The sequence below is a fragment of the Rhinolophus hipposideros genome (assembly GCF_964194185.1).
Source record: "Rhinolophus hipposideros genome assembly, chromosome: 16".
NCBI lineage: Eukaryota > Metazoa > Chordata > Mammalia > Chiroptera > Rhinolophidae > Rhinolophus > Rhinolophus hipposideros.
Genome location: NC_138062.1, coordinates 6,293,687 through 6,365,775, shown reverse-complemented (window position 1 = coordinate 6,365,775; position 72,089 = coordinate 6,293,687).

Genomic DNA, 72,089 nt, shown 5'->3' with positions numbered 1-72,089 from the left:
TTATATTGATGAAAGTTCCTTTGAGCTGCAGACTTTGGCCAAACTCTAAGAAATCTACCAAACTATGGAGATTTTAAATTCCACTAAGGCCAAGATAGTGGGCCTCTGGGCTAACCAGTACAGAATGCCAACCATTTTACACATAATTGCTGAGGCACATTCCAGAATAACTGGTGGTTCCTGTCTCTAGTCCAGACTCTGAGCTGTGTCCTAGAAGAGGTCGCAGGTGCTCGGAGGATATTCCCTAAGGACTTTCCTGATCCCCAAGGACTTACTGTCAGACCAGCTCAGGCTCCAGGTTTGGAGTTTCACCGGCATCTTTAAAGACCCACAGGTATTCCAAATGTCTGGATGCTGCTCCTGCACCTGCAGGGGAAGGTCTGGCTTCATTCTTTACTTCCTCCAGAAAACTTTCCATCAGCAGCGCAGCCCTCACTCAGCTGACCTGAAATTATGTCATACTTCGGATCAGTCTTATTCAGTACTTAATATTCAGTACTGCAACACCTTCTTTTCTGTTGTCTTGTATTTAAGGGCTTTTTGTGCCTTTTCCCCAACAACAAAATAAAAACTTTCAGATCAAGGATCACATTTTTCCATTTCTTACCACACTTACCATTCATGTGCTTAATGTAGAATAACACATATTTATTGAATAAGTACATGTAGGTTGTAAAAGATAGTAACATGTAGGTAGGTAAAAGATAATTTAATGTAACAAAAAGAATCACACACTGCCATGTGACAAAACTACTAAGGGAAACCTCAAAAACAATACTGAAACAATAGGTTGTTATGGACCCACTCGGGTACTGAAATTGGCAGGATCTTTGCTAAGATTGCTTATCCTAATTAATGCTACAGTGTTTGGTCTTTATAACAAGTCATGACATGTCATTTAAAGATTTTAAGCAGAGAAACATCATCTAGTCAATATTTTGAAAAGATTTCTCTGTTTGTAAAGTGGAAAATATACTGGGGTTGAGTGAGAAAGAACTGGGGGGGGGCGGGGGGAACTATTGCAGAAATCCAAGTGAGAAAAGTCTGAAGCAGTGGAGACAGAGCAGTGATGGATTTAGGAGATCTAACGTGACGTGGATAGGATTTAGTGACGTACAGAATGTGAAAACTTTACAGGTAAGTATCTACAAAGACTCTACTCCTCAGGCTTTGGCACTGCGTCATTGGTGGTGGTACCCTCTCAGAACGGAAACACAGGGAAAAGTCCCAAGTTCACATCTGCACAAACAGCTGTCTTTATTATGTACAAAGGGCAGTCTGTTATTCCACCAAAATGAGAGTTCACAGTACCTAAGAGTCAGCCTTAGCAAGCTCTGTGCTAATGGTTCTAGTAGTGAACCCTGCAGTTGAACCCACTCCTAACTAACTCACTGGGTCACCCCAAATGGTTAACTCTTGGTTCCTCAATTTTTATCTTCAAAATGGGGAAATAATTGTGCCTCCTGCATAGGTTTATAATGAGGATGAAACACAGGAACACATATAAAGCATGCAGAAGGAGTCTATCCTTGCTAAAAACTCATTCACTGTAAAACCTCATATACTCAAACTCCTGACGCTTTCTTACAAGGTTGCACATTATACAGATAACACTGTTTTTCCATAGCCATCTAAGTCTTAACCTGTTTTCATCAATTCTAAACTCAGTACCCCCTCTACAAATACTTTCTTTATCTAATTTCTTCACTCTTTCAACTTGGTTAACTTTCATAGATCTTAAATTCTCTTGTTACTTTCCTCTTAAATGAATCCATAGCTGCTCTAATCTTCCTCCTGCAACCATCTTTATACTTCGTATAAATATCTTTCCCTATCATTCCTGCCAGTATCCTTCCCACTACCTTTCTGTCTGGGTGGCATAAAATAGTCTCACCTTACATTCATTTTAGTATGATTAAGAGAGGTGTATGGCGGTAACTAAGATTTTTTAAAAAGGTAACATAACAGCAATACACACAGTTAGGGAAGAAACCTCTACATGAAATCCAAATATTTCAATGTTCCTTGGGGAACACTGTAATATAATGTTGTATGACTATTTACAGGAGACCCTTTTGAGCTATGTTCTCCACAAAACGATTTTCCACTTTTTCCTTGGGGAAAAACATCTTTTTTTTTTTTTTTTCCAGGATACCATGCCCTAATGCAGATTCCACTTTTTAAATATATACCACTTTAGCATGCTAGCTAATTTTGTCCTAAAACGTCACTTATCATTTTAATTCACTGCCTTCCCATTTTAAATTCATATAAAGTTTTAAAGGAAAATATCTACAACTGAACGATAGTAAAACTTCAGGGAGTTGCAAAAGAGAACCGATGGAGCAGGACAGGATTTGTATAGTTTTGATACTATGTCCAAAATCCTCATACTATCAGGATAACAGCATGCCTTCATAGCACAGGGATATGTACTGACTAAAACATAAATTATTGATTGTACTCGACAGAAACACTCCAAGGGGAGCTTTCTCCCCTTGTAAAAGATTCTTGTAAAAGATAACAGGTAGAATTCACTCACTCACTCACCCCTTCTATTCATTTATGTACACATTTGTCCATTCATTCATTCCTTTATTATTACTTTTTGACCACCTTGCTATGTGTGCATAGTGGGATTAGGAAGATGTGACATATGCTTAGTTTGAAAATTTTAAAAATCTTCTAGGTAACTAGTCATCAAGTTAAAGATATATATATATCTTTGAGTATAATGGTGAAATACCAACAGTGTTGTGAGTTAAGTAATTTACATAACTTTACCCATTACTACTAAGCAGCAGAGCCAGGATTTATTTTTATTTTATTCTATTTTATTTTATTTTTGAAAGCTTATAGGAGTTTATTTGAGCCAAACTGACAACAATTGCCAGAAAGCAAAACCTCAACAGACTGAGCAAATGCTCCCCAGACCCAGGATTTAAATGATACCATCTTCCTCTGGTTTTACAGTATGTGCTCTGAACCACCACTATACATTAGTTTCTATTTCAAATTAAGTTTTATAAAAATACAAAAAAAAAAAATCTAGAAATCTTCACACCACATACAAATATCTAGATTCTTTATGAAATTTATAAGTTGAGTTTTCAATCATGCCTTATCTGACTTTTTCTCCAGATAGCTATGGATAGAGGCATATTTTCTGGTAGACGCATCTAATTCATTTAATGGGTTTTCTAATGGGTCTTAGAAGACTTTTCCTTTTTGCCTTTTAAACTCTGACTCATCTTCAGATGCCAGCTCCAAAGCTACCCATCTGTGAAACTTTCCCTGACCTTCCCAGCATGAAGGACATCTGAGAACCACAGTGGACTCCAGTGGGTGGCGTCTGTGTCTGTCTGTGGGCCCAGCTTCTACATTAAATGAGTCCAGCAGAGAGAGTCGCGTCCCCTCATAGCACCCGGGACGCCGCTTCCACACAGTTGTCTCTACATGAATGCCGGACACTATGGGCGTTTGACAAAAGCAGTGTCTGAGTCCAGCTGCACCCAGGTATGTGATTCCCAAACTAAACTGCGGGACGTGGGAAGAAGGATTTATTTGTATTTTCTGTCTATACTTCCCTTGACACAAAGATGAGCATGGAGAAAAGATTATCTAAGGGTTACATGTACTCCTGAGTATGGTTATTGAACTAGTAACTAGAAGGGATGTGTCTAAAACAATGCTTTATAAATTATTTGATACAGGAATATAAGCATAAACAAAGGACTGTGACTAAACGAGGAAAAGTTGACTGTGAGTATGGGAAACGAGTACAGGTTTATGTAAGGTACTGTTCAAACAATGTGTTACTTAACATTGAAAAGGCCAAGGTCTTTATTTTTAACATTTTAAGGAAATCACATTACAAGGGTGTATGTGGCGCTCCCTGTAATTAGACTGCCTGGGTTGGAATCATGTTTTCACCACTTATTAGCTTAGACATTTAATTCAGTTTTCCATGTTATACCCACTCGGGGGTTGTTGTGAGGATTAAATAAAAATAATCCACACAAAGCACTTGCTGGGTGCCCGGCATATAGTAAGCTCTCTATAAAGGTCAGTAATTGATCCAGGTTATCGATATGGACACTGGTGGGCTATGTGAACACAGGACCCAGGAGAACCTCAGGAAGCTAATTAAAAAATCTAAATCCAAGAGGACAGTCAAAACGGTAGAAATCTTGGCAAATAACATTCCCCCTTTACTTTATGATACCGTAGCTCCTTTTCAGTTTTATTTTAAACTGGAAGCACAGGAGATTTAAAACTTTCCACATTGGGCGGGGGCTAGGTTATGGTTAGGAAATAGCCAGACGAATACTGAAGGACTGGGAGAAATGTAATAGGGAACCATGTCTGGGAGGAATATATCAAACTGCCATCTTCAAGGGATCATTGTTTATTCATTCATTCAAACGAGCATTTTGCAAAAAGCAGACTATTAATGAGGAAGGATAAAGGAGGGATTGTATGTGAGAACAATCTCCAAAGTTTCTGAAAGAAAGTAAACACTAAATGCCTCCATCAAACCCTTGTAGCACCCCGAGCTTTACTGAAAGTCAAGCATCCATCTCTGCTCACACGAAGAAATCTTGGCTCTGCAGGGCAGAGTAAAGTTAGGGAGGATGTGTTGTTCTGAGGCAAGAGCTCTATCTCCAAGCTTTCGACGAGACCAGCTTTCTGCCAGTCAACAGCTGGTCCTGAAATATGCCTAATCAGAAGATCCTAAGTATCCTAATCAGAACAGCGAGAAACAGTGATGTTGGCACCTACAGACAGATGTGCCAAGAAAAAATATATCAAGAAACAAAGACAAATAACAACCATTAGAGAGGCAGGAAATAGAAGAAAACAAGAGGAATTCCTCCATGAAATAGATTACATTTTTGACTGCCACATTCTCTGTGAAATTAGAGAAACTATTTCCTCTGTGAAATAAAAGTTCAAAGTTAGAAAGATTCAAAGACAAGCTGATACAGAGTAGAGGGAAATAAATATCGGATGGCAGATCTTACTAGAAAAAATAACGATGCCCAGTAGAGATGGCAAAAGGGGTGGCATTCAGGTGGTGATGACAAGCTCTCCTAGTGAAAGGTGATTTGGACAAAAGAAAATAGGAGAAGCCACATGGCAGCTGACCAGATGTGCTGTTGAGCATGTACGAACCAGCCCTGCTGCCTCTCAAAATTAACCGTTAAGATTCTGAATTGGATCGATGCTCTGTGTTAGTAGTTGATGTTAAGAAGCGGCGAAATCATGTTTACATGAAGTAACCCCTGGCTCAATATAACTGTTTTGTTTGAAATGGACATCCTAGAATTAAAAAAACAAAACTGAAAAAAATATACAGAATATTATACATTCATCTTATTAATGTTTTATCATTTTAATTTTTGTCTTCCAAACATAGTTGAGTACGAGTGGCTGGGTCTAAATGTCTAAACCCAACATAGTATCTCAGATTCAGGTAGGAGGTGCACATCTGTATTAGATTCTTGATGGGATTTTGGTCACCACCCTCCATAGATAAAAATGGCCCTGGGTACACAGTCAGGAAAGGGCTGCTTCCTATCTGTCAAAGTAAAGCTTTAATTAGAAGTATTTACTGCAGGCTCCTGGCTTCCTATTTTCCATACAGGGGAAACACAACTATTGTGCAGCATTAGTATTTCTTGGAGAAAAGGAAAGATTAGAAGTTTCTCCTAGCTTAACAGAAAAGATAATAAGGAACCAAAGACAGTGACTGGCAGAAATTCAAATGAGTGAGAAAGTTATGTTAAAAGATACAGTAAGAGGATGTTAAATTACAGAGAAATGTTTGTTGTGTTTATTTTTTAACAATTGAGATAGCATTTTAAGAGAATGAAATATTTCCAGTTATTTAAATGCCTTTGGTGCCTCATTCACCATAGGGGTTATAAACACTAGTCCCTTTCAAGTTCAAATACTTTTGATCTCTTGACTTCACTGTTTATTTAGTGTATCTTCAAGAAACGACCAGAAAAACTCTGAAATTTTACAGAGACATCCAGGAGACCTGGCTACACTGATGTCTACTCATGCAGCAGGTTGTTGCTGGAAACCAGGAAATTAGGTGCCAAGTATCCTATATTTGCCTATTGAATAAACAGGTTCATACTAAGACTTAATAACCTTAAGTAATAAAATGCAAACAAATGCATCCAAAACCTGAATTTCAAAGTTCTCACTTAGGGTTAATAAGCCTGAATGTAGGCGAGGATGGTATTTTAAAAATTCATGCAGTTTTACAATCCCAAGTAGTCTTCAGCTTTTTGAGTATTCCAGGATTGCACAATACATCCCATCTGAAAAGGGGGCCACGACTTTGAATTCCATTTCTCCAAGCCAAACTTTAAAACGGCCCCTCATTAGCTCACTACTTTCTGTAAAACCCATAATCTCTCCCTGACGACTTGTTACATTTCAGAGAAACACCAAGGACCACAGATCCACTCAATACATTTCAAAGAAAAAAGTCATTTGAATGGGATTGATCTCACGTTCATGAGACTGACTGAATCTTGCAAAGTCTCTTTCCTCCCAACCCATTTAATTATTTTGTCTTTATCTGTCCAACTGTATCTCATTATCTATTTTCTAAAAACCTAAAACTACAATTACGGGGTCAAAGAACACACATTTTACATTACGATGCATGTTGTCAAACTCGACTCCAGAAAGATGGGGCACAATTACACCCCAACCAATTTTACATGAGTATGTTCATTCCCCACACTCTGTCTATCCCCCAATATCCCCAGTAGTATTTCTTTTTCTATAAACTTGTATTCTTTACCCAGTTTCCTATTAGGGGAGTTTACAGTGTGCTTATTTAATTTTAGAAATGCTTGTTATTGATATACTATGAGATAATTTTTCAGTCACGTAAGTTGTATTTTCCTAATTTGTTGCTTGTGTTTCTACCTTTATAATTTTTCTGTGTAGGTGTTAATGTCTGTGATCATATTTATCTCATTTTCTTAATCATTTTCCTTTCTGACTTTGATATTATGTTTAGAAAATCATTTTTTTGATCCTCAAGAATGTAAAAAAAAATACTTCCACCATATTTTCCTTTATTTATTTTACATTTTTTAAATGGGTGATAGCATAGAATAGTATTTAAGATCATTGACTCACACCAATTTGGATTTAATTTCTGCTCTGCAATTGTAAGCTGTGTGAACTTGATCTCATCACTTTATGTCTAAAAAAGGGGAAGAGGATTTCCACCTCTCGTGAGAGTATTAAAGGAGACACTACCTATGAAGTACTTGGCATAAGTACTTGGCATAAGTACATGTGCCCACTATGACGTGCCCAGCATATTGTGAGAGCTCTATCTATACATACTTTACTAGTATTATTCTTTATATGTAAATATTTGATTCAACTAGAATATATTTTCCCATGAGAAGTCAGAAACATGTTTGTAAAATAAGTATTTTTCTTGTTCTAAATCATTCTGATATGTCCCTATGTTCTTCACTGCTCACCTTATCACTAACAATCTTCACCGTCTTGCTTCACATTAAGTCCTAGCCCCAGTCTCCTATTACTCCTGATTCCCATTCTCTTCTCCAGTTACACCAATTTATTTGCTTTTTCCTGTATGCAACTTGCACTTTGACACCTTTGTGCTTTCTACAATTTTTTTCCCCCTGAAATCCCCGCCTTTTTTTTTTCCTTGAACATGCTGATGTGATCATTCAAGGCCCGATTGAGAATCTCCTTAATGGAACTTTCCATTGTTCCTTGTTTCTTTGGAATCCATGGGATGCTTACCCCTCTCCTGGCACTTAAGAGTACACGTGGGCATTGCCATCCTAAATACCTTGTGGGAAGACACTCTGTCATGTTCTTCAAACTTGCCTGCCCAATGACTGACACACAAGGTGGGAGTGACAAGTACTTACTGACTACTAAATACAGTACACAAGCCTGTCCTGTTTATGTCTACCAATCACATTCCTCAGTTGGAGATGGCTCTCTATATAAAACATGTTGTATATATGTGTGTGCATAATTATATACATACATAATTTTTCTATGTAACATTTGCTGTCGTATATGAAACCTGGATACGTTATATTTATCAACTGCATCAATCATGAAATACATTTTTGTCAATTTCATTACATCTTTCAGGCTTCAGAATGTCAAAAGGCTTAACACTTTCAGAAACAGATGCACTTTGTACAAACTATAAGTTGGCAAACATTTTCAGCTATATATAAAGTGAAGGCTGAGCTGCAGTTGTGGGACTTCAGAATGGTTGGCCTTGTGTTCGTATTACTGTGCCATTTCCATTAGGATGCACTGAAATCTAAGATAAACCATAGCCGATCTGCATAAAAAGCCAATGAAAATAAGATTTAATAAGCCCCACTCTGTGGCCCAACACTATCAGCAGATCACCATATTTTGCAGACTGTATTCTCTGAAATGCTTGTCCTAGAAGATGTTTAAATGTTCTTCTCAAATAAACAAATTCCACAGCATGTACGTTGGGGGTACAGCACATACTGTACCAGAAATACTGGTACCAGAAATGTAACAGAAATACTGATTTCTCCTCTGAGAGAGTCACAATCTCTTGAACACATCATTTAATCCACTGTTCTCCAAATTTATTTAAAATTGAACTTCTTTTTTTCTCCTAGCAAATACATAAAGGACGGACTAGGAAACCCTGACAGGGATTATTTCCATAAATCTTTTCAGCAATTTTGTCAACAAGTACTGCACTGAAACTTGTCTTTTACAAAAAAGGAAATGGAGGGTTGTGAGAGGATAGAACCCAGGCTTCCTCATTCTGATTCTAAGACTCTTATACCTCAGCTGCCTCTTGTGAACGCTGGAACAATTGTGGCAATTTCCTTATCTAAGAAACAGGATATTGCTCTGGAAGTTATCAAAAATGTTTTTCTAAGCTTTTACCCACCTAGAATACCCCCCCACAGCACCCCCCACCACCCCAGCATCACCACCACCTTCCTGTATTTTCCTTCTCCCAAATCATACTAGGGTCCAGTATTCTCCCTGAGTTTTACTATGACAATTTCATCATCTTTCCTCATCCAAAATCTTGAGGAATTCTCTGAATTCTGCATTCTGTCAGTTATTGGGTACTGGTCATGCTGTTATATAACTGTTTCAGGTGTACCTGCCCTATTTCTCTAACATCAATTTGTCTTAATCTTTTTATTTTTCTGTTGTTAGTGCTAAATACTCTATACATATAGTACTTGTTGAATGAATGAACGAACAAATAAATGAACGAACACTTGAACAAATAAATGGCTAAATGGAGGATGAAATTATGGACACATAATATGGACAAAGTGTCCCCAATACATAACAGTTGAACATTCCAATTTTTATTTTCTCATATAGTGGGGACAGGGGGCAAAGTGGGAGGGAACATGGACTTTTCACTAGTTCTGTGTGTGGATCGAGCCTGTTAAACCACAGATTGCTGAGCCCTCCTCTCACAGTTTCTGATTCAGTAGGTCTAAGATAGGGCCTGAGGATTTTTATTTCTAACCAGGTTTCAGGTGATACCAATGCGCTGGATTTACATCCCTACTTGAGACCAACCAAGCAAGGAAATTGGGCAAGTTCAATAAATGGGTTTGCTATTCTCAGCTGTGTGACCGAGCAAGGTTCATTAAGAATTAGCTTTAGTTTCACCGTTTAAAAAATGAACTTAATACACTTAGGTTGCAGATTTATGATGATATAATGTATTAGAAAGAGCCAGATACATAAAAAGTCATTAATACATGTTAGATGGCTTCCTTTCTCCCTTCTGAGGAAGTGGCTGAGACCGCTTCATGTTGCAGTCCTTCCTCTTCCTTGTCGCCATCAGTTCTAGAAATTTATACTATACTATTCTTTTCTAAATGTGCCCAAGTCCAACAGCATACGCCTTGGAACCAAGATATTGGATAACAGAAGCAATAACACAGACCTCAGGCACAGAATTCATTCCTCACAGCCAAAAGCAGTTCTTAGTTCAGTCTACAGTCGGTTCCAGTTACAAATATTCCTTGCTCAAGTACAGGCCTCTGCTTCAAAACAACTCAGAGACACTGACTGCTTTCTGTTTTATCTCCTCATGTAGCAGCGATAATGCTTAATGTTATCCCAATCTGATGCCATTCTGTCTCACTCCATCCAAAGACACAAAGGAGCCCTATCTTGGCTTTATGATGGCGTCCTTTCAACAGTCCCTTTGCTGGGGAAGAATAGAGCTGAGCTGGAATGATACAGCCTCACTTAGGAACTTGACTACTGGCAAAATTAATTGCGAAGAGAGACTATAGGAGTTTAAAAATTCTCTGGTGAGAGATTTCTCCTATTTTTAAGTGGACAGATTACAATGACTATTGCCTCCCTTCAAGCTTGTATTGTCAAAAACTGATATCCTTTAAAGCTTAAAAAAACAACAAAAAAACCACCCTATTTTGTTGGGCTACTTCATTGTCTAGATTATGATATGAATTATGTATTTTTGACTCGTTCACTCCTGACCAAGACTGTTTTCACCCTGTTCCCAGTTGGGTTCTGAGGTTGAGCCTAAGGTCTGCGTCCCAGTTGTGCCCATGAAAGCTCAACACCTTTGTATTAAAAATCAACCCAAGGCCAGAGCTGGAAACGTCCAGAGGATCAGCCAGCATTTGACTGGCGGCAAGTCTTCCAGGCTCCGCCAGGAGGAGTGAGGAAAGGGACAAAGTACTTGGGGCTCCTACATACAACAGAAGGAGTTTCTAAAGGTTGAGACTGCGACTTCCTACTGCTCTTGGAGAAACATTTTACTCCATGTTTGGGAAAACGAATTAAATTACTCCCACTTGGTTTAACTTTCTGAGAACTTTTCTCCTCAGGTTTCTGGCAACTCTATCCCCGCTCATCAGTACAACTGGGCTGAGTAAGTCTGAAACACTGTCAGTGACAGATGAGTGGGCTTAAGTTCTGGTGACTTCTCTTTCTTCACTTTGGCATACAGCTACTTTCATCAAAGAGGCAAAACAAACCATGGAGAACATGAAGAGAAAAACACTTTGTCTCTCATCTGACACCAGATGGATCACCCTAGTCCCTGCCAGTAGCAAGACCGGTAGAATATGAGAAAGGGGAATTGGGATCACCCAGAACTTTTTCTCTGCCACCAGGCAGCCAACGCTTATTAGAGGAAATCATAGAACCATATACATTGCTCCATTCCACATAAATCTCTCTAATTTCAACTGAGCCTTTTGGCTGGGGAGTAATTATTTGATTCATCTCTTGTTGAATCATAACGTTATTTGCTATTGGAGTTATTTCAAATTGTCGTCATTCTTCATGTTTAGAACCTTATCCCAACGCTCTCCAAATCAGTACACCATCCTCCCTCTAAACTATTAGGAATACCAGGACTGTACAAAAGCAGTTCCCTCAGGTTTGTTCTTTTTGCCCAGTATTTTCTCCTTTGATATTTGCAGCATTCATGGTTGTTTTCAAATTTCCATCCCTCTTCTTTTGTCTCCTCGATTGACTCTTATTCAACGTTCCATTTCCTAAATATAGGGTTCTCCTGACGTTCTATATAAACCCCATTTTTGCCTGTCTGCATCTCCTCATTTAATGAGCCCTCTCTGCCTCTGGACTTGAGATTTACCAACTCTTTCTGCATACGAGATACACTTCTATGGAAGGGGTTCCCGTCTCCCTCGCCAAGGCTGTGTGTGTGTTCAGTCTCACCCTTTCAATTCCTCCTTAACCCATGAGCTATTTTCTCACTTTTCTTTCTCTTTTTCACTCTAAAAATTCCTTTTCCTCTACTTGTGACCATATATGACTATTAGTCTTAAAACAACTTTCTCATAGTTTATCTCTCTCTCAAGGCCTTATCAAGTCTCTCTACTTCCCTTAACACCTAAGATTGGCTTGCAATCTGGCTTCTACCCCCACTACTGTATTATACATGTAACGGCCATGTTTACCAGTGTATATCTTCACACACTCTGTTGAATTGAACAAAGTGAGCTCCTTGGTTGACTAATTTTTTTCCAATATTATCTTCTTTGATATTTGTAGCATTCATTGTTGTTTCCAAATTTTCATCCATCTTTTTTGTTTTTTGTTTTGGTCTCCTTAATTGATTCTTATTCAACATTCCAATATATATATTTTCTGAAATTCTATACTAAACCTTATTTTTGCGTTTCTGTACTTTCTCCTTTAATGAGCCCATTTATCCTCATAGTTTGAATTATTTACACTGAACAAATAAGTCTATCTCCCTGGCCCTCTTCTCTGTCTAAACTCATACATCATCAGCTCCTTAAATGCAAAATATTATAAAATAAGTGAAATCTTTTACAATCAACCTCACCTCTTACTTCTCAGTTTTGATCGTACAACAGTAGTTCTCTATTTGTGTTTTCATTCCCGAGTAGGCAGTAAGTTCTGTGAGGACTAGTTTGCTCATCCCTCTCGCCTAACAACTAAAATAATGCTGGCAGATGGTCACCATTACATAAATTTGTGCCAAATTAATGAACGAGAGAATGGATGAATCCTGGTTATGTAGGCATAAAAAACGCCACTTATTTTGACTCTTATTTCCATTGTCCTACTAATCCAAATGGTGGCCAAGTGTCTTAGGCTTAATTTTCTGTCTCTTTTCTTTGCACTCTCTATTCTGACTGCAGGTACCTTGGCAGTTTACATTTTTAAATTCCTCTCGCTTGTTTTAGCCTACTCATCGGTCTTGCAAATGACCAGAAGCAGTTGTCTTCCTCCTGTCAGTTCCTCCCACATATTTAGGATATTTATTACCTGTATAAGGTAGCATAGCCATAGCGTGCATTTCGTAACGGCTCTCTAAATTGCACTCTCATTAAAACAGAAGATTTATCATGTCATTCTTTTTTATCTCTCACAGCATTTAATGTATATATCTTCATTATTAAAATAATTCATTAATAAATATATATCATTAAACACCACTGCCAGAGTAGACTTTGTAAAGCGCAATGCTCATCTAGTCACTTCCTTGTAATAAAAACATTTAGTGGCTCCTCGTTGCATACTGAATTCAGTTTGATTCAGTTTGATTCACTGAACTCCTCAACCAAAAATTTAACTTCTATCCTACCACTTCTTCCCTTCCTGTAACACAGCCCAAAACCATCTTGCCAAGGTTATACCTCTTTCCCTTATGTATGCTGTATTCTAACTATTACAGGGAAGGCAAAACTTTACCTCTATCTATTCTTGGTTTTTTGCTGGGACTCTTTAACAGAAAGAGAGATTAACAAGAGAAAAACAGTTTATTAACGTGTGCTGCACACATCACAGGGGAGAAATCTTGACGAAAGTAACTCAAAGTGGCAGCTAGAACTCTGGCTTACATAACATCTTTAACAAAAAACAATAAATTTGTAGAGAAATGACAACAGAAAGGAAAGCAGGTTATGCTTCCAAGGACAGCAAACTATGGGAAGGTAAATATATGGGAGGGAACTAATGGAGTATGGTTTGTTTGCAGATTCCTCTGGGGCCTCTGGGTTGCTGAGTCTGTCTCCAGTAAAAGGATTATATGCTGCCTTTAGGCAGTCAAGGGAGTGGTAAACAGCTTTTCTTGCATTTGCTGCTTCTTAATGCCCTTCAGCTCAAAAAAATTTTTGTGTCAGAAGCATATTTTGGGATGACATAGTCAAATAGCCTTCACCATTTTCCCCTACTTTGCCAATGATAATCCTCAGGTTGTCCCCTCCAAAATCATCCCCATCTTTGTTTCTGCCCATTAAAATCCTACCTACTCTTCCAACCTACGTTCAAGGGGTCAGTATGTTTAAAGCTATGGTGAAACAATGAGAAGAAGAAGAAAATAAAGAAACAGAGACCTGTTTCCTATCAATTTATCTTTTGTCAAATCCCTGCTCAACTAACTGTATGAACGACTGACTACCCAAAATTTGCCCCTATTCTGCTCTTTGCTGTGGCTCCATGACTAGCATTTAGTGTAGGTTGTGTTTAAAATAGTCTAGTCTAGTCAAAATTTTCTAGTCAATCTCATAGCATGTGGATCTAGTTTCCTCCAAACTCGAGTCATTTACAGTTTTGTAGGGGATATTGGCAAGTACATAACAAATACAGTATGAGGCAATGAATAAATAAATTATGGTCGGAAGAACAGGATAGACAACTGGAAAATCTTTTTCTCATAATATTTACTCAATTTCCTTCCCCATATGATTTCTTGGTTTGTTTTTTTTACCTTTAATCCTTTATTCACTGGGATGTGGGCAGCAGCTTGAATCATTCTTATCAATGTTAATCTCATAAATAAACTTTTACAGAAAAATAGGCAGTATTATCCATTCCCAGGTTGAGAGAAAGAAACCTAGGGCACTGTCTAAGCATCACAGATATTGGTCTCATTAGATGTAGTTTTTTAGAGTCAACTGGAAGCCCTTTACTACATCAGTCACGAGTGTGACCACCCAAGCATGGCCCTAGGCTGTACAAAACCAGTTGCACAGATGTAGCCCTTGTTGTTTAGGTGGTTAAAAGCTGAAACTTTAAGTCACAGTCCAACTCTTAGGCTCTGTCAAGATCAAAAGCTCTGCATGCCAGTTCTCTATTCAGGAAACCATTAATTAACACCTCTCTACAAACAGAGCGCACTCTGATTTTCCTTCTGCTTCATTCATTCTTTTGTCTATGATCCTCCTGACATAAACAAGTAGGATCAAAAGCTGCCCCAGTCAGCTAACTTCCATACCACCCTGGTATTGATGTCTCTGCCTACCGCACAAGTTTCCTTTCCACATCACCCAAGAGTATATTCGATTGTGTATATGAGCTAAGAATGCAAGCTGACACTCTGGATAGGATGTTAAACAATGTCAGGGAAATACTAAAAAGCATCCTATCGAGAAAGTCATCCACTTAGTAAAGATGAGAACCACACAGACAAGCCAATAGTATCCAAGTAGGAAGGAGATACATAAAAACAGAAGGGCAGAGGGTGTAGTAGGGGTGAGTGGCTAAAGGAAAGAAATAAGTAGAAATCAAGTGACTCAGAACCAATGAATTACCAAAGGCCAATGAAAATAAAATTGCACACAAGAATGTTTGGTGATCATATAAAAGTTAGGAAGTTAACTTTTTAGTTAAATCTAAAGCTTCTTGTATTTAAATCCTATTCAATTCTTCTGAAAGTAATTCTCATCTATTTCCCTATCTATGACTTTGAGCATAGCCAGCTTCTTTTCATTCATTTATAGAACAGCTACTCATAAGTACACTGCACTTTCCTATGATAACTAATCTGAGAAAAGGAACAGGGGCCACAGGTTTAGCAGTAGCTGCCAGTTGGCCACTGGGACACAAACACTCCCAGGTATCCCAAGGAAGTAAAAGAAACTGTTTATTGCAGGTGATTATACCACTTAATACAACACAAATCATGACTAACAGATTTGAAAATAGTGTGGATATTTGTTTGGCATTAATGGAGACCTAAATAAAAATCAACTCTGAACCACCAGGGAAAATTAATGACATTCAAATCTATTCTTCTAAGATGAGTATGGCATTCAAAGATTATAGCTGGGGCGCTTGTGTCCCAGAAAAAAATAGCCTGTAAACTCCTCTGAGAAGGTGGTGAATAACTCAAATGAATACAGCCTCAGTTCAATTTGGAATTAAATGACCACTTACAGTTCCACTGGCACGTGTGCTATGCTGACCTTTAGACAAGTGCCGTATGTACGTATGTACATATGTACGTATATATGTATGTGAGATCCTGCCAAAGAGATGGGCTTGTACGTAATTTGAAAAGCTGAATGTAGAACCGAATATTCCTTCGCCAGAGATGAGAACCGCATCGGCTCTGGAAGATATGAATTCTTACAAGGGTAGCTTGAACGTATTCCCCTGCCAGTCACCCACTCTGGGACCGCGGAGCGGCTGAGATGCTGGCAGTCATTTTCAGCATTTTCCTGACCTCTAGTGGCAGCAGCTTCTTGACTTCCTGACGACAGTTGTACCTGTGACCTCAAAGCTAGTGATGGATGCCTCACATTTCCCCAGTCCTTTCAACAGTTCTATGTGAGCCCAGCTCCCTGTACGAAATCCATTTCATTTGAAATACTTGAAAGGTTTCTGATCTCCTGAATGAACTAGCTCCCATCCCACGCCAATGGTTAAAATTTTGGAACATTTTCTCAGACACAGTGTTCAACAGTGACAGTTATTTTCTCCTGTTGCTTTGTTGTTGTTGTTTTAACATCTCTATTCAGATATAATTCACATCTCATAAAATTCACCCTCTTAAAAAATATGATTCAATGACTGTAGTTCTTCAGAGTTGTGTATCCATCAACACAGTTGAGCCGAGACGGTTTATGAGCCCCCAGAAGAAACCACACACTTTAACCATCCCTCTCCACTATGACTGGCTTTTTTCACTTATCCCCATGCTGGAGCATATGGTTCTATAAACCTTCATGACATGGTTTCAGTTCCTTTGAGTATATACCTAGGAGTAAAATTTCTAGGTCATATGGTAACTATATGTTTAATCATTTGAGCAACTTCTAGACTATTTTCCAGAGCACCTGCACCATTTTACATTCCCACCACCAGTGAATGAGGGGTCCAATTTTTCCATATCCTTACCATCGCTTATCATTTGTCTTTTAGATTCGTCACCCTAGTGGATGTGAATGCGCAGCGCACTGGGATTCTGATGTGCGTGTCTTTGACAGCTAATAACGTTGAGCTTCTTTTTATGTGCTTTTTGGAAATTGCATGTCTTTTTTCCCTTTTCTTATTGGGTTATTTATCTTTATTATTGGGTTGTAAGAGTGCTTTATACATCATAGATACAAGTCCCTTCACAGATGACTTGCAAAAATTCTCTCCCATTCTGTGGATCGTCTTTTCACTTTCTTGATTTTGTCCTTTGAGAAGTAAAGTGTTTTTTTTCCATTTCTTTGTTGTGTTTTGTTTTTTTGATACATCCTATTTATCTAGTGTTTCTTCTGTTTCTTTGCTTTTAGTGTCATGTTTAATAAACTGCTAAATCCAAGGTTATAGAGATTTTTGCCTAAATTTTCTTAAGAAAATAAAACCAGCTGTTACATTTAGGCTTTTGATACATTTTGAAATGATGTTTTTGTATATGGTATAAGGTAGACGTCCAAACATCATTTATTCACATATGCATATCCTTTTTTCCAGCACCATTTGTGGAAAAAATGTTATTTTCCCATTTATATGTCTGGGTACCCCTGTAAAAAAATCAATTGACTATAAATGTGAGGACCTCTTTCTGGTCTTTTAATTATTTTCTATTGATTTTTATCTTTATTCTATTATCACACTTTCTAGATTACTTAACGTCATTAGTAAGTTTTGAAATTGAGAAGTCTGAGTTTTCTAACTTTGTTCATCTCTTTATTTTTTTTTAATTCACAGTTCCTTGAATTTCCACATGAATGTTGGAGTAGCTTATAAATTTCTATAAAGCAGAAATTTTAATAGAGATTGTGTTACCTCTGTAGGTCAATTTGAAGAGTGTTGCCATCTTAACAATATTAAGTGTCCCAATCCATAAACATAGGATGACTTTCAATTTATACAGGTTATTTTAAATACGTTTCAACAATATTTTTTGGTTCTCAAAGTATAAGTTTTGCCCTTATTTTGTTAAATTTATGCCTAAGTATTTTTTAATGCTATTGTAAATGGAATTGCATTTTTAATTTCAATTTTGGTTCGGTCATTGCTACTGTATAGAAATACAATTGATTTTATACACTGACCTTATATTCTGGTGACCCTTCTGAAATCATTATCTCTAATAGTTTAATGGATTCCTTAGAATTTTTTTGTTCTCTACTATACAAGATCAGATCACATGCACATAAAGTTTCACTTCTACTTTTCTAATCTGAATGCCTCTGATGTCATTTTCATGCCTAACTGCCCTGACTATTCTCCAGTATATTGTAGCATACTAGTTGTGAGCCACTTTTTCCTGATCTTAGATATAAAGCAGTCAGTCTTCCACCATTAAGCATGACGTTAAGTGTGTGGGAATTACAGATTCAGTTTATCAGGTTGAAGAAATTCCCTCATGGAATAATAGTTTGTTGAATTGCTTTCTTTTTCCCCCCACGAAGTGGTGTTGAATTATGTCAAATTTTTTTTTGTTGTTTTGATTTTTTTTCCTGTCTTACTGAGATAATCATGTGATTTTTGTTGAAAGGTTGCTGGGAAATAGAAGACATACATAAATACATAATAGAAGTCATATTTTGTATTCTCACACATAATTGTGCTAATGTGTAATTAAGAAGAAGGAGAGCGTACACTAAGCTTATGTGGGGCTTAAGGTAGGTTTCACTGAAGAGGGGACATCCTACCCAAGCAGAACAGTAAAGGACGATTAATAGTGTAATGTGTACAGATGGGATAAAGGACCAGCCAAGGAGAGACATCATGATTTAAGGGCAGAATATGTACCATTTCTGATATATATTAGGTATGTGAAAGGAAAGAGTGTGGAATGAATTTGTCAGTGTAAATGCAGACCTGGTTAGGAGACGTTCTAGCTTTGAGAGATAGGTGTAACATTACCAATATAGATCTGGAATTAATGGATAGCCACTCATGTATTTTTAAAGATGGAGGTGGGAGGTGTTACATGATTAGAATCATGCTGTTGAAAGATAGATGAGGCAGCTATGTGCCTGGGAGACAAAGTTGAAAGACTGTGAGCAGTAATTGCTGTCAACCTTGTAAAATACCTCACTTTGGAAGAGCAGGTTAAACTGGACACATATTGATGGGCAATGTCTATTCGGCTTCCATTAGATTTCCTTTAAAATTTAATAGTTTAAACAAATGAAAAAATGTGCCAAATAAAACAAGGTCAAAAATTTTATCGAATCCTTTAACTTCCACCAAATTGGCAAAGCAACGATCTTACTTTCTGCTGAAAGTTCCTGAAAGTTTGCCAAAATGGAAAGCTTCAATATTCTGATTATTTATAAAGAGCCCCAAATTTGTTACTTAGAAAAGAATCAATAACATCAACTAAATATTTTACAATGCCCAAAACATTGTTTTTCAATGCTTTCTAACCTATCTGACTTATTTTAATGGAAAAGAGGACCATTTCATTTCCTTATTTATTAATGCATTAGGCACTTATCCACTTAAGTGTTATTCTGTTGTTTGTCCTGTCTTCTAAGTGACCAATTATAGCTCCATTTCTATATTTATCTACTGAAATGTACACGGTAATATAGAATAGGATGAGGAAGGTCTGATTAAAGAACATTATAAAGATGGTGGTAGACTTATTAGATTATAGAATGTGCTACTGTACATAAATCTGCCTAACTTTCCCTATTCGGGAATTTTTTCATTCTAAGAGTGAAAGTCAAAATCACTAAATATTTTTAAATAAATACAAGCTCTTTCTTTTACTTTTTAAAGGAGGGGTAGTTTTTGCTTTAACACACGTGACAAAAAAAAACAAACTGCTTAGAGGGAAATAAGAAAGAGGACTTACATTGCATCGTAAATAATTTATAAATAAAGAAATGACTAAAACCTATCTACATTTTTAATGTATTGTCCTTGCAAACAAATATTTACAAATAATAAACTCTAATGTTAAGTAAGTTTACTGTAAAATCTTTAATAACTAATGCTGCATCTTGAACTACAAGTGATAATCCCAGTATAATAAGGCAGTGGTTGCTGATTTTTATCTCAGAAGGAATGAGATAAAATTTTCTACATTCATTGTAACTAGCTCATATTTTTAGGTAACTAGGAAACAAAAGAAAGCTGATTAACTTCACTGATTTCAGAAAAATAGACAATAGGGCAAAACATATTTTTAGGGTTACTACGTAAATGATCAAAATTTAAATTCACCAAAATATGTAACGATTTTAACTTCATTTATCTCCAATAAGCTAGCCTCAGATGATATCGATTTAAAAAATGGATAGAACTACTGGGAGATTTAGATAAATATACTATTATAGAGGGGAAGTTCAATATCCTTCTATTAATTACGGAAAGGACAAATAGCCAAAAAATAAACTAAAATAAAGGTATTATTTAAATGGCAAAAAATAAGAAGTTTATTCTAATAGAGATATATAGATTTCTTTGCCCTCAAATTAGAATGAACAATTTATTTTATTTATTAAATATGCATATGGCACATTCAGAAAATTTGTCATTTATGAGGCCATATAGCAGGTAACATATTTTAAAGTGTAGATATCATGCATATCATGTTCTCTCAGAACAATTAAATGAATGTAAAAGTGTAAAAGAGCAACAGAAGATGAATAAATAAACCCCCATATACTTGGACATTTAAAAAAAACCTTATCTAAACAACTTATGACAAAAGAAGGTGGTATGTAAATTTAAAAGAATACTTAGAACTAACTAAAAATAACCACATTGCATCAAACCCTGTGGGGAAATGCAGAAACAATACTTTGAAGGAAATGTATAGCCTTAAATCTCTGTACCCTTCTAGGTTCTTGACTGAGACACCCCGGGCCCCTGAACCATAATAAAAAGACAGATTAATAGGAGAAAAATAAACAGAAGTTTAATAACATGTATGCTTTCTGTATATATGGAGGATACCCAGCAAAACTGAGTAACTCCTGCAATGGCCCAAAACACTAGCTTAAATACCTGTTCCAGCTAAAAACAAAAGAAGTTAGGGGATGGTAGGGTGGGGTGGGATGGGGTGGGGTGGGGTTGGGTGGGTGGTGGTGATGACTAATTCTGCTCCCGTTCGCTAAAAAGAAAAATGGTTGAAAAATAATAAACTTTCTTTTAAAAGGAGCACAAACTCCAGATGAAAAGGAATGATGGTAGCAGATGAATGAACTGGAAACACATACACATGTACTTGTATGTGTGCCATAGGTACCAAGGCCAGACTGTTCACAGCACTGCCCACAACGAGAGCTGGGAAAAGCACGGTGCTAACCAGGAGGAGAATATACACATGCACTGTGTTATAGTCGCATCGGAGTATTGAAGGCAATCAAAATGAATGAAAGAAAGCTACGTGCAAGAGAGACCAAATACATCTGGGTATTCCACCTGTCAGAGAGTGAGTTGGAGAGTATCTGAAGGAATGAAAAAGAAACTCTCAAAAGACAATAGTGTGTACTAGTATACAATTGAGAAACAAGCACTGTGTTTTTAAATTAAACATCATGTTGAGATACTGCAGATTCATAATTATAAAAAGTAATGCAGAGAGACTGTATGTGGTTTCTTCCATCTGTAACGTCTTGTAAACGACAGGACCATATCACAACCAGGTTATTAACATTGATTCAAAACACCAATCTTAGATTTCTCAAGGTCCACTTGTACTCCTTTTGTGGGTATGTTTAGTTCTAGAAGATGTTACCATGTGTAAGTTTGTGCATCGAGCACTGCAGCCACAGAGAACAACCCACCTCAAGGATCGCTCCTGTTATCCTTCCGTATCCGTACCTCCTGACCTGTTGACCTTATCCTGATCCTCTGGTAACCATGGAATGTTCTACATTGCCACAGCATTCAGATTTCAAGAATCTTATATAAATGGAATCATGTATCACGTAACCACTTGGGACTGTCTTTTTTTCCTCTCACCGTAACTCCCTGTTCATTCATCCATGTTGCTGCCTGTATCAACAGTTTCTCCATATTATCACTGAGTGATATTCCATGATATAGATGGACCACACTTTGTTTAATCATTACCCACTGAAGGACATCTCGGTTGTTTTCAGTTTTTAGCTTTTATGAATAAAGCTGCTATTTTTCATGTATAACTTTTTTGTTTTGTTTTGTTTTAATGAACACGAGCTTCCATTTCTCTGGTTTAATGCCTGAGTGTTCAATAGCTGGGTCTTATGGTAATTGCCTGTTTAGAATCATAAGAAAGTGGCCATACGTTCCACCACCAATGTATGAGTGATCCAGTATCCTGGCCAGCATGTGTTATTGCCATTATTTCTTATTTTATCCATTCTGATAGGTGTGCAATGATTTTAATCTGTGTTTTCCTAAAGACTAATGATATTGAAAACCTTTTTTATATGCCAAATATTTTATCCTATTTGTTTTCTAAAACTTTTACAAGTTTACAGCTTACACTTAAGTCAATTATGCATTGTGAGTTAATTTTTGTTTAAGGCATGAGGTTTAAGTCACAGTTTATTTTTTTCGTGTTTTGCTTATGGATGTGCAAGTGCTTCTGCATCATTTGTTGAAAGAAGTACAAGAATAATGGCAAAGATTGGGTTTCCTGGAAAACAGAATCTGAGACAGAAATTTCTGTGTAGGAAGGGAAAGAAGGAGAGGTTGGACTGAGTGAGATACAGTCTCAACAAAAAGCCTCAGCAGCTCCCACAGAGAGCTCTGGAGTTGGGGTGGTCCCTAGAGTTGTCCTGCATTTGGGCAAGGGGGCTGGGCCTGCGTAGGCCCACCAGCTCCCAACACCCCACCCACACCCCATACAGATACGGACTGGGCACATGCTGCCTCTGAAAAGGGAAGTGACCTTGGATGAGGAGGCTGTCTGGCAATTCATTTCAAGAGGGAAATGCAGGAAGCCTTGCCAATCACCAATACTCCCAGCACTTGGTTGGATGAATTCCTGTCTCAGACAAATGAAACAGCACAAAACTCAGCATCCACTACAAACAATAAATTCAGAATTCAGCATAATGTTGAAGATGGAGAAATGGTATAGCAGAGGAGCCCTTAGAAGTAAGGTATTGGTAAGGCTCCTGTGTTGGTTTGGCCAGTAGTTTCATAGGGATTCATTGTATTATTAATTGAGTAACTAAAAATGTGAATAAATTTTAAAAAATCACAAAAGAATCCTACACTCAGACCAATGGTGATAGTTTGTCATATGCCAAAAATCAATACATAAAATGAAATATAATGTAAATAAATGTGATTCTTTCTTAAAGACAAATGTGAGCTTCAGAAGCTGAAGCATTCCATTGCCCAATTGAACTGCTTCAGCAACACATTTAGTAGAGGCTATTGTTTCCTACGCCCCATGTTTCCTCTCACCTTGATATGAAACAGAAGGGTCTTAACCCATCCAAAGATCTATACACAGTCTTTGCTATCTGCTAACTTGCTGTTTTTTATTCTGTGACAGGCAATGGGGAAGTGTTCATACAATCAGATGTGTGAATCTTGGAAACTAACCAGAGAAAGCAATGTATGATTTCAAAGCCATCAATTTTACTATCATTTTCTTGCCTTTAAATAAAAGAGAAATGATTATTTGACTTTTCTGTTTCTTAAACATGAATTCAAAACCGCACAAGGGGAAATCACTGAAACTTTAAATAACTGAGACTCGTGTAGATGACTCCCATTTCCAATCAGATTCAGTGATTTCCATTTCTGGTTGATTTCACTAGAACTAAAGCCTCTTAACTGTCATATATTTGCTAACTGCACTTCTCTTGGGGGAAAAAAAATCACTTGTTCTAACGTGAGACTCTGTAAGTGGAGGGTGCTGTGTTTACGCTGCTGTGTTTGAGTTTTCCTCTTAGCTGGAATCTTCCTTGACCAAATGTAAATGGTGGGTATTGGGTGGGGCGAGGGGAGTGATGAGGGAATAAAGGTCAGCTTCCTGTGCAGGCACAATTTTGACAAAGAATTAAAATTCAGTCTTTTCCAATTCCACACCTAGACGTGTCTAGAAACCCATTTGCTATGCGCTCCAATTCCTGGCTTTTCATTCTTTGAAGCCCGTTTATGATTTGCAGACGAACTGAGGATGATGAAAATGTACAAGAACGTCCAGAGTAGTTTCCACAGTGAGTTTGGGTGTCTGTGAAGTGCATGCCTCTGAATTGGACTGCAGGGCCAGGCTTCTCCCTGAGGCTGCGTGCCATTCTGCTGTATGCCTTTTGATGGCCACAGCTGGAATTTGTACAGAACCTCCACAATGAAGTTACCTCAGGGTCAAAATCATTGCTGTTTTAGGATTTACACAAATTTGCAATTACAATGATATAATTTATGATATCTCTCTTTTGAAGAAACACGAATTACTAAATGTACTATGTATTTTTCATATAAAATGTTTTGTCACAATTTTTCTCCTGTAGTTTGGAGCTTAGAAAATCAAATGAGATTTCTGAGTAGGAAATCTGGTCTATGTTTCTCATTAAATTCTCATTACACTACTACACAATAGGTGTGATTATTGTCATTTTATAAATGACTACAGCTAGATGTTAAAGTACTTGAGGTGGGGAAGGAGACTGATAAGTTTGTTAGTTTGGAACTCATTTTCTTTCTCATCACACTAGAATTTCGCCAAATTTTGGGGGGGGGCAGGGGAACAGGACTTTATTAGAGAACAGTGCGTATTTCTAGGACTTTTTTTCCAAGTCAAGTTGTTGTCCTTTCAGTCTTAGTTGTGGAGGGCACAGCTCAGTTCCAGGTCCAGTTGCCATTACTAGTTGCAGGGGGCACAGCCCCACCATCCCTTGCGGGAGTCGAACCTGCAACCTATGGTTGAGAGGACCCGCTCCAACAACTAAGCCATCCGGGAGCTCAGCGGCAGCTCAGCTCAAGGTGCCGTGTTCAACCTTAGTTGCAGGGGACGCAGCCCACCATCACTCGCGGGACTCGAGGAATTGAACCAGCAACCTTGTGGTTGAGAGCCCACTGGCACATGTGGGAATCGAACCGGCAGCCTTTGGAGTTAGGAGCATGGAGCTCCAACCACCTGAGCCACCGGGCCGGCCCTTCGCCAAATTTTTTAGAGTGATCCAGATTTTAATAGACATTCAAAATATACAAACAGAAACCCCAGAGTTTCATTACATGATAAAATACTTGGAAAATCTAGGTAATCTATGCTGTTCAAATTTTTGAAAGTATGATACAGTGCAAATGTGACCCACCCATCCCCAAAAGGTATAGGGTTTCATTTTTTTAAAACTTATAAACATCTCAAGGGAAATACTATCCCAAGGTACAGACTTTGAGAAAGATGTTGATTCTAAAGTATACATACTTCTCAATGAAGTGGTCTTTGAAAACAATCTAGCTCATTTTTAAAAGAGAGTCACAAAATCACTTTTTCCACAAGGTATTGAGGAAACATTTACTTTGGAGTGACTGCAAGTATGTGCCAAAGGTTACATGTATTTTGTTCTCAGTATTTTCTTAAAACCACAGGAAAGGATAAGGTTTTATACGTTCTCTCAGATCCTCACAGCTTTAAAGGAAGACAAAGATATCAGGGTGTGCTACGATTTATTCTCCAGGGAATTTCTATTTGCATTTTGTTTTGATTTTCTAGAGTATACAAGAAGCCTAGAAAAGATTTCAGAACATGGCAGGACCTTTGATAAAAGGAATGCAGACTGTCCTCCACAGTGTTTTCCAGACTACTGGCGGAAAAAACATGTTGTTGTTTTTGTTCTTGTTTTGTTTTGCCTTTGTCACTCATAACTTGCTTATTTCCATCGTCAACCCTTTTCACCCTTTATCACAAACCCACACAAATATACACATGCATATTCTCACCCACACAAATATACACATGCATATTCTCACAAACAATTCCAATATGCAAACCAGGAGAAGAAAAATGTGGATTTGGACAATACAGATAAGAATACTTTGAAATCTCAAGTCTTGAGCATTTTAAAGAAGGTTACTACACATTTATTTTGTTATCATTTTGATGTATTTTACTCAATTTCATTAAAACAACATTTATCAAGCTTCTACTATGTTCCAGGATTTATAACAGAAATAAAACAGGCCAAGTATGACAAGATATGATGAAGTCCCTTTAGACATGGGGCTTAGAGTCAAATAAGGACATTGAGCTGAAAACTGAAGTTTGAAAAGTAAAAAAGAGGTTCAGGGTACAAGATATTGGGTTAAAACTTGGAGATTTAAACTTTCCTAAGAATGAGGAAGGTTTCCTTAAATAATTAACTCTTAAAATGTCAGGAAAAGATGACTAGGAATAGGGTGAAGATGAAGTAGTAATAATACCATCCTGTACAAATACATCCCCACAAAAAAATCCCAGAACCGATAGATTCTGTAATGAATGCTTGAAATCTGAAAGAAGGTCAGAAATGTCATAGCATAAAGGACAAAGGTAAAGTGACATGAGATAATGCTGAAACGCTACAGACCAGACTGTGGATAGTTTTGTAAGGATTTTCGATGTTTTAAGACAATGTGAAGCTACTACACAGTTTTAAGAATAGCAAAGGACAAGGTTAGAGTTGTTATTTTCCCAAAGATTCCTCTGGTTTCTAAGTCAAGAATGAGTTAGTAAAGGCAAGCACAAACGTGGAGAGCATGGTTAGAAACTTTCCACAGTAATAATTCTTTGAACTTCTTCAGTAATGATGGCACAAGAAAAAACAATACTATTTCAGACATGTTTCTGACATGGGAAAAACAATTTGATGAATTATTACATGTAGAATATGAGGGAGAATCAAAAATCAAAAATTAATTCCATGTTCCAGGATTGATGAGTTGGGGGATGTGAGACCCTTTTGCAGTAAAAGAAACACTAAAAGAGAAATATGCCTTCTTGAGATGATGAGTATGTTGAAATTTAAGTTAATGAGCTATGTTCAACTTAACCAGTACTTGTAGAGTTAATGAGAACATGTACGGGTGGCTATGGCTCCCTCCCCCTTCCCATTATGGCAATGACACAATTCTCCAGCCCCTTCTCCATTCGGTGTAAGACAGTGGTGTCCATCCCATTTGACCTTTGAAGCAGTGCTAATTCCAAATTGGATTCCAATATTAAGTGACATGCACAAGCACACATCTGCTTGTCTTTTATCAATGCTGACATTTTTTTGTCCCAAAAAAGTTTCAGACAAACCCTGCTGTGCCTAAGCAAACTTTCAAGAAAACTCATCACTCTATTCCTCTCAACCAAACATTGCTGGTAAGCATGATATTCTGCATCGAATACAATCAAACTGAGAATCCTCTTTTCAAAAAATTGCATTGTGTTTTCTTTCTTCCTGAAAATACCAGATAACTTAGCAGGCATATGTACAGATTAAACTTCAATTGAAACTCTAAGATCACCAATCATGACAGTGATGAATGTTTACAGACTGTTTTAAGTAACTTTGGGTCCCCTGTCATTCACAAATTCAAACTGACATCTAGTGCATATAATCAGATATGTTAAATTTGTTCAGTTGTGCTCTAATCTCATAACAGAAAATCAGATTTTACTTTTTAACAGTTTAACCAACGTTTCCTGTTAGAAGATAGCAAGCATTTAGCTCAAAGATCAGACTACACTTAGTGTGTAATTCTTGTAGCACAAAATGGTAATCCCGTCTTTTTGGGAGCTCTAGTTCTTCACGTCAACTTCAGAACTGTTGACCTCACATCTACAGCATGTGCAGATCAGTGGAACTCTGATTTTAAAGGTGCAGAGGCTCACGGTGAAAAACTTAAAAAGAGAGTAAGCAAAATGAATGGAAAGAATGACTAAGAGATTGATTAGTTCCTATCTTTGAACTTTCCAGAGTTGAAGATATCTTTGCTTTCTTTACTGAATAAGGAGAGAGGAGAGGAGAGAGGGGGAGAAAAAGACAAGGGAAAAAGAGGAAATTACTGATTTAAGGAAAACAAGTCTTTTCTTTATTGAAAATATAGCAATTGAAAAACTAAGGAAAACCAAACTTCTAAATGAAAGAGTTTGGGATAAAAGAAGAGAAAAAGAAAAAATAAATAAATAAATTGTACGGTTTTATTACTATCCTATTATGTTCCAGTCCATAAAGTGTGTGACATGTTTGAAAAATTAGTGTCAACCACTGGACCATTTAATACACAATGTAAACTTGGCTTCACTTTGTCCTGGGACAGACTGAACTCATATGAAGCCAAATTTCAGATCCAAGTACAACTGGAAAATTAGAACTTTGGTCTTGCAGCAAAGGTATAACATGAAGTCAGTTTAATTGCCTGCTGTAGTTGCTATTTCTGTAACCATGACAACAAACCATAAACAACAGTAAATGGAACCATTTAGGGCTTTTAACCCACCACAATACTAAGAGTGTATGGAAAAACTGTAAGAAAAGGAAGTACTTTGGTAAAGGAGACCAGGGTGGAAGAAGGAGAATTTCAGAGAAAGGAGCTCTTTTCTGACAGATACTGAACATGCAACCTTAGATTTCTCATTTAGAAAGATCTTTGGACTTCTACCATCCATTTACTTTATCTCTATGGAATATTTAATGTAGATCTGAGCTTTGGATTCTAGGTAGAACACTTTCTAAGTTGGTGGCCCATTGCAAAGTAAATTTCTTTTAAAAAATCACTACCTGTTATGTCTGTTTTGTCAATTTTTGAGGATAGGGGCTATTTATTTACCAAACAGATCAATCGACATTTCGTGAGATTTTACAGAATAAAAATAAACACTTGAGAATTTGTAATTGCAGCAATTTTTATTTTAGTTAATTTTCTTAAATATCAAAAATGTCCCTTTTTCCTACATTAGAAAGCCTTTTCTAAATGTACCAAAAGGTTTATATGAAAGTGTGTTCACTAATCCTATGTCTTTTGGTCCATTTAACTTAGTTTCATTTTGCTTTGTTTTTTAGTTTTCACTGAAGTACAGTAATTCCAATATATAAATATTCCACAATTGAATTATCCATACAATAAAGGTTGAGTGGATTCCAGATTTTTGCCATCATAAACCATGCTGCTATGTCTACAAAATATAAAATTTATCTTTAGTGTTTCAAGACTATATAGAGGAGTGGAAATGTGGGACCATACGATTATACATGTTCAACTTTACTAAGTAATGTGATACTATGTCTAAAGTGATGGTAAAATGTATCCCGATCTGTATAGTTCCTGTTGATCCATACCCTCACCAACAGTTGGGTTTGTCTGCTTTTAAAATTTTCCCAATCCATTTGCCTTTAACATCTGATTATCCAGTTCCTATTTTCTTATCTTTCTAACTGCCCTCTCTTTGCCTCCTTTTCAAGTTCTTTACTTTACCTGGATTCCAAAACATGAATAAAACACTAAGATTTTGTCTATGGCCATACTCCCTTATTTCTTTAAGCCTAGTTTTCTTCAGAAACACCAATGCCCTTTCGGATCAATTCATCTCTGTTCTCTGTGTTCTCTCACAGCTCCTACCAAGAATCTCTATCTGTATCGTCTACTAGAACCTCAAATCCAAGCAAACATAAACTTAAGTCATTCTATTTGCCACTCCTGAATTGTGAAAATGCTCTTGTTCTTCTTTCTCCTGCTGACCACCTACCATGTGAACAAATATGAATCTTGGAAACTTGGACTCAACATTGGCCTTTCCTCAATGGCTCATGTTCAGTAAGCTCCAATGTCCATCAATTTTTATTAGAAAATGGCATTCAATGCCAGCCCTTCCTTTTTATTCACATTTTTTCCCATTAGTTTGAATCCTTGTGATAACTTGTCAGAACCACTACAATTATCTCCTATTTCCTCTTTAAGGTTCTAATCTCTATACTTCAATAATTACTCTATATAATTGTAAACAACTTTAATAATACCCTTTCCTCTCAAAAAAACAACAACCAAACAACAACAACAAAAACCTTCAGAGGCTTCCAGGTATATACTGAGTGAGTAAATGCTATATTTTATGTCCTTGAGGTCCAAAAGTCAGAATTAAATCTTATGAGAACTGTTATCAACATACTAGCTAAGTGTATTTTTAAAAACTTAACAACATCTAACTGAGGGTACCTCAGCTAACAAAATGCTATTAAGGAACTTTTTTACATTAAAATATAAATATATTATAAACCATTAGTTTTTAAAATAAGGGAAGGACTTTGCCTTTTGAACTCAATTTACAAGGATTTACAATTGTGTTTTTATTACCCCATGTATAAGAGTATTATGAGCTACATTGTACATATATACTTTCCAATGATCATGAATTTCATTTATTGTCTTTATTTCTAAGTGCAAGTGAGTGTTGCAATCAGCTCTGTTCATATTCATGACATAAGTGAAAGAACAGCATTCATTCATTTCTTACAATGTTTCAAGAAATTTAATAAATATTATCTCAATATTTACAATGAACTTATGTGAAAAGAATAATGAGAATATAATCAAGTGATTGATAATCACAATCAAGTGACTCACCCAAGGTTGCACAACTAAGAAGAAAACCTGGAATTTGAACAACTCTAAGCATTCATTTTCTACTACATTATTCAATTTGTACTACTTTGCACAGATGTAGAATAGTTTAAAGGAAATGAGAGAACATAATTCTAGTTCACCTCCTGCCATAGACTCTTTTTCCAGTCTGAATTAAATCTAGAAAGTCATTTTTCTCATCTGAAATTGTGAAGAGTATTGCAGCATTTAATATGAAATAGAAAGCATTCTAGGAATCTGGACAAAGAAGTTCTTTATACCAATCATTAAATGCTTGTACCATTTGGGGGAAAGGTAGAGCTGAGGAGATCAGAAGTCTGTCACTAGGTGTCAAAGTAATAGTACCACAGTTGCCATCCAGAGATCAGGAAACTGCTACTGACTTAAAAGGCCGCCACTACCCAGAAAGTTGGTAGGGATTGAAACAGAGTACGCCCTCCCCCAAAATCACAAGCACAGGAAAGGGCTTGGCTTCTGCCTTTCTTCTGGCCTTCTAAAAAAATCACACAGTTGCATCTCATTGGCAGAACCTCAATCAAATTCATAAGCTTAGTGGCCAAGAAATGTGGAAAATTTACCTTCCAATCTCCCAATCCTGCTACACGAAAGGCAGTATTACAGATAATGGACATAGATGGATTGGGTCACCAATAGGCAATCCCCAGCACATGGAGCAGACTTGACAACTTCTGTGCTCTGTTTCTATCACTCCTTCCCTAAAAGCAGCCAACACCAATGTTCCACCCTTGTCCTGCCCGTTCACCCACTACAGCCCATCTTCATTCCAGCTCTCTTACTAGCATATACGGAAAATCAAGTAATAATATAAAGAAATGTGAAATTGTGGTGATTCTCCATCAATTCTGTCCAGTAGGACCACAGTACAAGCTGCGTACCTACCTTCTTAGCTACCACACTAGAAAAAGTTAAAAGAAACCAATAAAATTAACTTTAGCACTATATTTATCCCAATATATGACCAATAATTTCAAAATGTAACTAATATAACATTATAATGAAACACTACATTATTTTTCATACAAAGTCTTTGTAATACAGTTGATATTTCATATTTAACAGCCCATCGTATTTGGGGTGCTAAATTCTCAGTGGGAATACTTGAACTATATTTAGATATCATAAAATTCATATTTGAAATAGTAAATTCACATACTCAAGATGTTCCAAAAATACTTACATGTTTTCAAATACTGACCCTAGCCACCCAACCGAATAATTTTTCTTTTATTATCTGCATGTACATTAATAAAACTGGTTCATCCTTCTTATGTTTACTCTTAAAGCAAGACCATATCAGTTGTGATAGGCAGAAGGATGTCCCTCACCCCAAGATGTCTACGTCTCAAACTCTGGGACCTGTAAATATGTATATTATGTGGCAAAGGGGATTTAAAGTTACAGATAGAAATAAGGTTGCTAACCATTTGACATTAAAATAGATGATCCTGGATTATCCCAGTGGGTCCAATGTAATCACAAAGATCTTAAAAGAGACAGAGAAAATCAGATGAGAACCAGCGAGATGACTGCTTAACAAAGATTGATCAACAGTAGTAGCTTTGAAGATGGAAAAATAAGGTCACAAGCCAAGGAATGCAGGTGGCTTTTAGAAGCTGAAAAAAAGAAGGAGAAAGAATTGTTTTACAGCCTCCAGAAGGAATGCATACCTGCCAACATCTAGACTTTATCTAGACTTCGGACTTCTGAGCTCCAGAATTATAATACAGTTGTTTTGTTTTAAGCCATTACCTTTTTGGCAAATTGTTACAGCAGCAACAGGAAACTAATACATCTGGTTTGAAAAGTAGGTCTTTCCAAGTTAAGCGAATTCACTAACTCTAATGTTAATGCAGTAGTATAAAAATCGAATTTGGTTTTCCAGTTTCCCATCAGCATGTAAGGAGTTTGGAAGTCTTCAACCAATCCTAACAACAATACACAAATGAACAAACTGAAAAATCGACAACTTATTTTAAGTCTGTTAGAGATGTGAGGTCGTAGGAGAAACCACTGCCCTCTAAATTGGAGAGAGAGCCAGGTGAATATAAATCACAACTTAAGCAGAATCTCGTGAACAGAAACTTATGTGGGAACTGGTACCAAGGTAAGAAAACCTAACCTGTAATTGACGAACACTGGGGACTCAGTGTGGACAAGTCTGGGAGCTAAAAATCCCCGGGGACCCAATCACAGGGGAGCCCAGACATTTTTATGAGTTTTACCTTCAGGAGCTCTATAATGTTCTCACAGTGAAGACCAGAGGAAAATGTCTTTGTCCTTCCAGCAGGGAGAGAGGAAATACAACCATATGGAAATATTCCAGAGCATTTGGTTCTTCTTAGCAAAGTCTGCCCTCAGAGAAACTGAGCCTAAACTATCGGTGTTTTATCAGAGCCTAACCGACCTGGGTGAAGGGATGTCTCCAACTGCAGCCGTCTCCAGTTTTCCACACAGGGTCAAGAAAATACCCACCCAGCCCCTGTAGCCCGTCTGTCCTTCCTAAGGGGGAACCTGAGAAGCACCTGTGCAGTTCACAGCACAGAGACAAGGGCTCATTAGGAGACTGAGACGTAATCATAGGACTAAGAACACATCCCCTCCTTCCACATCTTACCTACACAGCACTAAAAGCCTACTTAACAGAATTTCACTTACCTAGTACACTGTGTACAGCACTCAACAAAAAATTACAGAGCATACTAAAAGGTCAAAAACACAGTTTGAAGAGACAGAGAAAGCACCAGACTCAGATATGGCAAGGATGTTGGAATTGTCAGAATGGAATTGAAAGCAACTATGATTAATATGCTAATGATTCTAATGGATAAAGTAGACAACATAAAAGAGCAAATGAACACATGAATATAGAAAATAATGAATATTTCTATTCATTATAGAAATATTAATGAATATAAAAAATAATATTGTACTTAATTATGTAATAAATATTGCTTCAGTGGCAAACATATTACAATATATAATTATATCAAAGTAACCTGCTGTACACCTTAAACTTACACAATGTTGTAGGTCAAATTCATTCAATAAAAAAAGAATAGATGTATTGTAGGCAGAGAGGTGGAGCATCTCAAAAAGAATACCAAAGAAATGATAGAGATCAAAAACATTGTGATAGAAATGAAGAACGCTTTTGATGGGCTAATTAGTAGACTGAATGTGGCTAAGAAAGAATGTCTGAGCATGAGGATATCTCCATAGAAATTTCCGAAACTGAAAAGCAAACAGGAAAAAGATGGAATTAAAAGGATCAGAATATCCAAAATCTGTAGGACAACTACAAAAGGTGTAAAATATGCATAGCAGGAATACCAGGAAAAGAGAGAGAGAAAGGGAACGAAGAAATATTTGAAGCAATAATCACTGAGAATTTCCCCAAATTAATGTCAGATACCAAACCACAAGTCCAGGAAGCTCAGAGAACTACAAGAAGGATAAATGCCAAAAAACTACACCCAAGCGTATTATAATGTAACGCACAAAATCAAAAATAAAGAAAAAGTCTGGAAAGAAGCCAGAGGGGAAAAACACCTTATCTATAGAGGAGCAAATAAAAGAATTATGTCCTACTTCTCAGAAGTAATGCAAGCAATATGAGAGTGTAGAGAAATATTTTTAAATGTTAACTGAAAAAAATAAATCATCCTAGACTTCTGTAAGCCAAGTAATCATTCTTCAAAAATAAGCAAGAAATAAATACTTCCTCAAACAAAAATTGAGGGAATGTGTTGCCAGTAGAACTGCCCTGCAAGATATGTCAAAAGAAGTTCTTTGGAAACAAGAAAAATGATATAGATCAGAAACTTGGAGCTACATAAAGAAAGAGCATAGAAGGAATAGGGGAAGATAAAATAAAAGTTTCATTATTCTTAATTGAGCTAACAGGCGACATATCTTCAGAGTAACAATAATAAAGATGCATTGTATTACTGAGGAGAATGAAACTCAGTCTTCCTCTGTGTCTTTCCTTTACTTTCACACCCACTCCCACACTCACGACACTGACTACCACCCGCCTGGAAACCAAGCAATTCTGTGACAGCAGCCGGAGGTCCTACAACTTAACTAAATCCTGAGCTTACCTCCCTCTAGAAGCATCAGATCCCACAGGTTAGGGCTCGGTCCCATGAGACACCCTCTAGAAGCATCAGATCCCACAGGTTAGGGCTCGGTCCCATGAGACACCTTCTTCCCCCCACTTCCTACAGCAGTTGAAGTCCAGGTTGGCACCTGGGTTTCTGACTGATCAGCTATAAATCGGGGGCTCCCATGACCCCTCCTCGGGTTTCATTAATTTGCTAGAGCTGCTCGCAGAAGTCAGATCAACATTTCACTTACGTTTACCTGTGTATAATGAAAGCACCCACTACAGGGTAAGACGGACGCCCAGATGGAAGAGAGGCACAGGGCCAGAGTGGGAAGGGGCGTGGAGCTCCCACGCCCTCTAGGTACCACTCTCCTAGCACCTCTGCGTGTCCACCCGCCTGGAAACTCTCCATACCCTGGGATTGGGGGAATTTTACGGAGGCTTCATCACATAGGCATGATCCATCATTAACTCCATTTCCAGCCCCTCTCTCCTCTCTGAAGAATGGAGGATGGAGCTGAAATTCCACGCTTCTAGTCATGGCTCAGCTTCTCCTGTGACCAGTCCCCTCCCAGGAGCCCCCCACGGTCCTCTTCTTAGAAACAAAGACACTCCCGTCACCCAGGAAAGCACAAGGGGTTTCTGAGCTTGGTGTCAGGAGCCAGGGTCAAAAACCAAATATTAGAACACAAGATGCTCCTAGTGCGCTTACCACTTTGGAAATTACAAGGGATTTAGGAGCCCTGTGCTGGTAACTGAGAGCAGATAGGAATTATAAAAAGTCTCACAATTAAGTTCGCGAACTTGTTACAAGGCTGTTGCTAACCTTTTCTGATACCAGAGGGATTATTCATTATGAATTTGTGCCAGCTGAACAAACAGTTAACCAAGTTTACTATTTGGAAGTGGATTAGAGCAGTTGCAGCATTATTTGATGTTACTGTTGGAATAAAGTGAAAATACTACCATATTGTCCCTACTTAACCACTCAATTTTCTTAGTTGAATTGAAATACATGTTTGAAGACAGCCATTATCTGTGTAAAACTTTACCTACAGGAGCTTATAACCCATATGTGTACTACGTATGCAACGCAGCCTCCACCCTTTCTGAGTGGGAACTTTGTAAGAGGTTGCCATTTCAAAGCTATAATCATCAGGATTTTTAGGAACAACAGAAACACACCCTGGCTAATTAAAGTAGGAAACCATTTGTTAAATGATATTAGGTAGTTCTTAGAATTTCTCAAAAAGGCAAGAGACCAGACTTGGAGACTTCAGCCAGAAACACTGCCAAAATCATGCCAGAGATCGGGTCTGGTGAGCTGGGCACTGACGCTGCTGCTCGTCCAGACAGGGCAGTTCATACCACAGGCCACCAACACTGAGTGCTGGCCCGACAGTGGCTGCCACTGCCCCCACCACGGACAGATGGGTTCAGCTTAGCCCAGGTTTTTAACGTCACTGCCCTTTGATTCAAAACCTACGGTGGGCATGCCTGATTGGTCAAGCTCTACTGCAAGAAACTGGAAAGGGAAGTGATTTTCCGACTCAGAACTGGGGTGCAGGATTCAGTTCATAACAGCAAGAAGGAGGTTTAGATTTGGGGGGGAAGTCATTTTTTTACCGGAGTGCCCAAATTGCAAAGGTAAGAGGATGTCTGTTCCCTTAACTTTCATTTCACGTGTACTCTGTCACCTGTCATGTGTACTCTGTGTACCAGGCGCTTCTGTGGTTGTCCAAGGCTCCGATGCTGGACCTGAGAGGAAGGCCCTCTGCTTCTGCTGATGAGGCTGTTCCTTTGCAGGAAATGGCTTACCTTTTATCAAGTTATGTTCTTTTTAAAATTTTCTGATAAATACTTAAATAACTTTGATTATATCTACTTAAATAAATATAATTATTTAAGTTCATTCCTAGTCTTCTCTAGAATAAAATTATTATGTTAATGTCTTTCAGTGGGATTTCAAAGAAGCAGTTTGGTTTCATGGAACAAAGTCACAGAAACACAAGTCAGAGAGATCGCTCTTCACTAACCAGATATATGACCCCCGCTGCAGTTGTCTCCACTACGATGGGGCGACGATATCCTCCTTTGAGGATTACTGTGCGAGCTAATCCAGAGTGTAAACAGCACGTGCCAGGTCTTTAAGGTCTCAGAATGAGAACAATACGATTCTGCTCCCAGTGCTCAGAGTCCAGCAGATAAATCAGAAATGTGGGCCAAAATTATGCTGTGACATCAGTTATTTCAGAAATATATAAAACATAATACAATAGTGATTTTCAGGGAGGAGGGGTGAGAGAAAACGTAAATTGTAACGAATCTGTAGAGAATACGTAGAAGTTGTAATTTTGCTAAAGGAGAGGTTGGTACACACGAAGAGCAGAATGACGGAGTGATGTAAAATGATGAGAATTCTAGAAAGAGAAGAAAGTCACCAAAGAAACCTGCGAATTTTCAAGGAGCATGTAAATGTATACTTAAAAAGAAAACTGGGGCCAATTTGTGAAGACTTTTTCTCTCATGTGTGACTAAATCCTAAATACAGGCCAGTAGAGTGATTGGTGAAGAGAACAGGTCATGGGGAGTGAGGGGGACAGGGAAGGGCAATAGTGTGTGACTCACCTGAAAGGCGAGAGAGGCTAACTCACCGGGAGACAAGTATTGCTAATGAGGATTCCAGCACACTACTGCCACATTGACTTTTGTCCGATTTTTATATGAGGTTTCTCAATGGTTAGCAACGAACTCAAACATTTTGAAAACATGAGTGACAAACACATTCATTGACGGAATCCAGTTTGGGGGCAGCAGTTTTCAAAATCTGCCGCAGACACTAAAAAGACACTGCAGCTTCTGGGCGGTACTGACATGACCACTCATCTGCCCAGGTCCTCTGAGAGACAGAAAGAAGGGATACTCAAAGCAAGAGGAGTAGACAAAACCAATGTATAAGCAGCAGAGCATTTTAAGTGACGGCAGAACTAAGCAGATGATAAGAGACAAGGTATGATTTGGAAGTGGAAGCCATAGGACATCATGACAAACAGAAGAAAAGAGTCAGTGAGAATAAGACAAAGAGCTCTGCTCACAATTCCCGAGACTGGACTCCCGTTTATGGTGGCGCTACCAAGCGAAAAGTGAAGCCAGGAGAAGCAAAGGTGAGATCGAGGAAAAAGGTCCACTATTTAATATACTGCACTTGAAATAGAGAAGTATAATTAGATGGAGTAAAATATATAGCTCTAAGGGTAGAATTCAAGAGTTGAGACAATGTACACAACTGTCTTACCAATGTCGCACACACAACGCTGTCGTCACTTTCAAAGGTCCAATTTGCCCCTTCATAGCAAATCACCCTCCTCCCAGGGTGACTTCTATCTCCACACATTGTTCTGATTTCTAGCTCTCTACATTAGTTTTGCCTATTGTTGAACTTCATATAGATGGAATAACGTAGACTTTTGTGGCTTCTTTCACTCCACAGGAAGTTTCTGAGATTTAACGATGTATATTAGGTGTGAGTTCTTTCAAGTATCGCTGAGTAATGATCCATTATATGACTATACCACAACATGTTTATCAGTTCTCCTCTTGATGGGTACTGAGGCAATACTTTGCTACCATAAGTAAAGCTGCAGTGCATATTTTTGCACAAGTTTTTTCAGGAGACAAATATTTTCATTCTGTTTGAGTGGATACCTAGAAGTAGAATTGCTACATCATAATATAGTTGCATGTTCAACTTTGGAAGTAGCTGCTGACATATTTTTGTCAAAGTGATTGTACCATATTACACTCAGAAAAACAATGGATTAGAAAACCAGTTGCTCTGTATCCTCTCTAATATATAGTATTTAGTGTGAATCTTTTCAATTTTAGCCATTCTACTGGGTAGTAATGCTCATTGTGATTTTAATCAGCATTTTTATGACTAATGATGCTGATAATTGTTTCATATGTTTACTGGTCATTTATGTATCCTATTTTTGAACTAATCTAAGTCTTTCAGACACTTAGTTTTTTAAATTATTACTGATAATCCTTTTTTAAATATATGTATTGAGAATATTTCCTCATAGTCTGTAGACTTCTTCATTTCCTAAATGATATATTCTGACAAGCAGATGTCTTTCATTTCTATGAAGTCCAGTTAATTTTTTCCATGTTTAATAACTTTAAAATTTCGCTTAAACACCATTTCCCTTTTCCTTTTAGGTTTAAAATCTATGTCAAGTTAACATTTTGTTTGTTCTAATGTACAAGTCAAGGCTAATGCTTTTTTTCCATATGATTGTCCAGTTGAATCAGCACCATTTCTTTAAAAGACTGAACACTGAACTGCATCGGTGCCTTTGTCAAATATTAAATGATCTTGTATAGGTGAATTTACTTATGTACTCTCTGCTCTGTTCCATTGATCTACTTGTCTATCCTTACATCAATACCACACTACCTTAATTATGCAGCTTTGAAAATACAGATTTGGTTATTGATATATACAGATAAGCTAATACATACTCATATATATTCTCATATGTGCCAACAGCAATCCACAGAGTGCAAAGATAAACCTGAGAAAGGAAAAGATACTTGAGTTCATCAAACTTTATGGAACATGTAGAAGAAAAGTTACCAAAGAAAAATAAAGGTTAGTCAGAAAGACAGAAAGAAAAACACACAAAAAAATATAAACATGGAAATTAAGAAATGAGAGTTTTGAGAAGAAAAAGTTTCAGAAGGCTCAGCTCTCATGCTGCAGAAAGCCATACAGATGGTTAAAAAAAAAAAAAAAGTCATTTTGACACTTATAAGAAGTCATTCATTGATTACCTAAGTAAAGGCAGTTTCAGGAGCGGTGATGGCATATATTTATTCAATGAATATTTATATTTTGTAGGCATACTGCAAAGTGCTAAGAATAAGTCATACTGTAAGTCTCCTGAAGTTTATGGTCCTGCAAACCCATTGGAGTTACATTCCAATGAAAGAAGGAAAGACTGGACGATATGGGAAATAAAAATCCAAGGCACAAAAATTCTTTATAGAGTGGCAAGAAAAGAAAGAAGTAACGTTTGATGGTTTTACTTGAAGACACTGAGAAAAGGATTTTGTTTGTTTTTGTTTCAGGGCAGGGAATGTTTCCATCAGGTTTTAGGCAAAAGGGAAGATAAGAGTAAAAAGATAGAGACTTAAAAATATCTAAGGAAAATGGAGTAATGACAGATTAAGGCACATAAAGTACATAAGATGGGATTCCTTCAAAAAAGCAAAAGTAAAGATTAAGTTTTGGAAAGAAGAGGGGTATTTATTTCTCAAAATGGCGATGGAAAGTAGGGAGAGATGAGTAGGAACAAAAGTAAAGCTGAAAGGAGTGTATAACATCATTCTTGAGCTCTCTATTCTTGGAGAAGTGATTTTGCTCAAAGAATGGAACTATAGCAAGAGACCTAAAGAAGTGGTTTTGGGGAATGGAGTTGAGTTTACCATCAAGTAGTGATGTACCTGTAACAGTAAACATCTGATAAATATTGACACGTAAATCATCTGAGATGAGTTCGGAAGGAGAAAATGACAGTTTATTAGGAGTAAAAATAGTCATGAATATGGAGGGAAGACCATGATGTATTTCAATAACACCGAAGACAATGGAGAGAAGATAGTGGACTTACGTCAAGTTAATAAAAAGAAGAGGTTGGTTAATAGCTGTCAGTGAAACAATAATTTGAAAGCCATATAATGATGTAGAGGTATTAATTGAACTAGTATAATTGGAGGGCGTAGCACATAGTAGGCTTTTGATAAATGTTTTGTTGCTTTTATCTAAATCCTGCACTAAGTTCTTTTTAGATATTTAAACAGCTGAGAAAAAGGATTGTGACTTCGAACGAAAGAAAATTCACTCCACTAAACAAATTTTCTTTCCATCTTTAGTTTATTGCTAGTTGTAAAAACTTTCCAACTCTTGAAATAAGTTCCTAAGGCAGCCCCTCCCCACCATACCCCACCAACAGGCTCAATGCTCATGTTTACTTCTGTTTTCAGAAAGTACTTGATGCCTAGTAATCAGTACATTCTGCGTAACACTGAAAATATTTTAATAATATTTAGGGATTATCATGTTGTCTGCTCAAAGGCCTAATAATTAAATGCAAAGTAGTTACTATCCGCTACACTATTAAAAAAGCAAAAATCCAAATATTAGAGTAACTAAATTTTCGCTCCTTGTTATATGATTTTCTGGAAAAAAGTCTCCTCTAATGTTCTGTTTCATGTTAAAATACAATTTATTGACAGTGGGAGAGAATGATTCGGAAATTACCCATCAACTGGATTTGCTGTGGAAAGAGAGACACACTCACTTTCCAAAATGCATTATTCAAATCTTAATAAAGTCAATGGGGGAAATAATAAATAAATAAATCCTAGCACATCTTAAACATAAAATAGCTGAAAAAGAGGTCACACATATCCCCACATGAATAATACTTCCTGGAGAACAGTTGAAACACCTGGCAAATTGGCTCGAAAAGAGACATTAATGTAGGAAACGCTGTTTGGAATTTGATCTCAAGAAACCTTGAGAAAATGCATGTGGGAAGGCTTTGTGTACTTTTAACTATTTTGTGAAACACATAAATAAGACTCATTCAATGAAGTACCTAATATAATTATCCGGTGTCCATTTGGACTTCTCACCATCTTTCTGAAGGCCTCAGTCCCTTGAACCAAATGTTCTTAATTATTTTTTCAATATACCAAGTACAAACATGTGTGTATCATTAGACTAAAACTATAATTGTTCAGGACACATTTTAAAATACTGAAACAAAGTCCACAAAATATATCCCTGAACTCTAACTCTCATTTCATAAAAGAATGTGCTTTTACACTCTCTCCCTCACATATTACTCTTTTCTCTCTTCACTTCAGGGAATATGAATTCTCAAACATGGAGGGAAGAGAAACCTCCCATATTCTCTTCCTGAGCCAAACTTGTGCTCAGGGCCAAAAGCAGTGAATTGTTTCAACCAGAAAACATTCAATGGCTCCCAGGTTTGAACTTTCTTCTGTAGACTTATAATGGCCCAGAAATTCTCTAGCATGATTTAATGACTGCTTAAACAGCTTTAAAACTTGTTAACAGTGGGGCGGGCTGGGGCCAAGGGAGGACAGAAAAGGAAAAACAGCAATACAAAAGGCCTTGAATTTCAGCCAATCCTTATACCTAATTATTACGCTCTTCTGCCCTACTGCTCACTGACCAAGATTCCCCAAACTTTCTCAACTTCCCCGGAAGCTAAGAAGGCTTTCTCTCCTTCAGCAGTAGAGATGCCAGACCCCGATAAAGAGTTGTAGGAGAATTCATGAGACCTTAATTTGCAAATACAGTTGAGGGCTGCCCACCTTGATTGCACAAGGAATGTGTACCAGTGAGTTCCCCAGGGGACCCTGGGTCAGCAGAGTGTATTAAAAATAATATGGAACCTGACGTTAAAAGTCAAATATCTCTGTCACTTACTAATTATATGAACATGGAGAAGTCACTCAGATTCGGTACCTCAGCCAAGTGGAATGAATCTCCAAAATTAAAATAAAAATTGTTTTGACCATTGGCTATTAATCTCTACTCCCTGATACATAAATCTGCACATTTTATGTGCAGAGATGTGAGCACAAATGTGTGTTCATTTGCTTTGAATGTTCTTCTCTCTAGTTTTATTTTTATAAACCAATCTTCTAGATTATATCACCTAAAACTCACTGTTTATAATACCTCAAACTGACCCTTCCACTATTCACATTAGCCTGATAATTCTTTCACAGCAGTAATTAACTCAAGGGATGGTTTGATCAACAGGGCATTAGAAATGTTTTTTTCTTTTCAGAGAGATTTAAAATTCAGAATAGAAAACAACATCAGTATTTTCAGGCATGTCACCATTATTTTTTATAATATAGACGCGTAATCTGGAAATTAGCAAGGGAAGTCTGCTCTGCCATCGGTAGGGTAGATAATAATCCTCCAGGTATCTTAAACCAGGACACAACATATTAGGTTGGTGCAAAAGTAATTGTGGTTTTCGCAATTTTTAACCTTTTAAACCGCAATTACTTTTATACCAACCTAATAAGTACATTTTAACTTAATTTTTTTAGAAATTCATATTTATAAAGCAGTGTTATGTGTAGATGTGGAAATCATACCACTTTCTCTCTTACTCTTGAATTTTTATTCCTTTATTTACAAAGATTTAGTAAACTATCACATAATGGGCATTATTCTATGCATTGGGGATTTCACAATGAAGAAGAGAGGAAAATTTTTGCCCTCAAACCATAAATTTCCTTACCCTGGAGAGTCATCTTTGAGTTCCCCAAGTACAGCTACTAATTCCTTATTCATACCTCTTCTATCATTTTGTATGTCTCTTGTTCAGTTATTTTCATAATGCACAATCCATGAGCCCCAATGCTGAACAGACTGCATGTCACAAACAGGTACACACATCTTTATGATATGAAGAATGAATAACTGAGTGAATCAAAGATACTGAGAGTTCAAAATTAGTGAGTCTCAATGTAGAGTTTTATTCCAAATGTTATGCAGTAATCATGTCTTTAAATAAACACCTCAATATGTGTTATTTGGTGTTCAGAAGTGGAGATATAACAATGAAAAGCACAGTCTCTGCCTGAACAGAACATGCAATTTAGTGTGGCAAACAGACAATAAGCCAATGGAAACACGAAACTATGAAAGACACTTTTAGAAGGGCACTGAACCCAGAATTTGGTAATCTGGAAAGACTTCCTGGAAGAAGCGCTGCCTAAGCTAAGATGTGAACGATTAGTAGGAGTTGGCCAGAAAAAGAGAGGGGACAAAGAAAGAACTGGGGCAGAGATCTGAGGTAAACCTGTTCTGACCAAAGAATTCAACAGAATTCAGTGTGGCCGCAGGTAATCAGTAGCAGACAGTGATAAAGGATGGAGGTATGCAGCCTTTTGCAGGAGGAGGACGAAGGAACACAGAAGGAGAGACAGAAGGAATGTAAATATGAGATAAAGACCCCAGCTCCAGCAGGTCTAGTTCTGGATTCATCTCAGCTACTATTGTAGGGGTTTTTTTGTTACTTGCAAGGAGACAAATTCCAAGCATAAATAAATCGTATTTAAACATGGAGAAACTATTTAATTAGAAATGTGATTAAATAACTGAACGAAAATCCCATATGTGTATGTCTTGCCTGAATATATTTTCCAGCTTTGGTGCTCATAAATCCTTAGTCTCAGGATTTGATGAAACTTAATGACCATTTAATACAACAGTAGCCCTAATGTAGAATATGATGATCTACTTCAAAGCAAATCATGTAATTCCTTGGGTGAATTAAATATTTTAAAAGAGTGAAAGTTTTTTTTTTAGTTCTTAGTTATTTGTTTGAATTATTTAAAACATTAGTAAGATTTTCTTAAAGATTATATGTAAAGATCTGAATTTCCAGTCATTCATAGTAATGTTTGCTGAGAAGAGAAACGCACATGCTAATTCCTGTATTAACTCAGATGAACTCTTCAATCCCTCAAAGAAAGAAAATACAAATATATTTTTTCAGTGTATCCAGTAATACAATTTCTTTCCATCTTAAAAAACAAAACCCAAAAAATGTTGTAAGTTTCCATTAATTTGTGTAACTTCTGTTAACATTTTGTGAAGTAATAATTCAAAGTATACTAGGTCATCCAAAGCACTTCAACGGCTTCTTCTAAATCTTCAGAAATTCCAACCAAATCAGTGAATTGATTATATGGGGGAAGGGAATCAAAGGTGATAAACTAAAAATTGATAGGGAAAAACGCACATTGTTAAATGTTTGCAATTTAAAAAAATCTCATAAAGTCCCAAGAATTGCTTCAGTTACACAGAAATAAAGGAACAGTAACTAACACAAGGTGAGCTACATTCCATTATTTTTCAAAAACCAGAATAAATCTTGTTTCAAGTTATAATCTATATTATATTGAAAAAAGTCATTTGTAGTTTGGATTCAACATGCAAGTTTGGATTGAGTGGGCTTTAAATTTGATTTAAAACTCTAAAATTCTCCCAGGTTATTGTGTCTGTTTAGAATAGCTTTCATTTATGCAAAGAAAAGCTTTGTTTTTTCAAGGAGTAATTGATGATAGAATTTAAAATCTAATGTTTTCTTTCCCCATTTTACTCAGAAGATGAAAATAATTATTAGTTGTTTGGGTTAAAAAACCCTAAAGGAAAAGTGTGGCCAATTTAAGGTTTGGAGAAAAACTACAATGAAATAATTTTAAATATATTTTAGTCATTTCTTTAGTTTGCTGTCTATATATTTTATTTACTCAATAATCAAAGCAATGCCTATTCTGTCTAAGCACAGCACAATGCTTGGAAAAAACACAAATGCACACTTTTTCCTGCTGTCAACAAGAGACAGATACTGAATACAGTGTAACACAGTGTCAATGTTGTTTTGTAGAAGAATGAGGCAAACAGTAAGCCATTTTAGAATTTCTCTCTCAAAATTAACATTAAATAACAAAACATGCTTAATTACATGATTTTTATATTTTTTTGCTGTATAATACAGAATCAGATTTTTCTAATGCCCTTCAGAAGATATTATAAAACTCTTCACCTTCTCAGTTTGAATTCATTCTATTCCATAGTTAATAACATGGGGGAAAAGTCAGTTAGGAGAGGTTAGGTTGTGAGAGAAATTTTTTTTATTAATTTGTGATGTGATGCATCAAAGTGGTCGCTGAAACCAGGGACTTCTGCCTAAAATCTCTCTGCAGCTGCTGAGATAGCTCTGAGAGCCAAAGCTATCAGAGTACTTTTATTATTCCTCCAGTTTGTTGAGGCTCTTCATTCCCAGTCCCACTACCACAAAAAAAAAAAGAAACAAAAAATCAGAAGTATACTATCATGCTACTGTTGATACTGTTTGTTTTTTCAGTTAAAATATGGAAATAGTGTTACTATGTAAATTATCTATTTTGAACTCTCATTTGCATGCATTAAAGGCTTTTATTTAAATGCTAATACCGTGTTTCCCTGAAAATAAGATCTAGCCTGACAACCAGCTCTAATGAGTCTTTTGGAGCAAAAAGTAATATAAGGCCAGTCTTCTATTCTATTCTATTCTATTCTGTTCTGGACCAGGTCTTATACTATAGTAAAATAAGACCAAGTCTTATGTTAATTTTTGCTCCAAAAGACTCCATTAGAGCTGAATGTCCGGCTAGGTCTTATTTTTGGGGAAACACGGTAATGCAGTTGTATAATAAAACATCAAAGTCTAGCATATATAGTCTAATAATCAACTTTAATTTATGGAGGAGGATCAAGAATAGTTTTCTGGAAGCCATTTTTCCGGAAAAAAAATTAGTCACAGGAGGAAAACACAAATGCCCAATACCTAAGGAGCCTATAAGAAAGACACCTACACCAACCTTGGAGCTTCGGGGAAAGGGACTTCTTAACTGAAGTCCCTGCATGAAATTAACCTTAAAAGAGCCAAAATAATCAGCTAGGCATTGTGGTGACAGGGTAACCATGGTGAGAGTGTGAGGGAGAGACGAGGTAACTCCACGCTGATTGAGAGTATGAGAAAAGGCATGTATGAAAATACCACAGTAATTTCACAGTAATTTCATTTCCTGTAGATGTAAGAGCAACACATGTGACACTGGAGAAAGAGGCTGGATGCGACAACAGAGATATGAAACTGTCCTACAGCAGCAATGCAGGACCAGTAGCAGGCTTTAATTTGGGAGAGCTCTTTATAGCAGCTGGGAGGCAGATGGATTCAAGGGTCAGGGTCAGATCAGCGGGCAGAGAGCCAGGTTAGGCAGCTGCGCACACTGGCCATTTGAGAAATGATGAGAAACTCTATGAAAATAATGATAATATGTTCATTACTCATAATAAGGTTCAAAGTTGTTAAATATTCAGAATTAAAATGGGCAGGGTTAAGATGGGTGATTGGCTATGTGGTGGGGGTGGGAGGGTGAGGAAGAAGGAAGCAAGAAGGAAAACACCTGGATGTTCAGCTTGAGGACCTGGGTAAGTGATGGTCCCCCTATAGAGAATATAGAATAATGGCAAAGCACATTTTAGGGAGAACAAAGCCCACTTAGGGACTGGAACTTTCACTGTCTCACAGTTTGCTGGAGCTAATGAATTCCATCCAGAGAAATACATTTTCCAAAGGTAAAGAGGTATGCATGAACTTTCTAACCTGACACTAAAAGGTCATGTTTACATTTGCTGAGACTTTAATCCAGGCTCATCACTTCACTTAAGTGCTCAAAATAAGAAAAGAAGTCTAGCAAGTAATTGGAGGGAGGATATTTAAAAGAAGCATTTGATGTCATAATCAATTCACCAAAAGTTTAATCTGCACAGGATGCGTGCTTTTCTCACTAATAATAACAAACCTTACATAGTTTTTGCTATGGGTTGTGTTCTAAGTAAGCACAACCCAATTTCATCCTCCCACAATGCTATGCTGTAGGCGGTGTCATTAGTCATACATTACAGAGGAGGAAACTGAGGCCTAGACTCATACACTGGAAGTGACAGGGCTGGAATTCCATCTTGACAACCGGACTTCCCAGTCTGCTCTTCACCACCACACCAGGCTGCCTTTCTCACAATATGGAATGGTCTTAATTTGAATCTTCACTTTCTTCTGACATCAACTTAAAATGGAATTCAACTGCAGTTGCAAAAATGATGTCGTAATACTGGGGTGTTTTATATATTAAAAATCAAAGGACTTGAGATGCGGATGACCCAGAAGCTTCAGTCAGGGAGTAGGCTGCAGCCTCCACTCACACCTGTTCAGAGCCTGAAATCCCAGCCCCCAGTCTCACCAGAATGAGCTTTCTGGGGCCATGGAGACTGAGTCCCACCTCACCACTAAGAGCTTCCTGGCTGCACAAACTGCTTACAATTCCCACCTGTTCTTGGGCCACACGATCTTTACATTTGTTTTGAATATTTTCATTCATTTATTTAATTATTAGCACTTAAATATTTTACCTGTCAACCCAATAGTTTTGAAACTGAAAGGAATTATTATGCATGGGCTTATTCTGTCTTTGAAAAAAGTATCTAACTTCTTTGTAACCAAAGTAATACACAGTCACACATTTAAGTAAATCCTAAATTAAACAGATATAAGTGCAGTTCATTTTACATACGTAATATTAATTTTTCACACAACTACCAAAGCACCACACTTCAAGTCCTCACAGTGGGTTAGGAAACACATTTGACTTAAGAAATCATCAAAGAAGTCACAGAAGTTCTTTGAGAATCTAAGAAACTGTGCAGTCATTGGGAACCTAGAGATGTATAAAAGATCTAACTCTATTTTAAGGGTAATACAGGAATTTTATAGAATCCACAGATAAGAAAGCAAGGTAGGGTATCATTCATACATATCTATTCTTCTCAATACAAATGTATGTACCATTATCTTATATAAATTTGGAAAACTTTAAAAATAAAAATTAATATTTACTGAGTACTTACTACATGAGTAGCATTTTCCTAAGTACTTTGTGTTTTAATTTCCATAATCCTCAAAAAAACATATACAAAAGTATTATTCCCATTTCACAGATGCCAAAAGACAAGTAGTTTATATAAAGTCACACAGCTGGTAATAATGGAATATTTTCAAAATATTTAACAGACACCTTCTTTCTTACAGTATACTTTCATTAGTTTAAAGATATAAAGCTATTTTTTCTAAAAATATAATAAATTACAACTTAAATAGTGGCTAGCATAACTTATTTGAGCAAAGACCATAGCATGTTACACGTATGACAGGATCTCTTATTACTGGAGAAGGTAATATGCTGAGAAGTTTTACCAGAAAATTTTCTGCTGGAAATCCAGTGAATTCTTTTTTTCAATAAAGAATAGGAACGCACGGTCTGAATTTAGGACAGAACATTGAAACAGAAACTGCTCTACTTTTTTTGAGATGTGTATTCATCATAACCCGGGTGATAAAATTATGAGGCTACACAAACTGCTTACATTTCTAGGGTGTTTCATCATGTTTGCATTTTGGTGAAATAAAAATCTTATTTGTTACTTTTTTCCCCATAAATTGTTCAATGATAGTTATTTATAGTACTCAAGTATCTTAAAGGTAGTGATGATCGATTTATTTCTGCTTCTCCACCTTTCACAGGAAATAAATTCAGTATTGTGGTACAGGATAGTGCAGTACTAGAAAGAAAGGCAAGGATGTCCTTTTTCTTCTAATATAAATTAACTCATAATATTCATTGTTTTTATTAATACTCACATACAGAGATACGTGCTTTACTATATATATGAAAGTAGAAGAAATGCCACAACCATTTTGGAAAACAGTTTGGCAGTTTCATAAAAAGTTAAAACAGACACCTACCATCTGACCATTTCACTCAATCAAGAGAAAAGGAAATATATGCCTGCACATGAATGATCATTGAAGTTCTATTTGTAATAACATCAAACTACAAAAAAAAAAAAAAAAAGGACAGAAAAAAGAAAAAAGCCAATGTCCATTAACAGATGAATGAATACACACGTTGTGGTATATCCAAACCTTGGAATATTACTTAGCAATGAACACAAATGAACTCCTGATACATGCACCAATGTGGATGAATCTCAAAGTAATTATTTTGAGTGACAGAAGCCAGACACCCCTCAAAAAAAAGTGTTTATACTGCATGAATCCATGTAAAAAATGCAAACTAATCTATAGTGACAGAAAAAAGATTAGTGGTTATTACCTGAAGGGAGGGGACACCAGGGAAGAGAGAAGGAGGGATTACAAAGGGAAACTTTTAAGGGAGATGAATATGTTCAGTTTCTGTTGTGGTGATGCCTGTGTGTGTGTGTGCGGGCGCGCGTGTGTGTGTGTGTGTGTGTGTGTGTGTGTGTGTGCGGGCGCGCGCGCGCGCGTGTGTGTGTGTGTGTGTGTGAAAACTCATCAAAGAATACAACTTAAATATACAGTCTGTGTTAATTATACCTCAATAAAGTTTTAATTTTTTTAAATAAATTCAAAAAGAAGAATAACTGTAAAGTCAATACTTTAAAATTGTTTTTTAATAGACTTAATTGTGCATCATCAGCATGGAAAGCTATTCACTTGTCATCTCAGAATGTATACAGGACTATAACTTTATTGCATTTACATTTTTTCCCCAGAGTGTACTTAACAGATTGCAATTGCTTGATAAAGACAATCTAATTTTTCAAATGGGTTTCTTTTATTTGCTAATACCTTTTAGAGTGTATTCTTACTATAATTTTCTTGTAATTCTTTTAAAAGTGCACATTTGATACCCACTAATAAGAAAATACTGCATTTAATAAATCTGCTCCATCGCAAATTTTCTTTGTTGTAACATTATCAAAGTATTGATTATTCTTTTCCCGAAAGTCCGTTTAAATTACTGTTAATTTCCAGGAATGGGCTGATTGTACTTCCATTCTTTCCTGTACTTTTACAGAAAGAAAAATGATTACCCCATCCTCCAATTCCCCTGTTTCCTAACTGCAGTAGCCAACCAGTTGTCCAATACATCAGCCTAACGACCACCCCTAACAAAATACTGCTCCATAGCCAGAAAACGCTCTTTCCAGAACTGCTTGAGACTTACCTTAAATCCTGGAAACCACGAGCTCCACCTAGTGGCATTTCCCCCAGCTGATATTAGGATTTTAAAGTATTTAATTTAGCTTTCTGTTCATGGCATTATTGTTCTCATTTCAATTGTTTTATTAAATTTATAAAATAACAACTCTGTTCTATTTAAAATAATACTATTCAATAGAGTTGTAATTTCCATACTTTTCTAATTGTATGATCTTACTACTCTAGTGCTTAACATCATGCTTTTATTTGATTTATGCTAAATGGAAAGAAAATGGGATCACTTTTTTAATGGTAAGGAAATGGAGAGATACATATGATAGTATTTTCCAAAAAGGGAGTCCATTAACTAGTCTGTATACTCTCTAGAAATTAATCTAATGATTCCATAAGATAAATTATAAAAAGCAGTGATCTCATGATCATGGCTCTATGATCTTTGTACCTTTTCATTTGCAAACTGTTGTTCTTTGAGACATCTAATTTCTTCACCAGACATCTTATTTTTTATATGGAAAGTTGTGATTACATGTGGCTCACATTTAAATAAGCACTTTTTAAATGCCAATTAGGATTTCTGCAATGATCGTACATTTTGCACACCAGACAAAAGATAATTTTGGATTCAGGTTCAGCAGTCCATTGAGAAAGCACATTCCATTTCCACTGGGTCAGACCATTAGGAAAACGTGGGTTATCTGACATGTCAGGGAGGGCTTCTAAACACTACACAACTTCTGAGAAACATTATCTTCAGCCAGGAACCAAATACTCATCCTCAATTCCTTTCATCTGCACTTTATCTGTACTTTAAATTGCTTCATCTGTGCTTTAAATTGCTTCACCTGAAATCCTCTCTACTCATTTACAAATGCATATACGTACGTGGCCTGTGAGCGAGCATGTGCGCACAGACACGCACACACACACACACACACGGAAACACAATTTTCCTAGCTTTTCTGATTACAACTAGAATACACTCAGCCTTTTAACTCATACCAAAGTGATAGACTGATGAAAAGAACACTCTAGGGCAACCAAGGATGGAGGCCAGGGATAGGTGGAAGACACATCCCTTCTGGTGGGGGCACTCCAGACGGGATTGAGCCTGCAGCCTACTAGGACTTCCAGGTGGCAGCAGTCACCAAGCCTGTGCCACGTGGCTGTGGGAAGGCAGAGGTGCCAGAACCTGCACTGACAGAGCACCAGTGATCCTACCGATGCCCGCGCTGCAGAGTGCTTGCTCCCTGGCCCACCTCGTAGAGCAGAGCAGTGACACGACAACCACATCAGAGAAAGCCTGGATAATGACAGGATGAAGATGGGGAGGTAGAGAAAAACAAATTGTTTTTCTATATCCCTGTAGAGGTGTAGTTCCTGGCATATCACAGATGATCAGTGCTGACTGCAGCAAACAAAAAGAAAGACTCAGCCCCTAGCCCCTGCTTTACCACTGAGTCGCGTTCTAGAAAGGGGAAGACAGTACTTATTCTTCCCTTTCCCCCTCTTTCGTTCTGGATAACAACTAGGAAATCAAAGTAAACAATTCTTGTATGAGCGAAAGCCAGAGTTCACGATTTTGAACATTCATGGGATGAAGAGTTCAGGAGTCATTTATAAAATGTAATCATACGCACATGCTTGGTGGGACACACAGGAGCCAGTGGTTCTTATGGTTAGTGTGATTTCAAGTGAGTCTAGAAACACAGAGCTTTGAATATGGTTGGTTGCCATAGAGACAAACAAGCAATTTATAGACCGTCCAACCTTAGAGGATTAATTTTAATAACTCCTATCGAGAAGCAACGTAGCATTGCGGTTGACAGCACAGGCTCTGGGTGCAAAAAAATCACCAGGGTGCAAATTCTCTCGGTAAGACGTTCCATGTGTGTCCTTGGGCAAAGTAACTCAATACTCTCTACCTTAATGCTCTTTTCTATAAATCTAGAAAACAAATACAGTAATAGTACAAACACGTTTGAGGTATTATGTGAAATCAGATATCATATTCATAAATATGTATAAATATATATATATATGTATATATAGTATATGTATGAATACACACACAAATAAGTATCCTGCACAAATGAGTGTACAATACATGCTGTTTATGAGTCCAGGTCATGAAGACTTATAACTTAATCTCACCTGCTCTGCAGATGGCATTTGTGTATCTGAAAGAGACATTTTATCTCATAGCTTGTCCATCTGACCCTTCTATAGACAACATCATTAATATCTCGGTATATAAAGACTGCTTCTTTGCCCCTTCTCCATCTTCTTGACTCAATTACTATGGTATATTATTTTCTTCCTTCTAGGTAGACTCTAAATTGCAGAGGACAACATATGTTAAGCTATTTTGGTTGTGAGATACCTCACATAGCGAAAGCTTATTGTAAGAATATGTGTGGAAGTGAAAAACACAAACCTCATCCCTTCATCAACAGGGATAGCAACAGCCTTTTATCAATGTAACTCTATTAACTCTTGGTCTCTGCTTCTAAGTGTCTTCTCTGCCTCTTTTTGCTAACGGCTGGTTGATTTCCTCCACTTTTCTCATTCTAGTTTAGGAAGTTACAGCTTTTCTCATTAGCATCCCCTCAGGGACAAGTCTGGCAATGCCACCCTCCTCTGGCTGGTCTCCAGATTAGCTATGGCTGCTCAGAGGCTAGCTCCCCATGCAGGGTTCTCAGACTCTGCTGCGCATCAGAATTGTTTAGGGTTTTGTTAAAACACAGGTCGCTGGGCCCCACCCACAGTTTCCAGGCACTAGGTCAGTGGGTGCAGCACGAGTATTTGCACTTATAAAAAATCCCCAGGTGACACTGACGGTGTCGTTTCAAGGACCACACTTTAGAAGATCTGTCCAAGAGCAAACAGTGATCATCTTTTTCTCACGAAAAAATTGGGTTGCGTCCATCTGCAGTGAATGTAAAAGAAACAGTTTCCTTGGAAGTAGAAATTGGGAGAACAAAGCACCAAGTAAATTATATAGTAGTCTCCACTTATCCATCGGGACATGTTCCAAGATCCCCAGTGGATAATACTGAATCTTATATATACTACGTTTTTTCCTGTACATGCAGTGGAGGCTAAAAAACTAATACTTTCCCTCCCACCTTCTAAGTTCTTCTAGTGGGGCTAATACTCAAATTAACAGAGACAGATTAATGGAAGAAAATCAAATTTAATACGTGTGCACAGGGAATTCACATAAGCACAAAAGAATCCCAAGACACTGAGGTAAAACTGGGTCTGTGCCTTCTTGGACAAAGGAAAGAGGGAGGGGCAGTGATGGGATTTCAAAGGAAGTAGACAATTTGCAGGTAGTTGAGGAAGAGCAGAACATACATGGCAGATAAATTCTTGCTTCAAAGGGACACGGTGTAACTTAGCTACCAGGCCCCTGGTTGGCACCTTCCTATCTACCAAACTCAACTCACATTAGGCTGAGGAGAACATCCTAAATCCTCCTTCCTGGAGCAGGTCTTTCCATCTGAATTTCTTAGGCAGGAAAGTGGGGAGGGTCAAGGGTTCTTTCTGACTCTTGTTTAATAACCAGCCTAAAATCAACATCTGAAAACGTCAAACTTCAATACGTACACTTTACAGCTCTCTTTAACACAACCAAATTGCCAACATGACTACTCTTGCACTTTTGAGCCCCTAGGAAGTCAAAAGGGGGCCACTTAAACACAAGCCCTGTGATATTGTGACAGTTGATCTGAAAACCCAGCCGGCTACTGAGTGACTAATAGGCGGGAGCATCTATAGCACGAAGACGCCGGACAAAGAGATGAATCACGTCCTGGGTAGAACAGAGTGTGGGGCACCAGATTTTATCAAGCTACTCGGAACAGTGTGCAATTTAAAACTTATGAATTGTTTATTTCTGGAATTTTTCAGTTAATATTTTTGGACTGTGGTTGACCACAGGTAACTGAAACCACGCACAAAAAGATTAAACTGCCAATGAGGGGGGACTACTGTCCCTCAATAAAGCTTTTAAAAAATTAAAAGCTAGGTTATAGCAGGAATTCTCCTGCAGCCCAGACATCCACTGAGAGTTGCCCTCCATCAGAATCATGATCTCATTCAATGCATTTCCTGGACTCTGAACCACTGTTAGTTAACCTATGATTTTCTGATCTTTTCCTGGAAAAGGGCTCCATTTCATCTACATGTACACTCCACAATCATCTTTATCTATCAGCTCTCTCTCTCTCAAGCATTTCTAGAAAGCGCTCCTTCAGTCTTTCAGAATCCTTTTTTTTTTTATCTTAAAAACATAAATAGGAAAGTCATACCCTATTATTCATTTGTCAGGGAACACTGGAGAAAAAGATACACACAAAAAATTTAAATGTAAATGGTGATCTGTGCAGTTTGCTATCCCCAGAACTGATGTTATTTTACCTTATGATTCTTGGTTTTATCATCCATTGGCTTTCTCAGAACTTTAATTTAATGTTGCAATACTTTATAAATAAGTTTTAAGTAGAGTTTTCCTAAGTAATGAACCCAACAAGAGGGACAACTAAAAGTAGAATTGCTCTGCTTGAAATAAACAGAGAACCAAGGTCTGTTGAGTCAGCCTTTCTCCACATTCTCCCCCACGAGGTGGCTCCGAGGCACCTCCTCATGCCCTGGGCTCTATGGAACCCAATTTGGAAACTTCTGGCAGCATGGAAATGGCACGAATGTTGAGGCAAAAATATGAAGCAAATAGATAGGTCTTTGTTTCTATCCTTTCTGTACAAATGTGACTTAGGCAAACGTCCCTTCTGAGAGCCAGACGCCTTATCTAAACATGGGGTTAGACATCCTTTGCTAAATGAATCTTTGCAATCAACTTGAGTATACCAAGGTCCCTGGAATATAGTCAGTTTCATTAACATTGGTTCCCTCTCTTTATTTCGAGTTTGAATTGGAAAGATTGTGACACACAGAAGAATCCAAGTTTATACTTTATTTTGTCACAAGCATACGAAGTCCAAGATAAAGCCATGTAAACATGATGCCTACAGAGAGAATTATCAGAATTAGGTTTGGTTCAAGAGGAATTTTTTTTTTGTACTTCTGAAGTATCAAAGTATGAAAACCATTAAATAAATGGAAATGAAGTTCCTTCTTATATGCCCTGTCACTTAAAAGATAATCAGAACATAGGCTTCCAGACCACTTAAATTGCTATGTTAATAATACTGTTTAATATTTGTGACATTCCATCGTAGACTTAAAGTAACTTGAATTTCTAAAATTTGCATTAAAAATACTCAGAGGGAAAACTCAAAATTAAACATTTTTTTCTCCATCAGGTTGATAATACGCGGTTATTAAGGAAATTCTTCTTTCTGGGCTATTCTCTCACCTTTCCCAGGCCAACACTTCTCTCAGCACAGAGAAAAACACTACATTGATTTGCCTACTTTGGACAGTCAGGTTGAAGAAACAGAGACATCTGACAATGGGTAAACATTGCAATAAATTTAAAAAGGTTAATTTTATATCAGCATTTCTGTGTAATTATTTGCAAAGCTAAATGGCTATCTTAAAACACATTATGGCTAAGAGACATGTTCTTTTATATGAACTTGACAGCCAAATATGACAATGAGGAGCTACTTCTCCTCACTGTTAGGGGAATTAATGTGTAAACATCAAAGGCAGACTTCCAGGCCCTATAAAGGGCAAAGTGATGTACTTTTCCTGTCAATGCAAGAGGAACACTCTTGTGTAAAACTTTTCTGCTCATCATGTCTGAAGTTTCTGAATTATATATTTTGAGGCACAGTCTGGGCAAAGTCAATTTATAAAGTATTTTCTGTGGTGTATATCAGCTACTTCTGCATTTCCACTCTTTTGCATTTGAATGGCATTTTTGAACAGAGAAAACATTTGTCCAGGTGCAATGCGCTGCTCTCCCACTGGGGACACAGGCCACCTTCCTAGTGGATGGTGCAGTCACATGCCTCCAAGTTCCTCCTGTACCTCTCCCCTTCAGAAGTGCCTCAGGTACCTCACACTCAACCTGTACCCAAGCAATCCTTTAGTCAATAAGGCCCCCCATCACCACCTCCAGCCTGACAAATAAAACTGCTCTTCCAGAAACGGCTCTGCTAGCAATCAAGCAGCTCAGCCTGAAGCTTAGCCCTGGTAACCCCCTTTTCTTCACTCTCTCATCAGATCTCTTTTCATTCCCATCTCCTATAAACCTCATAGGAGTCAGTCCCTTCTCTTTAGCAGCAGGGCCACCACCTTTGAGGAGCTTCCTAAATGCTCCCATCATTTACTCTGCAACAAGAGCAATTGTTTAGAACACAAAGAAAGTACTCACTGTTTTCAGTGTCTTACCATGCCTTGAAGATAAGAGTCCAGTTTCTTTAGACCCTCCATATTAATGACTCTGGCTGTCTCTGGCCTTGATACTTTTCATTCTTTCCCTGTCTCTGTCTCCCTGTCAATATGGAAATCTTTCATTTATTTGAAAACACACAGTTCTCTCTCTTCTCTGGGCTGGACTCTCTATAAATTTATTTGGGTAGTGCCTCTTGGGCTTCAAATTCCAGCAAGCTATTATTATTAGGGGATATTTGAGGGCACTTCCTCTACCCAACCACATTACATATCTACTTGCCAGGCTGCCCTCTCGGAATGGGGGCGCAGCCAAGGGCTTCAAGGAGAACCCCATGAGCATCAGTATTGGAGTTCCTCTATGCAATTGAGAGACCCCAAGGGAGTGTGGGGGTTGGGGTCACAAAGGGTCAGAAGCAGAGGGGAAAAGCAAGACCAAGGGGAGAAGCAGAGACCAGGACCAGGGTACCCCACCCAAACTGTATTGCAGGATGGTCCCAAGCACTGGAGGGGAATTGAAAAATTGTGAAGCAGTATTCAGAAGGCAGCTAAGGCCATGGCCAGATAAGAGTCCTTTTTCCTGGAGTCCAAGGGACCACTGAAAGCTCAGCCTTTCAAATTTCAACTTTCTGGCTCAATTAGCTGAGTTTGGACAGTGTGGGGGCAAAATTCCTATGTGGGTTAAGAATCTTTGTGCAAGTAATAGTTATTCATGTAGGCTTCCTTAAATCGAAGGGGGATGTTTTATATGGATGCAGAGGTATCTAATGAAATTCAACGGAAGAAATATGGCTGGGCCACAGAAAGAGACTGGAACAGTGATTAAAAACTTTTCAAATATTTCTTTCAATAGCTCATGTCTGCTCCTTCCCTGTCTCTCTGCAGACTGGCTTTTTCTGCTCCTCTGTCCACATAGCAAACCACAGACTAAGCACAGTTCTCCAGTTTATATGTTGGAAGTCTGGCCTCTTGTAGCCTAAGGTCCAAGCAGGAAGTGGTCCCATCTCTAAGTTTCTAAAAGAGAAAAGCCGATGCACTCAGCATTGGTTTGCTATCCACATCTGACCCATTCAGCTATGTATGCCCAAAGGGAAGAGGTCACACACACAGCAGAAATAACACTCGGAACCTCATTACTGTAACACAACGGGACATGATCAAAGAATTATTTCTGGGGTGCCACTGTCGTCACTGACCTCTGGCTTATTCCAGAGGTCTACATGCCTTTCTAGTTCCCAGGTACCTGGAAGTCTCTAGCTACACTACCATCTAACGACCACACCATACCTTGCAGGCCCCAAATCCATGTGCTACTGTAAAATTCTTCCATATCACCTGCTCCATAAAGTATTACTTCTTGTTTCCTTTCAAAAGGCTCTAAAGAGAAGGCGGCAAGGTGAGGGGGTGGAATATTTTTCCTGTCAGTAGGACACTATCGTGTTAGGTTTTAGAAAAACTGTCCTCTTCATCTCATAAAGCAATGGTAGGAATCGCAATTTTATTTGAGTCCCTATTTATTATCACCACTAATCCGAAATGAGCTGCGTCAGAAGCCCGCGGTCCTCACCACAGGCCAGCCCAACAGTATTGTCCCAAACGAAGGGTCCTCCCCTGACCCCTCCCCCTCACACTACAGGGGAACTCCTTTCCTGTCGGATCCACCACAGGTTGTTCTGATGTGCTGACAATTACTAGGATGGACTTGGTTACCAAAGGTTTAAAAATATCCAGCTGCCTGCTTCCCCTTCATTCTTCATCATAAGTAGAGCCCTGTAAGGCCCATCGAAAACTGCCCAACGGACAGACCTAGCAATGACCGAATTGGCAGCAGGCACAGGGTTTAGACACTCAGAGAATGACTCTCCATATGGTGTAAGAAGTGATTTGACAGTCTTGTTTCTTATGATACTATTTCATTTAACAAGGTAGTACAAAGGGTTAACATCCAGTTGGTCAAAAGGTCTCCTTTAATTATACTTTCCCTTCCTGGTTTCTCTCCCACCACAACCCAGGGACTTCTAGGTGAGTAGAGGAAACTTGTCACCAGCGAACCCTATTCTTCCCGGGCTGCAGAGCTGCAGAATTCCTCGCAAACGTGCACTTCTTTTCAGCAACTGTTCATCTGCCCTCTCCGGCCTCTTCCCAGACACTGGAACTTCCAAAAGGCATTTTCTCTCGTTGCCAAACTTACCTTATGTTAGGCAAAAGAGTTATTCCTTGAGTCCTGGGACTTCTGGTTTTAAGCTTTAAAATTTTACTAAAAAATGCTTCTTTTTTATTTGTTCCCTCCTTTAAACAATTCAATAAACAGATCAATTTCTCTCCCCTTTCTTTCTTTCTTTCTTTCTTTCTTTCTTTCTTTCTTCCTTCCTTCCTTTTTCTTCCTCTCTTTGCTCTCTCTTTGTGATATTCCATGTATGAAAACATTCATTCAGCAATGTGCACTTTTTCGCTATTCTGGAAGTTCTAAATCCCATTTTTTCCAAACCACTTTCTGAAAATCATCTTATCCCATATATGCATAAATCCTCAAAATCCAAAAGATCCTTTTATCTTCTAAAAGCAATAGAGAGAGCAGGTGTTACTTTGCTCAATAAAAATTCAGCATTTTGTTGGAACTAATGAAATTCTTTTTGAAACATTAAAAAAAAAAATACTATTCCATTTCTCAGTGTGTCCACTAGATGGCGAAGTACTCCTCCATTTTTATGTATACGAAAGGGCCCCTTATGGCTTAAGAAACAGTTTCTTTTGTGTACAGCATATCGTATTGCTCTATGTATTTCCAAACTCTACACTTCTGATTATCTGTTAAGTTATTATAAGCAAAGACAGAAGAGTGATCACCCACTAGATATGCCTGTTTTATATAACTGACAAAGAAACCTTAGTAAGCTTAAATAATTTTAACTCTGACTGAAGGTTCAGAAATGGTTACAAGCACTTTTATTTCTGTTTCTCCTCAAAGGTAAAAGAATGTGCCAAACCAATATGTGGAGAGCATAATGCTACTTCTGGGTCGTATCACCATTCAGTAATGCTTTCTGCTCTCCTCATTGACTGAAGGAATTATTTGGATTTTTAGAAATAAAGCTTTTTAAAAGGTTAAGTACTGCAAAATGAAATGTCTTGATGATATCCATAAGAAATGGTAAGGTGAGTAATGGTTTGCATTTTCTAGTAAAAGGTACTTAATTTTTTTAAAGTTTCTAAAACTTAAAACAGGTTCTTTTAAATAAATCCTACGAGTTTTTTTCTTCAATTTTTAATGTATATCACTAGACACTAAACAAAAAAAATATATACAACTCTCCAATAGAAATTTCACTAATTTGATTTAAATCTCTACTCCGATGAATGAAACTGTGTCCTACAAAGTGCTGAGGGTTCTCTGGGGCTCTGTAGGTCCTTCACAAAGACAGTGGGCAAAGGTCTGACCTCTACACAGGTACACTCTCCGATTTCAACCAAAGTATAGAGATATTCATCCTTTCTCATACTGGGCAACTCCCTTCATTTAAACAAAATGCAGCTAAAAAAAAGACATTTGAATGTGTCTTATTAAATATAGGTCAAATTAAAATCATTCAGTATGCACAGAAGAAGTAAAGATTCTCTTTTTTGCCAATGGGGGAAAAAAAGACTTAATCTGATTAATTCTGTAAAAATAAAATTTTAAAATGTGCCAACAATTAAAAGTAGATAGCAGCTCTCATGTGAAATAAAAAGCAAACTTGTTTAACTGAATTTGCCGTTTCAGTCATTTTGTTGTCATAGCATGTGGCTTAATTAAACACACTCATGGCAAAGAAAACTAAGGAAAGCAAGAGATCTAAGAGGCAAACAAATGTGCCCATCTGCCTGACACCGGGCCAGGTTCTGTTACAGGGGATTCGGGGGAGGACCAACTTACACAAACACATATCCACACAGAGAAGTGCTCACCAGAAACTGTCCCATGTAGGGGACAACGATGTGTGAGCAGTGGGGGGCTAAGGCACTGCATTGAAGGGGACCATTCTGTAAGCCATATCGTTGGGGTTTTAAGTGCTTCTACTCTGTGGGTCTTCATTAGCCATCTTCATTAGACATCTTCACAAGATGTCATTCGAAGGGGAAAAATTCTGACCTGTCAATGAATTAATGAATGTTGTATCTCAGAAGATAGTGAATTGTTGGGAAAAGATGTAGAAAAAGTGATTGTCTAAGAAACATTATTCAGTAATGGAACTTAGCTTCTGAAACAAACAGACCTCCCAGTGTCACAGTATGAATATAATAAGGACTTTTTTCTCACTTGTGTAACTTTCCAAGTACAAATGTCCTCGCTATGTTCTTTCCATGTGTGACTCTGCCACCCTCCTAGGGCCTTGGGATCCACTGAATTCTGGTGGTAGAACGGGAAAGACAGGGAGGAGAAAGTATACGAACTTCTTAAAAAACAGTTGCCCCGGAAACGGCATTTATTGGCAAAACCTTTTCACGTGCTGCACCCATAGCAAAGCGTGTGGGTGGCCACTTCCCACCCACTCTCCACTGTGAGAGGCAAAGCAAGAGTTAGAGCTGGCTAGCTATAACTGCCATAAAAATAAGGATTGCAAAGATGAAATAAATTATTTGATTAAATAAAAAATACAAAGTACCAGAAAAGGTGATTGCATGTTACTTTACAGCAATTTAAAATAAATACTGGGTCCAAAATATGTGAGAGCCTGATTACAGATTTACTCAAGCAAAACTGTAAGATTTTCTTAATTCAATTTAACTCAACTCAACAAATATTTGCTGTTTTTCTGTGGAAAAATATTAAAAAGGACATATGTAAGTACACCGACTCTAATTACTAGCAACTTAAAGTCAACTCAATGGATAAGACCCAGAAAGACGCAATTACTGCACTAGAGAGAGTGGGATGGCAAGAAGTATACAAATAGTATGCACTAGAGTATGGGTGGGCATAATCTTTTGGGAAAGAAACAGATAGTAAAGATTTTAGGCTTTGTGGAACTATTCAACTTTGCTGCTGTTGTATAAAAATATCCACAACAATAATTAAATGGGTGTGGCTGTGTTCCCATTGGACTTTATTCCCAAAAACAGGCAGATGGGAAATGACCTTCAGGCTATAGTCTGCTGACCCTGGGTCTAGAGGAATTAACAAAAATGTCAAACCTGCTCATAAGACAGATTTATAAGCCTGAAGAGGCTGAAGCCTAAGCTTCAGTAGAATACACGATGCAGTGTAGTAAGAAGTGTGTCAGCCACAGGGATTATACAATCAAACCAGGCAGTCTCATCCACAGATACACTCCACAACACACGCGCGCGCACACGCACACACACGCACACACACACACACACTTACACTTTTTCCTTTTTCTATTTGTTTTCTTCAGTTTGATTAATCAAAAACTTAGCTGTCATGTACTAGCTATGCGACTTTTTTTCCCCTCTGAGATTTAGTTTCCTTTTGTGTAAAATATTTATAACAATGGTTTAATGTAATGAAACTATGAGGATAAGTAAGAGCATTCACACTAAGTGCCTAGCTGTAACCCCATCATGATAAACAGGGCAGTGGAGAGAATACAAGGAGAGCTTCAGGGGCGGTTTTTCCCATTTACTAACTGTGAAGCAAGGCTTACACAGGGATATGTATATTGGTCCCAGCCCTGGGGCTTCTTCCTCTGACTAGGAAGGGATTGTTTTAAGGTAGAGTTGGTAGTAATACAGTAAAATCATTTAATTCCATATTTTAGAAGGTTAATAGTTTATAAAAGCAAGAGGCTCCTTGGGGAGAGTTTCTTGATTAATTTGAGGGCAGACTGCCTGAAGGGAGCAGCTGACTACAAAGCATGTAATTATAGACTTCCCTCTTCATAGGTGACCTTAGTGTCACAAATAAACCTGTCAGAATTTCTTCAAGATGCATAATGGGATGACAAGATTAACATCCTAGACCTAGAAAAAGACATTTTTGCAAAAATTGTTGATCAAATTTTTAAGGTAAGAATTTAGCTCTTGACTGACCTCTGAGGTTCAGAACTGCTTTGAACTGTCATTTAATTTGAACTGCTCTTCAGACACAGTATTTTGCAAACTTATGTGTTTTCTTCAAGTTACTCCAGGTTGGGAGAAAATAAGCTCCCTGTAAACAGGTAACAAACATAATTTTTCCATGACCATTTGACTTAGGTATTAAATGACCCACACATTGTGTGTGTGTGTCCTCTGCCTCCATACATTAATGAATTAGTTGACATTTTACCTGACTTTGAATCATGTAGTTTAGAGGTTTCTCAGCTGTTACTAATCTGCTTCCCAGGTGTGCCCTTCAGACCGTGACACCAGGGAATAAGGTGAAAAGACCTCAGGGGCAGGACTATGGGTTGCTGAATGCTTCCTCAGTGCCTACTGCCTTCTGCACCAACTGTCATTTGTAAAGAGAAGTCAGTTGCCACAACCATTTGAAAATCACTACTTCAGTTAACCATTGATTCAATTCACAGATGAGAACCTAACTTCAGTTTACTGTGGTATGTCTCTTTGGAGGGCAGAAAGCTGTCCTGTTTAGTCATTCTTGAAGAATACTTTTACATCATCCTTGACAAAAAGACACTTCAATGATAAGTAGTCTCAGGTGTTTAACTTCATGACAAAGTAATTGAATGAATGTATTAATCTTGGTGTCATAGATTAGAGAATACGTATTTGAACTGCTCTCAGTAGCACCATTCTTAAAGTCCAGATTTCTACTTAACGGTCTTTTCTAGGACATTTAGGCTTTCTCTATCAAGCTCCTCAAAAATTCTTCCAGCCTCCACTCACTGTCTGTTTCCAAAACAACTCCCACAGTTTTTAGTTCAGTTTGTTCCAGCAGCATCACACTTTCAGGTACTAAAATTTGCATGTTATCTATTTCTGCATAAACATATTTCCATAAATTTAACAGCTAAAACCATACAGGTTTATTCCCTCACAGTTTCTACGTGTCAGGAGTCTGGACATGATAGCTGGTTCCAAGCGACAATGCAAAGCACTGACCACCATGCCTTATGTAGTTGCTGCGGTCAAGGTGTTGGCTAGGGTGGGGATCTCACCTGAGGTTCTATGGGAAAGGATTTGCTTCCCAATTCACTCACGTTGTTGGAAGAATTAATTTCCTTTTGGTTGTAAGACTGCAGATTTCAACTTCTTGCTGGCTGTTTGCTGGAGACCCCTTTTAGCTACTAGGAGCCATGTGCCTCTTGAAATGCTCCTTTCTCAAAGCCAACAAGAGAGACTCCAGTCTGACAGGTGCTACAATGTTGCGTAAAATAATCACATAATCGTGTGCATGTAATCACATATATTCCATCACTTTTGCCTTATTTTATTATAAGTAAGTCACGGGTCCCATCTATACTCAAGGGGAAGGGATTACACAAGGGCATGAATATATCTCTATCTGCGTCATCTACCTCTGCATCTACACAGAAAGAGACGTATGTGTGTATGTGCATATATATACATATATAATACTTATATATCTATTAATGAAAATATTTTCATAATAGTCTAAAAATGCTTTATACTTTTAACTTCAAACTAGCAAATTTGGGCTATTGGTTGATTAGTTGATTGGTTTCACTGGTAAAAATTGATTTAATATATATAACTGCAAATGAGTGATAATGAACTCAGAATCTGACAGAATTTGTTAATTCATCATTTGACCACTGGGTATCAACCGGAGGTAACTGATCCAATTTAAGAAAAAAAGCTTGACTTGGCCAGTAAATGATATTTAAATATTCTACTTAGAAAATCTAAAGTAAAGAAGTAGCATAATTGAAGTTATTGAAATTAAAGCCAAGAAAATCAGTCTCTTAATTTTGAGAGTAAGAGAAAAGGTTGAGTCAGGGACCTAAAAAGGATGTTTACTAAGTGGAGGAGCAAATAATTGGCTCTAGTTTTTTCCTCTACTTTTCACTTCCGCATGGGTCAAAAGATTTCAAACATGGAATGTGCGACTGTTGTGCTGCCAATAACTATCCTGGCAATATTTCTCTCTCTAATGAACTGGAAGCTAATTAGGTGTGGTTTAATTTATCTATTTATACTACACATTCAAGGCACCCATTACTACTTAGCCTATAAGTTCACTTTCAGTATTTACTGATGGGAGAAGGTATGCACGGAGCCTTTGTCCTTTGACTGTCACTTATGATGGGACCAGGACATTGCAAGTGCGCTATATCATGAATGCAGCCATGTATTCAATCTGAGTTAAGTATAATCACACGCACAAAAATGGAGCTAAGAAGGGCCCAGATAAACATATTTGAGAAGTATGTTTATGATCATGATTTCGAAAGTGCCTTGTATATAGCGGGTGACATGGTCTGAATGTTTGCCCCCCACCCAGAATTCCTATGTAGAAAATCCAATCCCCATGTGATGGTATTAGGATGTGATTAGATTATGAGGGTGGAGCCCTCATGAATAGGATTAGTGCTCTAATAAAGAGGCCCCACAGAGCTCCCTCACCCCTTCCAACTTGTGCGGACACAATGAGAAGTCTGCAACCTGGAAGAGGGCCCTCACCAGATCATGCTGGCACCCTGATTTTGGACTTCCATCCTCCAGAACTGTAAGAAATAAATTTCTGTTTTTCATCAACTACCCAGTCCGTGGTATTTTTTTATAGCAGCCTTAATGGACTAAGGATCTACAGCAACAAATGCAATCACTAATTAAAATATGTTGAAAATACATGCAGTGCTTATAATCTAATGTAAATTGTCCTAAATATTGCATGACATGTAGTGAGTTTTTCCTGCACGCTAGTGAGGGGACTAATGGGAAATTTGAGGGGTCTTGTTTTTCTGTTTTTCATCTAAGACCTGATTATTGCTTCTCTATATAAACAGCTCTCTCTTCTCAATTTTTTTTTTTCTCTTTATACACAAAACCAATGTTTTCTGAATCAGTCTGTGGAGTCAATCATCTCACCATATTCAGCAGGGAAGAGTGATAAGTAGATGAATTAATCATGGTTGTGTTTATCTTTATAATACGAAAGCTAATCACTTTGGAGCTGATATGAATTAAAGTCAATATTGCTCATGAATAAAAGCTATTTGAATGTCAATGACATCTTTATACTAGTTAAAAAGTAGTAATAAAGCCTCAACTGACATTTTCATTGCTACCACTCATACAACTCCTTTCAACCTAAGAAGGCTCTGAATACGTAATTATAATCACAATTTTAACTCATGAATGTGAATTCTTATTCATAGATATTTGTTAGAGTTAAATTTTTATTTAAGCAAGACACTCAACAATGACTCCTATTACCTCTTGAAAGTATGAATAGCAAATAGATTTATTTCCTAAACACCATGAATTCTTTTAAAATATAGCTTTTGGCTGACAATTTGTCCATCCATACCATCTACAGCCATTAAAAAACAGCACGTGCCTTTGAGTTCTCCACTACTCAATCCAAGAGACATCAATAGAGACAAACTTTGAGGATGCACTTCATCTCGTGTTAGAGCAATGCTTCTCAAACTGTGGCTCCCAGACTCGCAGTACCAGTCCCATCACGGGATAAGATCAGAAACAACGGGGGTGATACCCAGCAATCTGTGATTCTGACGCATCCTAAAGTTTTGATAACGACTAAGTTAGTAATTACTGATAACTTTTTATTAGGAAAACTGCTGTTCTATGAGCCAGTCTACATTCTCTCAGTCCTTCTAAATTAGTCAACCTTCAGTTCCTTCAGAAACGATTGCATCTGAGTCTGCATCCTCCTTGGGGACTGATGTGGGAAAGCTCAGGGATAAAAAGGAGTACCAAGATGCAGCCAACGTAAAATGGTGTTATGCAGGAAGGACGGTCTGGCTCAAAAGGATGGCCCAGGGGACATGCTTGTGTTGAACAACTTAACTATAAGGGTGCAAGGTAGCAGATTTCAGAAACAGAAACTGATAGGAAGAAACTGGTGCCAGAGTGAGAGAACTGTCTAAATAGATTAGGTCATGGCATACTTTTCCTGAGGACAAATAGGATGAGTCCCAAAATTGTGGCCTACTTGTAAATCTCCATTATCAAAGCTTGCTCTAACTCATGTTTATTAAGGGAAATTTGTGAGACTCTGACTTCTGGTTCCTCTCTTCCACATTAGTTCCAAACTCTTGCTTTCCAATCCACCTTGCATACGCTGCCTTTGTTTACCTTCTAAATGCTTCTAAAGAAGAGTTGGAGTTATGTCATTTCACTGTCTAAAAGTTCACAGGGCTCCAATTTTCTCCGTAGCTATGTACGTTCTTGTTAACTGGATATTTAGGACCTCTACCATGGATATCAATTACTCTTCTACCCTCACCTATAACTGTTTCTCAATGTGCATGCTATTTCCACCAAATTGGACCCTTTACTCTCCCTCAAATACTCCAATGTTCTCTCCAGGGTTATCCTGCCTCATTCTGTTCTCTCCAACTCTCTTAGCATTGCTGCTCTGATAAGATGTGCTCTTACTTGTGTAAGATATGCTCTCACTCTCTCACTTGAACCTTTATAACCCTGCATTTATCCTACACCATTCAGCTGTGAATTATACTTATTTGTGCATAATGTGCACAAATATAGTATGATAACAATTGCACCTCAGTTTCCTCAACACATAAAATTAGAATTACAAAATCTACTTCACAGATCTTGTTAAATGAGGCAACGAATAAGTGTAATTTGGGTTGTATTCATCAAATTTTAATAGTTTATTACTTAAATATGAGGACAAAATGTAGAAAGTTACTACAGCATCAATTCCAAAAACACAAAGTGTGATCAAATGATATGGTGAATGTTTACATAAAAAAATGTATTACAATAAAAGACACATTGTCATTAATCTCCCTCAAAACACTCCCCCCTTACTTCAAACACATCTATCCCATTGTTCTTGCCACTTTCTGAAGCAGTTCTGGAAGTCCTCTTTCGTGAGTGTCTTTAGTTGTGCTGTCATAGCTGCCTCGATGGCCTGCATCATTTTGACTTTGGGGAAGAGCCAGAAGTCGCACGGTGCCAGATCCAGTGAATACACCCATAATGTTTTTATTTTGCAGAAACGCCCTACCAGAAGCATGACACAGAGTATTGTCATGATGAAGGATGAAGTAAAGACACTCATGAAAAAGGACTTCCAGAACTGCTTCCGCAAGTGGCAAGAACAATGGAATAAGTGTGTTCAAAGTGAGGAGAGTATTTTGAGGGGGATTATTGGCAATGTACCTTTCACTGGAACATTTTTTTTAAATTTTAACATTCATCATCTTTTGATCACACCTCGTATTTATTGACTACTTACTATGTGCCAAGACCTAGTCCAAGTACTAAGATATTGCTGCCACCATGGAACTTAAGTTCTAGCTGGAAGAAACATATAAAGAACAGAGTTACACAATAATTTTAGAGAATGAGAACATAGTGAAGAAAATAAAAGAAGACAGAACAGAATGTGATACTAGAGAAAAGATACTTAAAGGTAGGTTTTCAAGCAGGTCTGTCTCTAGTGATTTGTTTATTTTTCCATGACTTTTTTACTATTCATCTTTTACATGTAAATTTTTCATTAGCACACAGGACAGAATACGTTTCTGATTTTGTGAAGCATTCACTAAAGAGAGTAAGATAATAAGTAAACAAATAAAAGGAAAATTAACATGTTTTTGGTAATAAGCATTATACAAAAATAAACGGGCAAGAGATAAAGAGTGACTGGTAGGGGTGGGAATTGACACTTTAGATAAAGTGGTTAGGGGACATCCTTGAGAAAGTCAACCATTTTAGCAGAGACTTTAATGACAAGCAAGAGTCATCTCTCTGATAATCTGGTGAAAGACACTGCAGTGATCAGATATTACAAAAATAAAAAAAATTAAAAAATTCCCATAGAGATCAGGAAATCTAAGGAAGTTTGCTTAACAAACGTTCCTGCTCAGCTGGGCAAGCTTTTAGATATTTTGGCTCAGTGTCCAAAGTCCTGAAGACTTAAACTAACCAACCCTCCCAGATTTGGGGTTTTGCCTGCCACATGTTGAAGGTCAGCGGATATGAGTGTGGGAAAGGTTTCTCTCCTGAGTAAGAACACGCTGAGTGCTATCCGATGAACTCCTCCTCTGATGTGAGCAAATGCTTCCGTTACTTTGTGTGCTTTAAACTGATGCCAGAGTCATCAAACTACGTGGGTTTCTTACCACTTTTCTCCATTTGCCTTGTCTGCAGATCTTGAGCACATTCACATACATCATTTAACTAAACAAACAGGCATTACAGTAGCCTGTTCTCACTCTTTGTTGTTCCTGTGGCTAGACAATTTTCTTATTTGAGTTTCCTGACATATTTCACAGTTAGAAGACATTATGTACTCTGAGTACATGTTCCTTATAAAGAGCTTTTAGTTTTTAACTCCCATAAATTTAATGAAGAATCAATCCCTCAGTTTGTTTTACTTTGTTTTCAAGTAAGATCAAGAAATTGACATTTAACAAATAAAGTTAACCAATTAAAAAGGAACTGAATCATATTACTCTTATGCCATTTTAAAGTATAAATACATTGGCTAAATGTCTACATTTAATATGCTAAAAGAAAAAACAAAGGAAAGAAAAAACTTTTAGCCCTACTCAACATGTAAATACACAAGGAAATCATATTTCTAAATATTTATATATAAATATGTTTGTGGTCCAAATGTCGACACATCTCTCCTTTGCTCTGAATTTATTTGTGGAGTAATGAAATTGCTAAATAAATTGCTGCCGCCAATTCTGGCTTTCCAATTGGCTCTGTTGGCAAAATTTCAGGGTTACACTTTAAAAGTCAGTGAAGAAGTAGCTAAAAGGAACTATCTGTAAAACACTCAATGGTTGTTCGAAGAATACTCACCTGCCCAAAGCATTAGCACTGGACATCAGATCTATTCCTCCAAAGCTGGCGTTTTCTGAGGAAAACTCTCCTGGCACAAAGCTCTGGATAAACCTCATCACATAAAAGGCAGGAAAAGGGGGTTCTAGACCAGCCTCTGCTGCTACAATCTGGGTGGTCTTAGATATGCTCAGCCCTTTTTGAACTCCGTTTTTATTGTTTGTAACAGGACGCTTTGGACTACATGACATTGGGGTTCTTAGTGGTTTTCACTTTCTGACCCTCGGATTTCCCCTGCTCCCATCCTCTCTAATAGCTGCTTTATGAGCCAGATTCACTGCTCCTTCATTTCTGGGATTTGTGAATACAGAGGAATGAGCCCAGGGACTGGATCAGGAAACGGGAGGAGGGAGGAAAGATGCATCTGGGGGGAGTTACACACCTTTCACCACCACATTTAAGTCAAACAATTTGCACTAGTTTCCATCAGTGTGTAACTCTTAGGCAGGAAAATACCTCAGGGTGAGAATTTTAAAAGAGGAGCTGCTGAGCCTCTCCTCTCTTTTAAGGTTGTTTCAGGCTTGTCGTGCAGACCAAAACCATGTGCTGAAAGTACACCTAAGAATGGCAAGGCCTGTCCTTTCGGGTGAGAACACCACAGAATTCAAAATGTTCTATGTAGGCATGTATCCCAGAATGGAAATTACTTTCTTCAGCAATATAGAAACACAGTGCAGCCTAGTAGTATGTTGAAGAACTCACATTCACAGTCGGAATGCTGGAGATGAGCCCATGGTCCATGGTATGTGAATATGAACCTCTGGCTGTGAACTATCTGACGTGCAGTATTTTTTCATGAGTAAAAAACTAGATGCCCTTCCAATATCTGGAGTCTCATGGCATTAACTGAGATCGGAATGGATAGGTTAGTTTTGAGTTTTACTTACTGTATTTTAAAAAGTAAATTGTATTTAATTTAGACATTAGAAAATATGGGGATTCATGAAAGTTTTGGCCTGTATTCTTTTTCACATATTAAACACGTCCTGCATTTGAAAAAAGTGTTTGCATACATATTTTAGAACATTTGGTACCTGTAATAGGATGAAACACCTGTTATAGGCTATGTTTGTGTTGCCCTCAAACTCCTATATTGAAACTCTAACCCTTGGAGATGAGGCCGAGGAGACATAATTCTGTCATAAGGATGGATCCTCCCACGATGGGATCGGAGTCTTTGTAAAAAGAGCAGGACTAGAGCTCTCAGCCACATGAAGATATAATGAGAAGAAGGCTCTGCAATGGGAAGAGAGCTCTCATCAAGAACCAGATCTCCCTGGACCTTGATCATGGACTTTCCCACCTCAGATCTGTGAAAAATCGATGTTGGTTAAGCCACCCATTCGATGGTAATTTGTTATGACAGCCCAAGCCGACTACAGCAGCGAGGTTTACACAGTTGATCTTTTTCATGGTAATCTGTGTTTACTTCTAAAAGAAGACGGTGACTTAAGAAAAGCACTTCTGTGCCTGAGGGTGTGAATAATATGCTATAAAGTGCTTCTGTCTTCTCCTCAGGAAATTACCATTTTGGTTTATTGGATACTCTGATATTTTAAATAACAAGGTTTTCTATTTGAAAAATCAAACTGGAAGATAAGGTAACTGCTTCTGAAAAGGGCTGAAGTGTATGTATCATCTGGTTGAACAGGTCTTCTAAGTTTCCAAATATAACATTTAAAAGCAAACTACATGGTGTTTTAGCACAAGAAATTAAGCTATTCTACCTATCACTAATACACACTTCCTTGTCCTTCCCATTCCTTCATTGTTTGAAAAAAATGTCCTAGTTCATTGCACTTCTGATACTTAATGCACAGAATGACTGATATGTGTAACTAGAGAACTTCCAGCCCTTCTTTTTGCCAGTAATCCAACTGCAGCGAACTCACTGGTCTGCTTCTGGACAGGTGACCAACATAAGAAATCAGATATGACATTATTTGCCACCTGAAGTCCCTTCTAATCATTATCAGTGGAGTGAAATGCCTACTTTCCCATCGCATTTCACCATCTTAACATATTTTCTGAGAATACACCAGCTCCACTGTCTGCATTTCTTGCTCTGAATGTACACGGGAATAACTAACACAGCCGTATTAGAGCATTCAGACTCCCCACCCCGTTCACCTTCCCTGCCACATAAATGAAACAGAGCACTGATGGTACAGTTATTAAACACAGCCCCAAGGTAGGACACTGGCTGACAATGTCAGATACCAAACAAACCATTCATGGGTTTACTGGTACCAATCCCCTGAAGGTATTGTTGACGTATCATGGTGAAGTAATCATGTAAAGAAACCTGTTTTCCTTATACTCATTCATTTTTTTATTAAGATTAAAATCACAGCACTTCATGCTTCATGAAAATTTGGTTTCACAACTCTGAATTTATTAAAGAAAACAAACAAAAAAACCCAACTCAATTCCTTTGGAGAAGAAGTGTTTTAAAATATAAGTTAATTTTTGAAGAAAGTTTTTTCTATTCTGAACTTCAATATGGATCTATTTTCCCATTAGGTATAAATTTATAAAAATAAATAGAAAGTTTCTGTCTTTAATTGTAGTTACATATAATGATA